Genomic DNA, 69,964 nt, shown 5'->3' with positions numbered 1-69,964 from the left:
TCCTAAATATGTTCAAACAGGAAGGAACTAAGCACCACTGTCAAGGGTGGAGCAAAATGGACTCTATACCCAGATCGGATGTCAGAGGGGACATTTTTTTTATCCTTTTTCCAAAGCCGGGTAAGGTTCATGACAATATGAAACAGCTGGAAAGCGAAACGAGTCAAGCTAAAGACAGAAAAAGCAACGTGATGGCAATTTTTATGTGGAAGAGTGGATTTTCACAGTGTGGAGCAGGGGGTAAATATTTGCTCTTACATTTTGCTGGTGGTAAAGGTCCTTTGTCTGAGAAAGACGAGCTGATACTAGCAACTCTCTCAGATGTGGCGTTATCCAGGAGGCAGCGATATAAGCAAAGGGGTCCAGCTAAACGCCTTGGCCAAACAGGTGAGCGGCATGTAAAAAGTAGTGACATAGACCTAAAAAAGAACCTAGAGAAAATATTACTTGAGCACTGTGAGTAATGAGTAACCATTTGAGCATAAAAGCAAAAAATGTGTTTCTGTAGATTTGTTTTTATCGACATCCATGTTCTCTGTCCGTGTATTTTTAATTGGCAAATACGGTGTGGGCAGGACAAGACTGATCTTAGAGCTCACCTGTTTTTCTGTATGTAACAGAGAACAATCCACAGCAGTCCAACATCTGGACCTTGAAAGAAAATCAGTCTGTCCCTGCTCATTTCTCGCTCTAGTATACAGCAACACTTCACTTTGTTTCCGAGGCTAGTTTTACATTTTTGACCCAACGTTGGAACCTTTTCTGCCATCATTCCTAATATAACCCACTTATGTAGCCTTTTGACAGTTTAGTATGCTAGCTAAGATAATGTGACATTTTAAGTATGAAAAGCAAGCAGTACAGCAGCTCAGTTCCACCAACAATCTGGGAAACCCCACAGACAACCAAGCTGAACTTCCAGAACCCGGCACAACCCTCTTCCCGCTTGCTCCACTATCTCCTCTTGAGCAGAACAGAACATGTAAAACTACTCCTTAAATTATATATACAAATGACAACTGGAACATTCCATCTGTAGACAGCCCAGCTCTGGCTTTGCTTCCCGTTCAGCTGCTCCAAGCTGAGAAGTGTGATTCGTGTCAGAGGAGCAGTGTGATGGATGGATCGTGAACCAGTCGCTAAGAACGGGACGTGAACAATGATTGGATGAGATTTTGTATGTTTCAGAGGCGAATACAATTTTACGGTTTGTGACAAAACATTTAATTTATCGGTTGCCATCAGTATGTGAAGAGCATTTCAAGCTTTATGGCAAAACATGCTCCTCAAAAAGACCATTCTGCATCTTTAAGTTCGGTCCCTTTAATCAAATTTGAAAACATTCTGGAATTTATGTAAACTGCTGAAAACTCAGTCAGAAACTATTTGTGTCATTCTCAAAATGTTGTGGCCACTGGCTTGGAGGAAATGTATGCAATTTCAATAAGAGCAAATGTTCATATTAAAACAAACATCAGACCAAGTTTAAATCTCTATGCAATGATTTTTTCCCTTTGTACTTTATTGATAAGATTTTTTAACAATTTCATTAGTTCGTAGGAGCTGCACCTTCCCAGATACAGTTTCATAATTGTGACATTCTATGTTTTAGATGTAAAACTGCCAAGAAGAAGGTTGTGGTGAAACGCAAAAAGGTGATGAAGAAGATGATGCCGAATTCTCAGATGGAGGGAAATGTAACCTCAGTGCCGGTTTTGCAAAAGAAACCTTTGGACAAAAAAGCTGTTCTGAAGAGTAAAATCCAGGACATCCTGAGTGGGCGGTCGAGGTTTGTGATCCGTAAAGGGGCGGCTGGATCTGCAAAGGACAAAGAGTCACGCAGCAATGGCTGGGAACCATCTAAAGAATCCAGTCTGTTAACTGTTCCAAAGACTAACGAGAAAGTGAAGAAGGATAGGTACCATCATCTTTGTGCTCGTTAACTGTTTGAATTCATCATTTGAAGGATTCATAATGTTGTGCCATGTTTTGGCAGGCCTCCCTCTGAAGATGGACAGAAAACAGAGAGAGATCAAGACATCCAAGATAAAGAGGAGCCAAATAAAAAGTCTGATTCAGAGAGCAAACAGAGCTCCAAGAAAAAGGGTAAAGGAAAGAAAGGAAAGAAAGGAAAAGGAAGGGGGAAAAAGTCAAACCAAGAAGTAAGTGAGGAAGATAAAGCAGCGCTGGGGAGGTTTTTGGACACTCTGAGAGGCTCCAGGAGGTTGATGGTGAGAAAGTTTTACAATTCTGTATTTTCTTTGTTTTGCTTTCTGAGTATTTATTTTTCCAACAAGAACCATGATGAACTGAACATCAGAGTGTGTCTGTTTTTTGTGCTCAAGCTAATCTCAACACCCAGCAGAGATGCTACACTGTTCATCCAGCAGACTGAGGAGAACAAGAGACATCAGTGTGAGCTCGCTGTCAGAAAGATAACGGTGGTGACCAGTGTGGGTGAGGGAAGTGACGCCACGCTCACTCTGCGGCACCAGCAGCTTGGTAGGACTACGCTTAGAGTTATTTACTTCTATTTGGTTGTCTTGCTCCCAGATGTCAATTGGTTGTTCCCTGCAAATGTCATCAAGACGTTAGTGTTATTTCAATCATTTAACTGCTCTTGTAAAAATAAAAAATAAAACATCAAATGAAGGTCCACAATAGGAAAACAGTAAATGTATTCAGCTAATGCAAAAAGTAAAAATTTTTTTGTAATTAACTTCTCCAGTTTCCCACAACTTTTGAGTTAGCTGTTAGGTACATTTAAAAAAGGTTAAAGGTGTTTTTCCCAGTGGTGGTTATTGAATAAAACCCAGGGTTCCCCTGTGCAAGTAATCTCATTACTTAGGCTAAAATGAGCATCAATATTGTCCCTCTACTCCAGTTCTCTGTTAAATTGATTTGAAAAACCCTCAAGATGCCCCTCAAGAAGAATAGCTCTGCAATATGTTGGGAGCTAATGAGGTTCTCGATAAAAAATACTTACATTTTAACTCAGCTCACTTTGCTCTTTGTTAATAATTTCTATGATGACATTGTGACACATCTTCACCAAGTCTTGTGCAGGACATGACATCACCAGTGGTTTTTCACTGATCACTGAGGGGCAAGTGATGCAGTTTAAAACAGTGTAGGTTCCTCCTCTGCTCTTCTAGTTGGAAGTAGAATTACAACCCTGCAGCAGCCTGGTGTAGCTAACACTAACAATGAGCTAACACTAACACGAGCCAACAATACTAAAATAAACAACAAAATAAAAAGTTCCACACTGTTGGGCAAAAATATTTTTATTTACAAGTCCAGTAGCAACAAAGGTAGGTCACCATCAGTCTGTGATTTTGTAGCCTTATTTAGCTCCCTCAAACTAGCATAGGCTGTGCCGATGTTTACTCTGGTTTTGGCTCTTCACTTCCAAATACATTACTCTCTTACTTTTACTTCTGGGCCCCGCATGATGCCAACAGAAAATCTAACTTTGACTTTTTCTTCTTCTTGTGCTTTTTACTGCTGATTGACGAACTGACAAAACTAACTGCTAATGTAATAGCTAACAGCCTCAGAGCAGGTAAAGAGCACCCTCAGGACACCTACACAGTCCACAAAACTGTTAAGTGCAGCATCTGGCCATCAGAGGACTGCAGGGTGGTGTCAAATATGAAACTTTTCAAGTTTATAACTCAACAATCACTGAGAACAATGTTAAAGTTCTAGCTTAAAGTTAAAAAAAACATTTAGTGATACTTTTATAGTCTGTTCACTGTGTTTTTTCTGTTTTCTGTTTGTGTATTTCAGGGTCTCCCCTCAGCGACCAATCAGAACAGGTTTTGGACTCTCGTCTAATTCCCCTGTTAAGATCTGAGCTTGGCCTGTCGACCTCTGACCTCTTCTCAATGACCGTGACTGATCATGACATTCAGCCCAAAGTAAGAGACAGTGTTACTGCATGAAAATGTTTAAATAAATAAAACAACTCAGTCAGTTTTCTCTGGAGTTATGGAAAAAAATGGCAAGAATCAGTTAACAGCATTTATTTGAATATCACTTTGTATTTGACTCAGTTTTATCTCTTTTCAATAACTTCCTCTTATGTTTGCCGCAGAGAGTCTTTGAAGCTCCCCCGTCAAGCTCAACTTTATTTGAGTACATTGATAACTTTTCTTCAAGATATGCAGAAAAAGAAAAGGAGAGGAAAAGTCTTCCAGTTTGCTCTAAAGACACCCAGGATCCTAGAGCGGAAAACTCCTTGCTCAGGTGGACAACACACAGAATGACCAAAAAATAAATGAAGATCATTCCTGGAAAAGTGACACAAATTTCACATTGTTTTCTTGTTAATTTACCAAATAAACTGCCTGGCTAAAAACATGTTGCAACCTGGATCTAACTACTGTAACTAAATAGGTAGGAGCCTCCTATTGGATATGTACTGCACGGGTGATTATCGTTTAGCTGCAACAAGTTATTTAACCCCAACTGGTGGAATCAGGTGCTTCTCATTTCTTTAACAACCACATGGAAAGACAAATCTGGTGGTCGTGGAAAAGATGTTAGTCTGTTTGAGAAGGGTCAGATCATTGGCATGCAAAAAGCAGAGAAAACATCTATGGAGATTGAGAAACGACTAAAACTGGGTTAAGAACTGGCTAATGCATTATTAAAAACTGGTCTGATGAGTCCTAATGGACCCTGTTCCAGAGTGATGGGTGCATCAGCGTAAGAAGAGAGGCAGATGAAGTGATGCCATCATGCCTAGTGCCTACTGTATAAGCCTGTGGGGGCAGTGCTAGGATCAAGGCTTGCTGCAGCTGGTCAGGTCTAGGTTCAGCAACAGGATGTGATACAAGAATGAGGTCAGCTGACTACCTGAGTATACTGAATGACCAGGTTATTCCATCTTCCCTGATGGCAATGCCAGGATTCATCAGGCTCAGATAATAAAAGAGTGGTTCAGGCAGCATGAGACGTCATTTCCACACATGGATTGGCCACCAGAGTCCAGACCTTAACCCCATTGAGGAATGTGCTGGAGAAGGCTTTGTGCAGTGGTCAGACTCCACCATCATCAATGCAAGATCTTGGTGAAACATTAATGCAACACTGGATGGAAATAAACCTTGTGATGTTGCAGAAACTTATTAAAACAATGCCACAGCGAAAGTGTGCTGTTATCAAAACCAAACTTGATCTAACAAAACATGAGTGTGTGACCTATTTTTTTTGGGTGGCAACTTTTTTGGGGGGCCAGGCGACTGGGTGTTACTGAGTAGGGCTAACATTTATTGGTGTCTACATTTATGTTTAGGTTTATGTCTAAGCGGAGACTGTTGCTGATCTCTGCTCCCTCTGATGATGACTACTCCTTCCAGCAGCAAATCTCTGCTCTCAGTGGTCAGGAGTGCAGCCTGGGTGAGTTTCTGAGTATCTCAGCTTCTTTTCTGAATCATGAAAACTTCATAGAGCCAGGGTTACCCTCTGATTATGAGGACCGCTGATCTTGTTTGGCCACCATTATACATGCTGTTCACTGGAGCATTTTTAATAACATTTTAAAGTTTACAGTTTTGTGAGAAAGTATTTATCTCCTCACAGGCGTCTTTTTTCCCCGTTTTTGTCACATTTAAAAATTTCAGATCAACAAATAAAAAAATAAAGAAGACAAAATGCATTTTATATTTACTCAGGTTTTAACAGATAATTAAGTGTTTCTTAATCTGAAACATTCAAGTCAAACAAAACAATCTAAAAATCTTTTTAAGGTGGTATTATTTTCACATAACTTCATGCTTTGTGTGCTCTTTTAACCCTTCAGGTATTCGCCACTTTGCCATGTTAAAATTGACTGGAAATGGAGAAAAAGCATCAGGGACTGTCGAGTTACTCCCAATAAATGGTACGTAACCCTTTTACAGAACTGTGCAAGTGCACAAGTCAATATTGCTACCCAAAATAGAGATATTTTTCACAATATTGTGACTAAAAATTATACAATAATTTCATAATCATAAGCTGTGGCAAACTTTTGTTTCTTCATCAGCTTTCACTGTGTGTCATTTCCTTTTCCAGGTCGTAGTCAGAGTGAGGTAGAGCCATTATCACGCGACATGGTGAACAACCTGAGAGAACAGCTCAAAATCAGTAAGGACTACTTCAGTTTGGTGGTTGTGGGAAAAGACGGTGATGTCAAGGCATGGTTCCCATCCCCCCTGTGGTCCCTGGATAACATCTATGACCTGGTGGACTCTATGGAGCTTCGCGTCCAGGAGGCAAAGCTCCAGAAGAGACTAGGGATCAGCTGCCCTGAGACTGGAGGAGGAAGAGGTGGAGGCAGCGAAGAAGGGCGCTATCCTGGATATGACGAAGAAGAGGCAGAAAAGATGTACATGTAGTGGAAAGAAATAAGTAAACCATACAGGAACAACTGAAATAAACACGTGTGACTCAGAGGAAAGAGTTTATTAAAACAACATAAGTAGAGTTGATGCCACAACTAGAAGGATGGATATTCTCTAAATTAGCAAGAAATAGAAAAATCAGCTCTAAATAGTGAAACACTTCCCCACATATGTACATGAAAAAAATTTATAATTGTCAAATAAACAAATGATCCTGCCTTTAACTGTTTTTAATTTAGAAGAGAAAATTTCACATGAATTCTCCCCAAAACAAACAAAAATAAACCTTCACAATTCTTCAGAGTTGCTGAAATGTTTAGAGCGGCAGGCCAGACATAGTTAGAGTTAGACACTTGTTGGAAATTTTAAAGTATGGTTCACTTGTTAAATTATTACATTAGCAGTGGTCTCAAGGAATGAATGTCTTGTAAGTCGTACTCTGAGGTAAAAAAGGCCAGATGGACTTGTTTCGGGACCTAGCAGAATGCCACATCAGAGGAGAGCAGAACACAGCAAGACTTGGAGTCTTTCCCAATATTTGGACATCTTGACTCTGATTGGCTAACAGCAACATGACTCTACCACTGACTCAGTTTTTTTTTGCAACGTTGATGTTTTATCTCCACAAATAACACAAGCCTTGAGAAGTTCTGCTGTGTGGTAGAATTGCTTTTGCTAATGGTTAGCTTCTACTAGCCGAAATGTTGTGTCTGCTGTTGCCTGGATGCTAAACCAACAACAGCCTTCCCCATCTTGAGTCAAGATGGGTGAGTCCATGAATGTTAACTGACAATGTGACAAAGATCTGTCAGGATTTTTTGAACCAAGTGTTTTTCTGTCTATTTTCTATCAGAAGCTAATGCAGCAGATAGGTGTAGGATACTGTTATGTTCAGCCTGCATAAAAAACTCAGAATGGCTGATTATAATCAGAAATAATATTTAAAAATGTTTTTTTCAGTGACCCATACCGTTAAAATAGTGAAACACGTCCTCACATATGTTAATGAAAATATCTTATCTTTAATTGTCAAATAAAGAAATTATCTTCTCTTTTGTTATTTTTATTTAAAGGAGAAAATCTCACATAAATGTTCTCTCTAAAAAAAACATCCTCAGTTTTTCATAGATTACTGCTGAAATATTTAGAGTGGCAGGCTAATCAGACATTAGAGTTAGGAATTGGGTGAAAATTAATTTTGGTAACACTTAACAATAAGGATCTCTTTATTAAAGTGACTTAGGTCATTGCTAAGCAATAATAAACTATTTAATAAAGTATTAAGAACTGCTTATGAAATGCATTACTAAGTAGACACCCCGTCCTTAAGGACACCTAATAGTTAAAATAATGGTTATGTTAATAAAGGGACCATTAATGTAAAGTTCATATGTGTGTGTGTGTGTGTGTATGTATATATATATATATATACATATATATATATATATATATATATATATATATATATATATATATATGGTCTTTCAAACTGGAACAGCTGCAGAATGTAAAACCTTTGTAGTTATTTTGAATAATAAGGAACATAATATATATATATATATATATATATATATATATATATATATATATATATATATATATATACATACATATATATATACAGTATATATATATACACACCATTTAGCTGTCATATATTTAAAAATGTCAAATTTCAAGTTGAAAGGAATATTTAGATTTGGCGATGATGAGAAAGATTAGTGAAAAAGGGCAAGTTTGTGAACTGGAAACACAGGATTTGATAGTAAACAGATACAAATATTACACACTGGGCCTTTAAGGTAACACAATGAGATTTAACCTTCTGCTTGCTGGAGCAACTCCAGAGACTGTGCTGGCCTCTATGTTATAGTCAGAATGCTGGCTGGGTATTTATTTTTACATATTCATAAAGTCAACATTTGAAGCTTCAGCAGTTATTATTTACAGTCTCAAAATGTGAGGAATTTCCATAACCTGTAGACTGCACTTAACTGGGTCCAGTTTCATCATAGAACAAGAAGCATGTGGTTAAATCTCATTAGAATAGATCATCTTAAAAAGTTAATTTAAGGTCACCTAGGCTGTGTTTGTTGCATAAGGTGGTTTGAGTTTAAAGACAATCATCTTCTTATGCTGACAAATTGTATGTGAGTTTTCTGTGGAAAGCAAGAATGCTTCCAAGTGATCATGAAGTTTTTGTTAGAGAATGAAAATCTTACTTGTTTACAATAAATACGTGTTAATCTGACCAGCCCTCCACACAACAAAATGTACTTTATTTGCCTCTAGTTTAACTGATTCTGTGAAGAATGTGAAAAGTGGGATCTGGAAAGTTTTGAAGCCAGTTCACAAAGGAGGCTCTAAGCTGAGCAAAAGCAAGACTGAGGTAACAAAAAATAAGTCAAAAACCTGAATTTAGAACAGCACACAAAGACAAATCTCTGACCCGATCGTCCAACGGAGTACAACTCGAAGTGTGTCAAACATGTGAAGTGAACAAGACCTTGATCGCAATCTAGCAGAGATGAAAGGAAACTGTTCTGAAGTGGAAACCCAACAACAAACAGGTAAGTGGAGATGAACAAAGACAGAAGTAAAACTAATTCAAAGTAAACAGGAAGAGTATTGGCCACTAAATAAATCAGGAAGTTTGAAAGGTCAGAACGCATGGCAACAAATTAGGGCCGCACTAACAGAACAGTAGCCTGGCAAGCCGTCCTCTAGTCTGGCCACGACCCATTCAACCCACCCAGTGGTGGGGCAAAATCTATGGTTGCCTGTCAAACAGTCTCTGCACAAAACTGGACAGCGCTATGACAAATCAGAGCAACAAACAATGTGGCATACTCATGGTAGACCTGCTGAAGCTACGATTGAGCGTGGCTAGGCCGACCTGCTGAGCTAAATCTTTTGCTACCGCAATGCTTGGTCTAGATTTCTAGGCAGATTTCTAAACACTATAAAAACTAGGAATAAAATGCGGCTGCAGTTTGCGACTTAAATTTAAATGACAAAAGACAATAAACCAAAACTAACAGCATTCAAAATAGTCCAGGATTCAAATTACAAAGAACTCCCGTCACAGAAGGATGGATTACCAAAATAAATAGCTATCAACTACTTGTGTGTAAATTTGCATCATGTTGCGCCTCCAAAAGACTCCTGGTCCCACCGAGAGAATCCTATTGCACACCACAGCCTTCTCTTTCTCACAGGCAAAAAACATCCATGTTTATATTTCTGATGTAAAACAGCAACCTGTGTTAGAAATAAAAAGGATTATTTAAACATTGAGGAAGAAAGTCTGAAAGCAACAAAGAACGAGTAGAACAAATCATCTTTGACCGCTATGTTGAACCAAATTCTGTCTATGTTTAGCAATAATGTTTTTGTTATTGTTATAATTTTGTATTATCGTTTTTTTTACTTTTGCATTATTATTTTCTCACCTCGTGCACTGGACAGGAAGTGGTCAGACTGCTGCACAGCTGCAGGTAACTGGTAACTTTGTTCTGTGACATTTATGGCCAGACTGTATGATACTGTCTTCTAAAGAGACAGATTTTCTCTCATGTGACATTCTGGATGGAAAAACATGTCATACAATAGGATTCAATGGAACAGTCGATGGTGTTGTTGCTTTTTTTTAAAAATGTGCCAAAGGGTGGCCTGCAGGGAGTTTGCAGCAGATAGGCAAATCCATAAGATCTAACCCAAGAGATAACAGAGGCAGCCTCACACCACACACACACACACACACACACACACACACACACACACACACACACACACACACACACACAAAGACACTCATTACTTAGAGAGGAAGTGTTCAGTTATAGACAAATGCTTATGTCACAACCAGAGCAGCTGAAGTCCCCCCAAACACACACACACACACACACTCACACTCACATCCACACCCTGAGTCAGATGCTTGGTGTCTCTCTCTCTCTGAACTTCAGTGCCGCTCTCACTCGGCCAGCAGCAGAAACTCACACTGAGACTCAGAACAAACACAATTCACCACTCGGTCCTCGGATCGCTCCACTCTGAGAGGACTGTTGCTGCAGAGATGGTGAGTACAACTTCATAACTGGTTACAACTTTAATTCAGTCACCTTCGTGATCCATGCATCTCTTTAAAGGGGATTTGATAAATTGCCAGTTCATCAGAAATAAGTTTTTCTTTGCGAGACTGTTGGGAAGTCTTATTGTTGTGCAAACTAGCGTTGTTTTGTTTGATTGGTTGTTTGAGTGATTTGATGAACAATTTCTAAGTTATTCTTATTAAAATCCCATCTTATCATGATTTTCTTGTACATTTGTTTATATGTAGACTTTAAAAAGGTTATGTCATGATGAAATCATCTAAAGTCACAGCTTTTATTAGCAGGGCATCTTGTCCTTCACCTTTTCTCTCTTATTTTTGAGCAAAGGTGTTTCAGTGAGCTTTCTCAGCATTTTATTCGACTTTAACTGTAATTAGACCTAAAAATGTTCTGTTTGCAAAAATAAATAAATAAAGATGATCTAATAATTCAGGTATTCCTAACCATGACAGCTGTGTCTTTAGAAGCTCTTGCACTAGTGCATGCTGGGAGGGAATTCCAGTATGTGACAAAATTTAGGGCTTTACAAAATTGCAACTGCTGTGCAGCTGCAAGAATTTTGTACAGAATATTAAGCAATTTTGTTACCTCTCCGTGACTGAGAAACAGAAGTACTAAGAGGAAACTTTCCTCTCTGTGTGCATTCTTCTTTTTTCATAAATATTTTTAGTCACATCTGAGGGCTGGTGTTGAAACACTTCAGCTCTGTGGGATGTTACTGGCAGTGACACTGACGTGATATTCCCCTATAAATACTTTTAGCTGGTAACACAATCTCCTAAGATAAACTTTCTCTGAGACCACAAAGGTGACTGAGATAAAGGCGTCAAAGCTAATCTAACTACTCATCCAATACAGAAGGTTTCAAATGAGTGAGTCATATAGTAAACCGGCTCTTCTACAGCTTACAAATGATCAGTTGAATGTTAACAGATAAATAACCTGTATTAAATGTGTTCTTTATAGTATTAAAGTTTATTACACACCAGATTGTGTACGAGGAATCATCAAAGATGGTTTCTACATTACGATAGTTGGAATTTTTTTCATTTTTGAGATTAGGTTTGAGAAGGCCATTCAGGAAATCAAGTAAAATACCACAGTCTCAGTAAAGCCCCAAAATAAGGTTTCTAATTTAAATAACATTGAGCAGTTTTCTGCTCCTCTGCCCTACTGTTTGAAAGGGAATTACAACGGTCGTAAACAACCCTGCTGTAGTTAGTGCTAACAACGAGCTAACGCTAACATGAGCCAACTAATACTAAAATAAACCACAAAGTAAAAGAATTCACATTGTTGGACAAAAAATATTATTACTTACAAGTCCAGCAGCAACAAAGCCAGGTCACTATCAGTCCATGATTTTGTAGCCTCCTTTAGCTCCCTCAAGGTCGTGCCGATATTCACTCTGGTTTTAGCTCTTTGCTTCGCCTCCAAAGACATTGCTGTCTTACTTTTAGGCCCAGGCTCCACCTGTCAACAGAAAAAGCAAACATTTTCTTTTTCTTCTTCTTGTGCTTTTTATCGGTGATTAGCAAACTCAAAATGCTAACCACTAGCATTACAGCTAACAGCCACAAAGCAGGTAAAAAAAAACTTCCCTCAGGACATCTACCTGCTCCACAAAACTATTACATGTAGTTTTTGGTCTGCAGAGCACTGCAGAGTGGTGTCAAACATAAAACCAGTCAAATTTCTAACACAACAATCACTGAGATCAATGTTAAAGTTCTAGTTTAAAAAGTTTTTGTTACTTTGGTATTTTCCATCACCTTTGAGTACAGCAAAATGTTATTGAATGAAAACATTCAAAAAATTTAAATGCCACTTGAACACCAATATTCATACTGACTTTAAAAGCTAATTACTTTAAATGCCATTAGTTTCCTGTTCACCGTTACACTTCACCCCCTGCTGTGTATTTTAGTCCTCCTCTCTTTTTACTGCTGTGGAGCAGGAACAGGAGAAACTGAGCTTTTATCTCCACTTCCTGGTGAAGTTTCTGCCCCAGCCAAACCAGCCTTTAGAATAGGTGCGGCTGCTGCTTTGTCTGTCTGTTTGGAAGCTGTTGCCAGCTTGAAAACATCCTGATAGGTCAGTGACCTTGTTCATATGACAAACTGTCATTTGAACAGTCAATTCTGAAGAGCTCCATGGCCTTTTTGGTTCAGTCCTACAGTCAGTGTAAACGTTAACCTGTTTTCTGTGTCGCTGAGAGGGTCTGCTTGAACTTAAGATAGAAATGTGTTTGATAGTCAACCCTCCTCCAGCACTGCAAATATTTAGTTTTGGCACATTTAGCTAATTTGCAACATTATGTGGCTAACTGCACTGACCCAGGCAAACCAGGAAGTTGGTGCAAACTGTAGTTTGAGAAGTAGATGTTATTTTTTCCTTGTGTAACTGTAACAACCTGCAATAAAGAAGAAAAACATTATATATCATCTGGTTGACTTAAAATGTCCTTCTGTTTGATGTCCTTTGTGACCAGATAAAAAGCAAAAACATATCTTTTGTCATACTTTTCAGCAGAGCGTCTTCTCTGTCATGTATGCTTTAAAACATTTTAAAAGCACTGATTAACTGCACACTAGAACCCATGGTTACTGATGTTTGTGAGTCTGTGTATGAGAATAATGTTTAAACGATGCATAAAATTATTGCATGTTTACATACGTTGCATAACTAGTGACATCATCACGAAAATGTTATAAATGCCAGTGTTACTAAACTCTATGACTAGTTTTGGTTCTTATTTGCACATAATGCATCAGAATCTTCCAGTCCACACTCACTAAACACTTTATTAGAAACACCTTCCTAGTACAAGGTTGGACCTCCTTTTTCTTCTTTTCACTGCTTTAATTTTTCATGTCAGATTCAACAAGATGTTGTAAACATTCCTGAGGTTCTGGTCCATGTTGGCATGATAACATTTCACAGTTCCATCCATGATGAGAATCTCTCTCTTTGAGAGGTGCTATATAAAATATCTTCTACTTCTTCTTCTTCTTCTTCTTCTTCTTCTTCTTCTAAAAGTTCGACTGGACAGAGATCTGCAGATTGTGGAGGTCATTAGGGTCGAGTGAACTCATCGTCATGTTCTAGAAACCTGCTATGATCTGAGCTTTGTAGCATGGTGCATTATCCTGCTGGAAGTAGCCATCAGAAGATGGGTTCATGTGATCATAAAGGGATGGACCTGTGAACTCAACAAAGCATTTTCATCCACACAGCTGCTGATCCTGATTCTTTTCAAATCATCTCTAAGAGACATTTTAGAGTCTCAAATTAAACTGAACACACATGTTTTGGATGTGGAGAGCACCCACTCACACATGAGGAGAACATGCTAACTCCCCTGCAAAAAGGCTGTTGCCAGGCTTTGAACCTGCAACCTTCTAACTGGGAAGCAAAGTTTCTTCTTCATTCTACTGATCAGTTTGACTTTCAGCAAGTCATCTCCAACAGCTCTAGGTGCTGGCAGCATTGCCTTACTCCCTTGTGATTGGCTGATTAGCTGTTTGTGTTTAAAAGCAACAGAACAGACGTGACAAAGAGTCTGGCGAGGGTAGCGTACAGATGTTGATTGACTGTTTGTGTTTCTGTGTCTTGACCCTGTTGACAGCTGAACATTTTCAAACTCAAACATGTGGTTTGAACTGTTTGAGTCACAAACAGACACGAGCAGCTGCTTTGAACATTTTGAGTGATCTAGAGAGGCAGGAAAAAAACTGATTGTTAAAAAGATTTCTAATAAAAAATGCATGAAAAAACAGCTTGAAAGCAGTAAAAACTATAGCGTGAGAGGAAATATGCTAATGTTTGAGTGTTTCAACTTTCTGTTCCTATTTTGTTGTTATTTGAAGTGTCTGAACATCTTTTTTGTGTTCATTCCCATTTTCCCTTGCCCTTCAGTTTTGCTTTCTTTTTGTCTTAAGATCAAGCCAAGACCAGTTTTAGTTTTCCTCTGATTTACTGTTTGTGACATTTTAAACTATTTTGAATCAGTCTTCCTCTGATTGTTTTTTTTCTCTCTCAATCTTATAGGATAGCAAAGCTGATGTAAAGGCAATGAGGGCTCGTTTCCAAGCGGGTGGGGCGAGCACTGAAGACACTTCCTCTACATCTCTTGGACGCCCAAAACAACCCGTGCAATCCACTCTCTCTGGTCCAACCGCCCAGCGTAAGCCTGTTTCAGGGAGCCTATCAGGGGGTTTACCTCCCAAACCATCTACTTTGAAAGCCACACCATCCAGTAAAAATGACACAGACATCACTGAACCAAACAAAATTAAAGCCATGGCTAACAGGTTTGGCCCCTCCCAAGATGAGTCCTTGTCCCCCAACAAAGCTGTTATTACTAATAAACTGCAGTCAACCTTGAAGCCAACTTTTCCCCAAACTCCTGATGCCAAAGGCTATGCACAGAAATCTCCTCTGAACAAACCCAGTTCTGAAATCAAACCCGTGCTCCCAAAGCCTCCAGGGGTACCAACATCCAAGCCCAGTTGGATGAAAGAGGACACCAATGGGGTTACAGCCTCAAACACCACCACCAACCAGCCCATATTACCAAACTTGCAACAAAAACCAATCAGCAACGTCCGAAAAATGTGGCAGCAGAGTGAAGACCAGGGAGATGCAAACGCAGAGACAGCGAACAAACCTCCGCCTCAAGTAAATGTTTCTTCTAAGCCGACCTCGAACTTCAAATCTGCTCAGAATATGTTCAACAAGGAGAAAGACATGTCTGAGTCGACAGAGAGCAGCATGGCCAGCAAACGGCCCTTTGCTGCTAGCAGCACTTTCCCTCCTCCTGCTCCTCCGGCCAGTAAAAAGCCAAGCATTAAAAAGCCAACGAAGTTTCCTCCTCAGGCCAATGGGACAAACGACGAGGCTGGACCAAAGCGTAACCCACTCCCTAACAGCTTAGCGTTGGGTCCCGCTCCTGCTAAACCAAACCGTCCTCCCAAAGTAGAACTGGAGCACTTTAAACACGGTGCCGAGGCCTCTGAGAATGGTAAGTAAGATAGAAATGTTTTTTTTTCTTCTTGTGAGCACAAAACAAACAAGGCAAAAACCCTTGAGCACAGAAGTTATTAATTGCCAGCCCCTAAAAGGGTAAAGTCACACTTTCGTGTTCCTCAAAAACACGGGATAGACACAAATAACCTACCTTATCAACTTCTTGCAGCATGCTTCAAACTGCATGTCGAATTCTTAGAGTAACATAATGTAACCAATTCATGCAGACTTTGTGTTCTTCAGGGTTATGCTGGATTGTTTAAACAACTTAAGTTTTCATTAACATCTTAGAAATTCTGCTTTTTTCTTCATAATGTGCAATGTAAAACAAATGAATGCCAAGCACCTATGGTATAAAGTGAAGAGGCTGAGTCGTTTGGCTTTTTATTGCAGTTGTCATGTTGGGTGGCAATTTCTTGACTCACAACATGCAGAATCAATTCTCGGAAACAGGTAAGTGAAAAAAAGGTTTTATTTTAAAACGAGAAACTAAGAGGAGTAACAGGGAACAGAAGAAGCTCTGCGGTGGTCGCAGGATTCCAGGGCAAGATTCTGAGGAGGGAAACAAGAGTGAATATCCGGTGGGAATAATTGGAGAATTTGTAGTTAGGCGGGAGCTTACTCTTTTCCGGCAGAGACAAAATGTATGGGGAGGGGTTGGTCTGGCCCGGGTGAGCTGCGGAGATCCAGAAGGCGATGAAAAACTGTTCATCCAGAGATGAGGTAGGAGCGGAGGTTGGTGAGGGCAGGTGAGCAGCTGAGAGCGGGCGGCCAGGGGAGGAGACAGCGTGATCTGGGTTGCAGGAGTCCGAGCTGGTTATGGAGATGGTGGAGTGTGGAGCGAAACCGGAGAGGAGCAGGGAAGAGTAGTCAGGGCTTTTCTGGCGGCAGATTTTCCAGCAAAATTCACAGGATCTAGTAAGTACACGGGAACTAGCAAAAACACAGGATCGAGACAGGTTAGAGGCTAGAGCTACCCAAACAGAGTAATCATCCGGCGTGGTGTAGTGTCACACTGCTTCTTAAATCCCCTGGGCCTTGATGACAGGATCAGCTGCAGCTGGTAGCTCTCAGACACGCCCACCTGCAGACAAGGCTCGGAGAAAAACAGGGTTACAGACAGGCAGCTCACCATGGACCATGACAGCAGTATTTAGAATTAAGCCAAACAACCCAGACAAAAATAAATGCTGCACTTTCAATAAACAAATCAGAACATTAGCGTTTAGGTTGTTAATCCTAGGACCGATGCCATCGTTTGCAGCTCCTGTTTTTTTTTTAGCAACCATTAAACAAACACATTAGTAGACAGCAATTAGTAAACTCAGACTTTCGTTTTACATTAGATAGAATAGAATAGAATAGAATAGAATAGAATAGCTTACTGATGAAACACGGGGGAAACTCACTTGTTACAGCACTTAGAGAATAATTTGAAGATAAATAACAAAGGTACATGTATGTACACATGGGCAGTAAACTAGTATTGTAACCTTCAACCACTAAAAACCATGAATAAAAACAAAAAACGTGGGTTCCAGAACTATGTAGCATACTGTAAGGGACACAGACATACTATGTAAATCCGGTATTGCACAGGTATTCAGCGTGTACTGAGTATTGCATTGATGTTATTGTGTAACAGGATAATGCCAGTACCAGTTAAACTGAGGAGCTGAACATTCTTGCTGCAGAGGGGATGAATGACCTACGGTAGTGTTCTTTTTAAATCTGGGATGTCTCAGTCTGCCTCTGAAGGAGCTGTCCATGGTCTCCACAGTGGAATGCAGAGGGTGGGAGTTTTTTTTTTAGGTCATCTTCCCTGGCATCCTCCTTTCACACGTCTCCTCAACTGAATCTAGTGGACAGGCCAGAACGGAGCTAGCTTTCTGAACTAACTTGTTTAGTCTCTTCCTGTCTCAGTCAGAGCTGCCTGCATCACAAAGACATCACAACAAACCAAATAAACAAGTATTATTTTACAAGAGTGGGGATAAGATTAAGTCATCTTTCAGAAACAAACTTCTCAAGCTTCTCAGTAAGATAAAAGCTACCATGGAAAATTTGGCTAACAAATTTGCTATAAACATTTTCATGCCTCTTAACAATGTTCTAGCACAGTATAGCTATACATTTATTGTGGAGATTAAAAAAATAATAAATTAATAAAGCTGTTCTCTTGCATTTGTCTAAAAAACCTTTGCCAATAACATGTTTCGAAACAAAAGTAATCATTGGATCATCTAGTTGTTGGGCTTGCCATACTTCCACACTTTCCTGGGTCCTCCATTCATTACGCACACATGTATTTAACAACAGAACACCACTGGTGTGAGGGGTTCGCCGCTCAATGAAATCAGAAAAGGAGAAATAGATCAGTGTTTCTTCTGATCTGATCACTGTTGGTCATTCTAGCTTGTACTGCATGTCTAGCTTGTCCAGTGGCTCTCAACGAGGAGTCAGTCAGGTTTCAGTTAAACACTTTTCACTAAAAAAGACTAAATACCAACAGGAAAATATTGCAGCTCTGTTGTTTATTCAACAGATGCATGAGCATTAAGCTGTGTCTCAGTAAAGATGACTAATGAAACTTTAGATACATCTATGGTTTATTGCAATGAGTAAATGTTATAATAAAAATGTAATCAAACAAACAAAAATTTTCTTACTGGTGCTAAAAGCTTAAAAGAAAAAGACAGGATTAGGATTGAAAAGGAAAGCTCACCTCCTTCCAGCCACAAAATGCAGGTATGGGTGAAAGGGCGACGGTAGATCAGGGGTTAGGAGTTCAACAGTTGTGTCCGTGGGCAGCCTCACTTCTGTCAGCGTGCTCCAGGGCAGCTGTGGCTACGATGTACCTCATCACCATCAGTGTGTGAATGACGGTGATGAGTCCCTGACTTAGAAAAACGATATGCAAAGGTGCAATATTATTAATTATATCTTTATCAAATACTTTTTTCCATTTGGTGCAACACCCGTCATTTATTTATCTTATTTATTTTTTTGTGTCTCTAACAGCTGATTGTTTCATGTCTTGAAGCATTTCTTAAAGCTGAGCCATTCCTTGCCACGCTGTTGCTGTATCTTGTGGCTGTGGTGAGAGGAAGGTCCCTCAGTTTGTTGTCTCAAGTGCACTTCCTTTCCTGTGTGTCACACGGACTGCAGTGTTGTGTCTGAGCGGTTTGCTTCAGTTTATCATGCTAGAAGTGTGATAAAGAACTTGCTTCATAAGTCACTGTGGTTTAGGTGACATTAGCAACATTTAATCTGAACTTTCCTGGTAAAATTTAGGTTATGAACCAAGCTGCAATGCAAAATTAAATAAATAATACAGTTGATCTGATCAGATGATATTTAACAGAATCTAAAATTTAGAGTTCAGAAGTTTCTAAAATTGCTTCCATGATGAAAAGGCTGCTTTGTTCAAATTTTCTGATAAGAGGCAGAAGTTAGAGAAACACACTTATTTCCTCTATTCGGCCTGGCCAACTTCCCCGTCCAGTTTCTCCTTTCTCCTCCCCCCTTGATGGCTGAGCCGGTTTCGCCACATGAGGAAGTGAGTTTCTGCAAACAGGGATCTATTTAAACAAGAGGTTGTATGTGTGCACCCCAAACTGAGTTCATTTTTCTGTCAGCATGGTCCTAGCTCAATGAATACATCCAAAATTAGAACATTCCTGATGCTTTTGTTTATTTAGGATTATGTTCATGCTGGAGTGGACTTTTCTCTTTAATACAGCAGCCATTCAGACGTCACAGCAGGAAACATGCAGGTGTAATAATGAAGGCTGCATTCCACTTTTAAACGATATTCCTGTTGTGAAGGTTACCAGGGAGCTAAAAGGAACAAAGTCATGCCATTTGTTATATATGTGATTTTTAGTCTTTGTTTAAACAAATGTCTGAAATGAAACTATGAATAAATGTACTGAACCTAAACTTACTTTAAGCTTTTTTTCGAATACTTAATCTTGTGCATGTGAAGGTTTCAATATAACAAGTGACTGACTAATTTGCTGGTTTAGGTTGTATTTTTATGATAGGTGAGTTTAACACACATGTTGTGTCTTGTTTCTTAATTCAAAATTAAACAAGGTTCCAATTGGCATTAAACAAGGGACACATGTTCCATTTCACTGCAGAGGGAATGCAGTGTGTTAACTGGGCCGCATTCCACTCCTGCAGTGAGTTTTGGTGCCTAACTTGGCTGCATTGGTCAACATTTAGAACCCTCTACCCACCAAATGGAATGCCCCTTGTTTATGCATTCTCTGCTTCTGCAAGTCAAACTGTCTGCTAGGAAATAACCCTAAAGCAAGGTTCAAATATATCATTTATTTATTTATTTTTTAGCCAAACACACGGGACACAATAACAATGAGCCATTTAAAACGGTGATTATACCTCTAGGTTTGTTGTTGCAACACTTGCTAATGCAAATTGTTGAAAAAATGTTTTTGCTGCTTCTGCGTGCGGTGATGTACAACTGCCTCCAGATCAACACTGTAAACACCAAGCAGCTGCTGGTTGACTTCTACAGGCATAGACACCCTCTACTGCAACAACTGAACATGCAGGGTACATGCTGTGGAGAGCTACATTTACCTTTGGGTTACCTAAGCTGGACTGGACTCAGAATACTAACACACTTTCCTGCTACCTGCCGGGAAGGCTCAGGTCTTCTGGAGTACAGGGACCGCTCCTGAAGACCTTTTATGACTCTGTAGTGGCATCAGCTTTCTTTTACGATGTGGTCTACAGGGGCAGCATCTCCGCTGGAGACAGGAAGCGACTGAACAGGCTGATACGGAGGACAAGCTCTGTTCTAGGATGCTCTCTGGACCCAGTGGAGGTGGTGTGTGAGAGAAGGATGCTAGATAAGCTATCGTCACCGCTGGATAACAGCTCCCACCTCATGCAGGAGACATAATTGAGCTTATCTTAAAAACATGTTTTTGTTGCTTCTGGACACGTCCAACCTATTTGTATCTATATATTTATTTTCAGGTATAAATAGCCAACTCTTCTAGGGATAAATGACATTATCTATCTATCTCACTATATGTGAATGAAAGCAGGTATGACAGTCAGGAGGAGGCGTCATCTTTGACTTGTTTTTGCTGTCTCTTACTTTCAAAGGTCCTGGTTTTAAGAAACCCACTGCCCCACCTCCTCCAGCTGCTCACCCCATTACTCAGAAAAGTCATGTGATCCCCACCCAGTCCCTGCCACCACCACTGCCCAATCTGCCCCCGAGGGATCCTGGAATCATGTAAGTCCTACAATAAAAACGTGTTAGATAAAAGCTAAAAACATGAAGAGCTTTTCTCATCCTAACTGTGCTCTTCAGAATCCAGGAAGACGTTTATGATGATGTTGACTCTGCAGTTCCTCCTCCTCTGCCTTCAGGTTCGCTAAATGTCTTAGAACTTGTTCAAATTTCTAAAAGTTCTCAATGTCATTTTGTTGAACACAATATGAAATCTTGTTGTAATGTTGATTTTTCTGTCTCTGGATTGCAGCTCACCCGAGTCAGAAGCCTTTGAAGGTGAGACCTGCAGCGTTAGAATGACTTTGCTTGAGCCACAGCTGGGAGACTGTTACCACAAAGCTAGAATTGTACAAGAGGTGGCCGCAGCATAAATAATCCAAATCTAGACATATGTCACTAAATGTATTCACACAATTAAACAAACATTTGTGTTTGTTAAATAAGTTCAAACACACGAAGGAAAAAAGATTTTTGTTGCAAGTTAGGAAAATTTCTAAACCTCCCTAGAAGTAAAGTTTGTTGAAATGTGTTTTGAGAGTTGTCTAATTCAGTCATTTCACACTATTTTTTCTCTTTTGTGTTCTGTTTGCTTAGAACGAAAGTGAAAGTGAAGATGAAACATATGAAGATCTGGATGACCGATGGTGAGAAAATGTCCTTGGTCATTTTTAAACGAGGATGGGGTGTAAGGGGAAGAAATCTGAAGTGGGAGTTGGGCATAACTGAAATCAATTACAAATGTATTCTCTCTTTTTTTTCATGTCAAAGCACAGTTGGTTTTAAATCCCAAAATACCACCATGATGCATTTCTCAAACAATTTTACCTGGATCTGTCATCTGCACAATAACAAGATACATGAAGCAGGATGTTTAAAAATAATTATATTTTATGATTGTGCACACTTAACCATCAGCTTAATAAAAGAAAAGATAAAGACACATCATTAAAGGCACACTTGGCTGTTCGGCTTGCTTTTAGCACCTCCATTTAGTGGAACCAAAAGGGAAACGTATCTCCTCGCTGTGCGGTCGTCTTTTTAACACCTTACGCCGGGATCACACTATGCGACTTTTGGCTGTTGCACAGTGTTCATGTCACAGTGGGAACTCCAGAAAGGTGACACACTGTACGACAAAAAATTCCAGTGAGACTGCACGACGTCTCGCTCTAGCAGGACACGCTATGTCATGAGCGCATGTCCCGAAAGCATACGTCACGAAGCAGAGTGATAACAAAAAAAAAGATTTAAAAAAGTGCCACCGTTAAGGTTTCTTTTTAGAGTCATGACTCAGCACATCTTCCTTAAAGAGGAAAACCCTCGCTTTGGCGTCAGACTCTAGCTGCGAGACTCCTTTTTCCCTTCTTCCAGATGACCAGTTGAGCTGTCTACTGGATATTCGTCCTTCTCATCCTCCTTTAACCCTTTGATGCATAATGGTCACTACAGTGGACAGGTACTTAAAATTGTTATTTATTTATTTTTGCTATTAAGCACAGCTGTTGAAGACTTTATTGCATGTGAGTCCTTCCATTTGGACTTCAGTAAGTCAAGCCACCATATTTCATGTTCAGAATGCACATTGTCCACTGAGATGGACATGTAATAAAGTATTTGTAAATTAACAAAATGTTACAAAAAATATTTGTTGAAATTTGTTTCATTCACACCTAAAGATAAATGAAAAAAATTGTTTAAAAAAATCATGGTTGAAGATTTCATAATTCATGCATCAGAGGGTTAAACATAAAAATTCACTAAACTACAGGGAAGTAACAATCAGTCACAGATCGCTCCAATAAAGTTTTACCGTGTTCACTATCACTGTTTACTCCGCAGCTCCGCTTCGTGACAGCTCATCTCACCTGCTGTCACTGGGCGGAGCTTCCTCTGTCCTTCTGCAGCAAAACGCTTCTGAACCATCCTTATCAGCTGAATATGTGAAATTTCCACCAACAGCAAAGGGATCTCATGTTTTTGTGTTTTATTTTTTATGTTCCTGAGCACATCTCCTCTCAGCTCTCACAGATCACAAAATCACCGTTTTCACAATTTAGCTGAGAGGTGCTTTAGAAATAAAGGTTACTTACAGTAAAGGGTCATTTTAACACAAACTGGCTCAAGAAAATTATCTAAAATATGAAAAAGTAGCATAATAGTATGCCTTTAAACAAAAACAAAACAGACTACACACGTTTTTTCTAATTTGCATGTAGAAATATGTTCATCAGAGGCATCTTAAGTGACTTGCTGACATTTTATTGGGTTTGTGATCTCAACAGGGAAGAAGCTGAGAAGCAAGAAAAAAAGAAGGAGGATAAAGAGGAGAAAAGGCGACTGGAGGCTGCGAAGAAAGAGCAAAAAGAACGAGAGAGGAAGGAGCAAGATGCAAAGAAGAAGTTCAAAGTGAGTGAAGTAGACTGAAAACCTCTGTGGTATGTTCTGACTGTGTTGCTTTTCTAACTGCATTTTTGGTTCTTTTTTAAAACACAGAAAAGTTTTCTTTTTTACCTTGCTGCTGACAGTTTCGTTCGCGACTGCGAACTTCCTCAGAGCTCATGCTGATGGGGGCGTCACTTCCTACTCCGTTTATCTGCGGGCAGCGGAGGACGTTGTCGCCCTCTGCTGCCCGCTCTCCCCTCTCCGATGATGCAGTCCCATCCTCTGTTGCCCGCGGATAAACGGAGTAGGAAGTGACACCCCCATCAGCGTCAGCTCTGAGGAAGTTCGCAGTCGTGAACGAAATTGTCAGCAGCAAGGTAAAAAAGAAACCTTTTCTGTGGTTTAAAAAAGAACCAACAATGCAGACTGAAAACCTGCCAGGAGATCACAAATAAATGAATTAACTCATTTTTTTCCCGATTTTTGATTCTTTTGTGTCTGCATGTGTGCGATAGCTGGTCGGACCTCTGGAGGTCATTCAGAAGGGAAAGGCTCTCTTAGACTGCAGAGGAGGGAAAGTGGACCTGGCTACGAAGCAAGGAGACCATCTGGACATCATACGTGTTCAGGGCAATCCAGAGGGAAAATGGTTGGCACGATCTCAAGATGGCTCGTGTATGTTTCCAATTAAATCCTTTCTGTTCCCTTTTTCTCTTAGTTTCTTCTTCTTTTTTTATGTCAAAATTTGATGAATCATGTGTTTTTACTACACAGATCTGTGATTATCTGATGCTCATCGGTTTAATTTTTGCCTACAGTTGGCTATGTTAAAACAACCTCAGTGGAAATTGACTTCAACTCACTGAAGAGCCATCCAGCTCCGCCGCCGTCATATGATCCTGAAGTCTATGATGACATCGATGTGGCCTCGTCAGACAGCAGGTACCTAAAGAGCCAGATTATCGATTTGTCCAGACCAGTATCACCATGCAAACAAAACATTTAAACACAAGGTGGAAGAGTTTTACAGAAAGAGACTTTATTTTTATTAAATTTTGTTTCTTTCTGCAGTGGAATCAAAGGACCAGCAGGTAAAATCTGATCAAAATACAGTTGACTTGATTTTTATTTAATCAATATAAATCATTAAAATCCACTATTACATGATTCCTGTTGTTGCTCTAGTTGTCCTCCCTCCCCTACCGGACGAAGGGGGGGAAATATACGACGATGTGGTTGATCCAAGTATGGAAGTCAGGTAGAAACTCCCTTGTTTTCTTTTGTTTTTTAAAGCAAAAAGTGTTTCATCACAATTGACATGAACTCACATGATCAAAATAAAAGCAGAAGAAGAAGAACGATGCACAGATGATGTTTTTTATTGTCCGGTGACCTTCCAGTTCCCTTGACTCGGGGTCCTCCCTCGTGAGACCCAAAAGCTTCCTGCGGATGTTTGACCGAAAGACGCGCTGTGCCAGCTCTAAAGTGTAAAATACACTCATTAGTAAGACTGATCGCAGATCTTCTGTCCACTGTCCCTAAAGTTTCAGACGTCTCTAGTGTCTAACACTCTCCTGAAATGACCCTTTAACATTTTCCTCACAACCCAGCCCTGAGTCACCCTCCGCTCCTTGGTCTGAATAAATCTAAGGAACCTTAATCCCTAATCTCTTTTTCTAATCTCTACCAATTTGGAGGATTTCTGCATGATATGTGAAAGACATTAACTGTTGTTTAAAATTGTACTAACTAGCACACATGTTAACTAACCAACGATGAACAAAAGTGGAATTCTTGTTGATTTATTCATGACGTTTGTTGCTGTCAGATAAAAATCTTGTATCTCCATTTTTCACCGTTTTCTTGTACAAAAAGAAAATCAGCTCTTTGTGGCTTTGTGAAAAAGAGCTTCTAACTTATCTTTGTAACTGAATTAGAGAAAAGTAAGAAAAATATGAGATTGTTTTCTCTTTGAATGCAGATTTTGTAAATACAGATTTTGTGTGAATGGAACCAAAAAATCTGTAACTGTGAAGGTCCTTAATTATCTGTACAGAAACAAAATACAAGCCTTCACCATGAGAATGAACTTTAATTAAAAAATATGTTTGTCTTTGAGAATCCACAGAAGTATTTGTCCAAATCTGGACCAATATGAAAATAGGATTTTCTGATATATTTTTGGAGATAGAAGGTATGAATCTCTCAGTGATGTATTGAAAGCATATGATTTCTGAAACATCTTGTGTTTTCGTTGTGCCAGAGTGCCTCCACCGAGCCAGTTTACTGCAGATGGGAGTTCAGGTACACATACTTATAATTACAACATGATATAAGATTACAAGTGCCAGATACAGATTCAGATATTAAAGGCTACGCTGAAATTGTTTGATTCTGTTTCAAAGGGTTTCGGTTGTTGTGAATTAGCTGAAATGCACTCACACACATTATGTGTGTGTGCGTGTGTGCGTGCGTATGCATGTGTGTGTGTGTGTGTGTGTGTGTGTGTGTGTGTGTGTGTGTGTGTGTGTGTGTGTGTGTGTGTGTGTGTGTGTGTGTGTGTGTGTGTTATGCAGAACGGTCTGGAGGAGTGATTGATGAGGATATATACGATGATGTTGACTCTCAAATTGCACCTCCTCTACCCCCCCTCATCAGGTACAGCTAAACAAATACAAGACAGTTATTAAAAACTTATGTTTCTAATTTATTCACTACATTGTTAGTGATTCACTGTCCTAATTGGGGCCATTTGTGTGTCAAGCCTTCCAGGTATGAAAGGCAGAAATAAGGCTGAAGACACTGACCCAAAGAAGCAGAAAAAGTTTGAGAAAGAGGAGAAGGACTTCAGGAAAAAGTTTAAGGTTTGGCACTTTTCTGTGTTTTCAACATTTTCATTAATCTTTTCCAGTCTGACAAAACAACAATTTCAACAAATCTGTTGCAGTATGAAGGGGAGATAAAGGTTCTGAACCAAGTCAACATCATCCCTACACTCAGCCAAAAGAAATGGAGCGGAAAAGATCTGCCTGTAAAAGCTGGAGAGAAACTTGATGTCATTGATAAAGCTCATGATGACAAGTGGATCTGTCGGAATGAGGACGGCAAACGTAAATATTTTTTTTAACTGGTTATCATCCAAAATCAGAAATATGCACTTGTTTGTTTTACGCACATTTACTGGAAAGCCATCCTATAAATGTAAATATATGGTCTGGCCATGACCCACTGAAACAACCCAATCTACGGTTGTCTCCGCACGCACAGATCAGAGCAATGAACAAGAAAGAAGAAGAAGAAAATATCATTTCTATAGCGCCTCTCAAGATAAAAATCACAAGTCGCTTCACAAAAACAAAAAATGTAAAAATATAAAAAATAATTTAGAAAATGGTTAAAAATATATTTAAAATGAGCAAAAAATAGACAATTGTGATTAAAAAAATGTTAAGAAAGAGAGAGAGAGTGAATAGGAAAGAGGAAAATCAGTGGATCCTGAGGAAGGTGGTATAGGTGGGGAAAGCAGAATAAAGAGAAAGTGGTGAAGAAGGTCATACAAAAGCCAGCTTGAACAAGTGAGTCTTCAGCTGCTTTTTAAAGGAGACCACTGAGTCCACTGATCTCAGGCTCAGGGGGAGAGAGTTCCAGAGTCTGGGGGCCACAGCAGCAAATGATCTGTCACCTTTGGTCTTTAGCCTGGTGCTGCACAACCAGTAGGCTTTGATCACTGGACCTCAGGGACCTGCTGGGGGTGTAGGGACTAAGAAGATCACCAATGTAAGATGGTGCTTGTCCATGTAAGGCCCTATAGACCAGAACCAGGATCTTGAAACGAACCCTGAAGTTGACTGGCAGCCAGTGAAGCTGGAGGAGAAGCGGGGTGATGTGGGTGTGTTTGGAGGACTTGGTCAGAAGCCGAGCACAGGCATTGTGAACCACCTGTAGACGGTTCAGGGAGGTTCTGCTCAGACACGTGAAAAGAGAGTTACAGTAGTCTAAACGTGAGGAGATGAAGGTGTGGATAACTGTCTCAAGTTCAGAGTGGGACAGAATGGGACTCAGCTTTACAATGTTCCTGAGATGGAAGAAGGAAGAGCAAACAAGAGAACTGACATGAGAATCCAGAGTGAGAGCTGGGTCAAAGGTCATGCTAAGATTCCTGACGGAAGGTCAACAACTTGAAGTATTCATCGCTATGTTAACCCATTACCGGTGCAGTCGGGCGTACACCGTAGAAGAAGAACAAGGAGCAAAAACATTATTTTGCTAAATAAATAACTTAAGTATCAGCTCATGTCTCAAAGACTGACTCAAGTCTAAATTGTCCAGTGCGGATGACAAAGTCTTTCAAACAAGCGCCATTCCTGAGCTCACACCATATTTGTAGTTTTTCTCTGTCACAGCTCTAGCATTAAAGCAATGGTAAATTTAAAAAAACTAATTAGCTTCAAACATTTTTCATGCCTCCTATAGCTATAAATATATTATGGAGATTTTAAAAAAGTGCTCCTCTCACATTTGTCCAAAAAACACCTTTCGGACCGAAAGCAACCATTGGACCATCCGGTTGTCGGTCTTGCCGAACCACCGCACTGCACTTTCCTGCGTCCTCCACTCATTACACACTCAGGTATTTAGCAACAGAACACCACTGTGAGAGGTTTTCTGCTCAATAACTTCAGAGAAGGAGCAAAAGCTGCTACCACATCAACTTTAAGACAAACTACCAGAGTCCCAAAAAGAGAGGCACCATTTGAAGTCACAGACAGCAAAATATGTTTGGATGTTAAACATTGGTGTCACATGTTTAGCACTATCTCAATTCAATTCAATTCATTTATATAGTGCCAAATCATGGCAAGAGTCATCTCAAGGCACTTCACAAAGTAAACATTCAATACAGTTCAGTTCATCCTCGTATCCTCTGGCATTGTGGGTCTCCAGTTCCAGCAGAAGTGCCTCAGGGAAAATACCCGAGGGGAGGGGTGAGTGTTCTGTAACCACGTTTGCAATCAAAACCTAGCTTGTTACCAGATTTGTTATAACAGCTTTAATCCCGCCCAACAAACATAAAGCGCTATGATTGGCAAGATACAACACTGTTCAGGCCAATGGTAGACCTGCTGAGGCTACAGTGATACGTGTCTAGATCTCTAGGCAACATTAATACTGATAATTTTTTAGAAATTTGATGTTAAAATGTTTTATTCCAAATTTGTTTTTTTTTTCAGTGGGTTATGTTTCAACCAGTCACATTGTGAATGCTGAGTAAGTACCACAAATACACACACACACACACACACACACACACACACACACACACACACACACACACACACACCTACACACACACACACACACACAGAGAGAGAGAGAGAGAGAGAGAGAGAGAGAGAGAGAGAGAGAGAGAGAGAGAGAGAGAGAGAGAGAGAGATGCCTAACCTGATCACTATGTTCTTCCCACAGTGATGGAGAAATATACGACGATATAGGTGTGGATGGTATGTTTTGCAACACATAATAGCTTAAAGTACAACTGATGGATTTCTGCTCAGCACTGAAGACAAACAAATTCTAATTTTATTTAATCTTCTTTTTATTTCAGATTGCATCTATGACAATGACTAAAGCTCCGATTAGGCCTGACAACACTGAACTTGTTTAATTTGACCTTGTGTTATTTATTGTTGATGGTATACATTGGGAGTTGCTGCAGGATTTTTTTTTATGTATAATTCATCAGTTAATATGTATATCCAGACATCTGGAGGACAGGCTAGCTTGAAGTATTTAGAACAATGCAATGCTTTTTTAAAGAGTTTGCAGCTGCAAAAGAAAATGAAAACAACCAAACTAAAGTAATTTTATTACTTGCAGGGAAATATGAATGAAAGCAACAGTATTTAATTATTTCTTTGTTTTCCTAACCTTTTTATGTATTTTGGATTGTCTTTAAACTCTACAGTCACAGTTTTTGACAAACTAATGAAGTTTGCTATTTATATTTAATACAAAATGTGCATTATGTTGTGATGTATTTTGGCAAAGTTAAACAGATTCAAAACAAAATGCCTTTAATATTTTCTAAATGAAATGAAAACCTAATTTTTAAAATTGTTTCACTCGGGTCTATTTTTAATAATTTGTGGAAGGCTTGAAACAGCTGCAGGAAGACAAGAAATGAAACCTTGAAGCTTTCATTAAATAATGTGACAAAAATAAACACATTTTTAGTACTTGCAAGCAAGATTCAAGAGGGTTCGGGGGAAAAAAGACACAAAAATTGTTTCTTTGGATGAAGACTTAAGAATGTCCAAGATGAGATAAGTTTCTATGCAGTTCATCCTATAAGAAGGGACTGAGTATCATCTAGTGTCAGCCTGGAGGAACTACATCATTGACACATTTTGCACATTTGAATTATAAGTCTGAGTCTTTAGGTAGCAGTTGAAAACTTTTTATGTGAAAAGAGTGAATCAGAAAGTTCTGCATCTTTGTCAAATGTCCATCTCACATTGGCCCTAATTAGTTATTTTACCCAACCGGACTTAGAGGGCTGATGTACTGCCTTAATTCCTGGTCTGTTGGCATTTTATTATAGTCTTTAAATTATTTATGACTGTAAATTTGTACTGGTAAAAAATAATTTGTGGCAAGGCAAACTTTCTGGAAATTGTGTGCTAATGGGTATAATGGAGAATATCATTTTAAATTTAAGTCAACTGTAATAAAAAGTTAAATTAAACAGTCGAAACAGAAACACTGATTATCTTTTAATTCTTTACTTTTGTTTCCTTACAACTTTCCAGAAAACAGTTTCATGTCTAAATGCATGTTTTCCTTATGTCGATGATGTTTTCATCGTCTGTATGTTTTTATATTTTGTCAAAACATATGACCAGAACCAATGTATATAACAAATGTTTTTAATATATTTTCTGTTGTCTCAATATCTGATTGCTGGTGAAAATATAAAAATTAAACACATATTAGTAAAACAAGAGAATTGTCTTATTTTGTAGTTAGTCTTATTTAGAAAGGGTACTTCCGTTTCAACCGGAAGTGTTGTGCTGACTGAATCCATCATGGTTCCTCCGGTCGCAGTGTCACCTGTCATCAAGGTAATAACATAAATAATTAAGTATCAACCTAGTTACTGTTGGACATGTGAACGAAATAAATTTACTCCAAACAACAGCTTCCTCCTCAGAACACGAACATTAATTAACTAACGTTAATAATGGTGGTTCTAGCAGCGGGCCAGCTAGTGTTTGCTAACAATGACATTGACACGCCGGTGAACTGTTGCTTCTCAAATCAGCTGCTAATCTGTGGGTTTTCCACATCTGGCAGGTGCTTGCATCTCTAGATTTGATTTATATTAACTGAGCAGCACTTAATACACCAAACCTATTGATGCTTAGGTAATATGTTGTATTTTAAAGGTAGAATGACTGACTTCCTTTTTTTTCTTCTTCGATGAATACCAATTGCTGCTTTTGTGTGCAACTCTCGTTCTGATTAAAAAGAAGTTACAAATACAGAATTTTTCTTTATCAATAAAAGTGCTAATATATGTTGTCAATGATTGGATTTTGGGGGCATAGTCATGTAACAGTGACGTACAATCTTTAGAGGTTTAGCTACACCTAATTTTAATCCGAAGATAATTAACACGCTCCTGCAGAAATGTGACCTGCTGAACGGGTAATTCAACCAATGAATCAGGTTAAATGAAGCAGTGAAATAACTAAAACATAACGCCACCGTCCCATCAACACCACTGTTTCTGTTGATAAAATATTAACAACAATAATATTTGAGTCTATTTTATTTATTTGCCTTTACTGACCAAAAGTTGTATACTAAATAATAAAATTATTTAAAAACTAAATGGCAAAAGCTTGTCAGAAGAAAATATATATTTTTACTTTATTTTCTTTCTTGAAGTTTCTCAAGAAAAGTTGATTTCCAGATGAACATACAAAGTTTATTTCATTACAGACAGCCAGATGGTCTGCCCTCCTGATCGGTGTGTTCTATGGGAAACAGAGGTTTGGTAAGTTTGTGTGTGCTTCTACAACAAAGGGCTTCTGTCAGTTGTCTGAGTTTTTTATAATTGCATTGTGCCGTATTAACCCTTTAAAATGAAGAAGGCTTATTTGTTGAGTGCCTTTGAAGAGGAAAATCACAATGTGCTTCACAAGCACAGCAAATAAAAAAAAAATAGCACCTGTTATTATGACAGATATTTAGACTTGAAATTTTAGTAAAACTGAATAAATATGACAGATTGTTTATTTTCATTTAGCTCAACGTCTTTATATATATATTAATTACTTGAAGTCTCGGGTCTTCCTGATTTTGGGTGAGATATTTTTTGTTCATAGAAAAACAAAAATTTTGTATTTTGTTAAGATTACCTGAAGCCCATCGCCGAGGAGGAGAGGAGGACTGAGGAAGCAGAGAAGAAGCTCCGAGAGGAGCAGGAACGCATCTACAAACAGCTGTCTGAAGGTAGCACAAGAATACACACACACACACACACACACACACACACACACACACACGCTTGTTCCAGTTGATTCAACTCTCGTTACTTTTCAATCAAAAATGTAACCTAGAGTGTCTTATCCCAAAATATGAAACCACGACTACAAAATTAAATATATAAAGAATTAATTTCAAGTTATACATAAAAAAATTTGCACCTTTTTTATTTGGGGTGCAATGGATCATCATTGATTCGTGATCTGTACGGATCTCTACGGTTCGGCACACACGCAGTTCACGGACCAGTCACATGGAGGGTGGAGGCGCTTCCATTTTAATCAAAAGGAGAAACGCACAGGGGTGGTCATGACGGAGGAGGAGAGGAGCTTGAAAAACCACCTGCATCGTTGCATCTGTATGGAGCATTTGGCTCCCCTGTAAAATACAACGATGATTCAAACGGCCTTCAGTCTGATGGCGCAGCACCGCACACACATTACTCCCATCGCTGTGAAAGGCGGGAGGTGGTGGTGCATGAAACATGCCTTGGACATAACAAAGGTGGCAGGACCTGTACATGTTAAGCACAAATCTGTAAAAGAGGACAAAATAAAAATAAACAGTGCATGAGAAAGGTGAGGAGATGAGTGAAAGCTGAACACGAAGGGAGAGCAACGAGCTGTGCCAGAGCGTCGGTACTGACACGCGATCGTTCATGTCAGCTCATTTCCTTTAAAGAGCAAGTCACCCCCAAATAAACTTTTTTTTGCTGATAAACTAAATAAACGAGTGTCTAATTGTGCTGCAGACACGTGTCGTCAATAATTTGGCACTTCAGTGCATCTTAGTTAAAATTTAAATATTCTGCCTAAAACTGGCAGTGTTGTGCCTTTGTCAGGTAAAAACTCTGCACTGTATTTTCATTTAAATCTGCCACCGCTATTGGCTAAGAGGTATGCTATGATGTAAACTGGTACATTATGATGTCACAATGCTGTCGTGAGCCTGTTTGTGTGTGTATTTGTTAGCGGCTCCGCCCTCTCGGTCTGCCAGGCAACAGCATGTGTTGCATTTTTCAAACATGAAGTGGGAGTGGCGTTAGACTCTGCTAGGGGTTGACTTGCTCTTTAATGTTTTCTGTCTTTTATTTGCACCTGATGCGTTTCACTGCTGTGGAGCGGGGCGCATCACCTTCTCCTCCGGTGACGCACCGATCACTGATGCGGCCGGCAAGCAGCGAGCACTCCGCTGTTTTTGCGGTCGGTAGATCTTTTAGAACTGCAGTTCAAAGGTAACTCATGAGGTGAATATATATGAAGCCAGGTAGCAGTTTCTCTTTAGGATTGAGAGGATATTCAGGAAGATAATAAACAGGCAGGACAGAAAAATAGTCAAATAAAAACAAGTTAGTTTTTGTACCTGGTGGTTGCAACAAACAGACACCATTGAAGGTAATCAGAAGTGAGGAACAGAAAAGGAAATAATTATTTTAATGTTTAGAGCAGCAGGAACTCCGAGAAGCTGCAGGCGCATCAGTGAGTTTGCGGCCGCTGCGCAGGGGGAGGGGGGAGAGGGCTGAAGCAGAAACTACCGTTGTTAAAAGAAATGTGTTTAACTTTGAAAATGTGGGCGCAATTTTAATTGTCAAAAACTCCAGCGAACCATTAGTTCATTTTGCTCAAATTGAAATTGAGGCCTGCCTCTAATACTGGCCCTCCTTCCAATAAAGGTCTGGAGCTTGATGAGCTTGAGTCAAATACAGGCCCGGGCCTGTATTAGAGGATTTACGGTATTTGTTTTTCTTTACATTTTCTTTATGATGATCCGAAAAACGATCTGCTTCTTGCCTGAAGACCGTGATGTGATCCGAACCGTGAGATTTTTGATCTGTCGCACCACAACTTTTTATCATTTACTTCAGCTGGTCAAAATAAAGTTTAATCAAAAATGGCTTATCTGGTTTTACAAATGAACTCGTCATATAAGTATGTCCTAATTGCTATTATGATAGTCATGCAACATTACATGAATAAAACATCCTTTCTTCTCGTTTTCTCCTTTTTGCAGATAATTCTGACACCATCCTCCAATGAACCCTTCGTGGACCAATGACAATACATTATAAACTCAATAAAAACACTACAAGTCATGTAATAACTGGTGTATTTGTGTGTTTTGTGTGATGTCCTGGACTAAAGCAACAAGTGATCATCTGAAAAATGTTCCACGGACCATCAAAGTTTAACTCATCAGCTGCATCCATATTAAATAAATGACACACAGCCTGGCCTTTCCTGTTACCTTTATGTGGGTTCTGTGTGTTTGTACACCTGAGAGATGAGCTTGGGTAAGGCATTGTTGTAATCCCAGCCTAGTTTAGCAGTAATCCCAGGATTGGGGTCAGGGACCAGTAGAAAGTGCAGTGTGGACAGAAGTTATCCCTCTATACTCTTGTGTAATATTTCATCCTTTGTTATGAACTCTGCATTAGATTCTAATATGACAAAAGCTGCAGTACTGAGAGGGTTCAGCTAAGGTGGCCAGTCTATTAATCTGCTAATTATCACAGGTGTTCATCTGTAAGTGTTTATTACACCTAAATGTTAGAAAATGTTGGTAAAGTTTTTTAAAAAGTCCAAGTTAAACATCCACGTGATTCTGATTAAGATCCATGTTCAGGTAGTCAGGCATCCGTTCACCCAGGACAACATAAAAATACATTTGCTTTATTTGGATCAACACTGTACACATGGAGCACATAATGAGGCAGGCCTTAAATCACTGAGCAGTAAATGAAGAGGTCTATTTAAAAACAGGCTTATTTTTACTTCAACTATTTTAAACTCCGATGGATGTTCTCCGTACATAAAGGCTCAGTTCATTTCTACTGTCACCATCATCTTTGGGACTCCAAAAGGGTTCAAATGAAAGAATGAATTTTACACAATGTAAACTCAGGCAAGCGTGATAAATTATATTGTCTAAAATAACAAGCAGCTCTATTCTGACTTGAAAAATATCATTTTTCCATATTAAGAATAACCGAGACAGTTGTACAAGTCATTATACAAATCCAAGATGAGACAGCTTTGTGTCCCTGTGAGTGTTAGTAGAATGGTCGAATGGTTGGTACTGTTGCCTCGCAGCACCACAGTCTTGGGTTCAGGTGTCGGACCGGATCAGTTGAATGTAGTCTCTTTTACTCCACACATAAGTTATTCCTGCTGTTGATCCAGAGAAGAGTCTGTGGAAGTCTTGGTGTCCAGAGCACAGGTTAGTATGTGTGTGGATCTATGTAGTACATATTAAAGCCATTTTAGTGAATGTAGTGGTTCCACAAAGGATGGAGAACAACATAACTTGAGACAGTTTTATCCAGAACCACCTGAGTTCCTGAATGTAATCAGTTTTAAATAAATAGGGAGCCTAAGTCACGTCCATCTACTTCCAGACCGTGGTTCACCAGAAGAGCCATTTTTTTGTGTGAAACTCACCATCAATATCACCAAATTGACATCATCAAACCAGACAGAGAAAAGCAAAGGAAAAATGACTAAGTTTAGAAAACTTTGAATCCTTCCTTCAGGATGAAAGAGCCACTATAAATGTCATCGTGTGGTAAGTAGCAGCTATGCTAGAGGAGAGGAGATTCTGTGTGACGTCATTTACAACATGCTGACGTCTGATTTTTAGTCATGCTAATTACGAGTCTTTACAAGCCTAAGGAATCTCAAAGTACGTGACTGGGGCGGTCAAAAAACACATTACGTTTAATTTAAATTAAAGTACAACATATGTGTGATCCAGGCCTTAAGATGACTAGAAAGTAATTATTTTAGCCTCGTTGACTTGCATTTTGGGGACCCATGAGTCAACGAAAGGGAAGGGACTTAAGAATATCTGAAATCTGGGTGTTGTGATTGATGAACACCTGAACTTTGAAGATCATGTTGCCTCTGTTGCTCGTTCATGTTGCTTTGCGCTGTGTAACATACGAAAGATCAGACCATACCTAACACAACATGCCACCCAGCTCCTGGTGCAATCTACTGTCATCTCCCGCCTCGATTACTGCAATGCCCTTCTAACTGGTCTTCCAGGCTGTACTGTGAGACCTCTTCAAATGGTCCAGAATGCAGCGGCACGTCTGGTCTTCAATCAGCCAAAAAGAGCACACATCACTCCTCTGTTCATTGGGCTCCACTGGCTACCGCTAGCAGCACTCATCAAATTCAAATTGCTAACACTAGCATACAAAATCCAAGATGGTACGGCTCTCATCTACCTGAATCCTCTTGCAAAGGCTTACGTCTCGGCCTGGCTGCTCCGGTCATCACAGGATCATCAGCTAGCAGTGCCTACACCACGCTCAGGACAATCCTGACTCTTCTCATGCATCGTTCCACAAATGTGGAATGACCTACCAAGCACTACCAGAACAGTGGCTTCCTTTTCAACTTTCAAGAAACTCCTGAAGACCCTGCTCTTCAGAGAGCATCTTCTAAACTAGCACCCTCCCTGCACCCGTCCCCCCTCTCTACTGTCCACTCCTTGTTCCCTACTCTCCATGACTGATGTCAAGTTGTTGTTGTTATTGTTAGCCTCAAGGGCAACATGCCGATTATCACTTGTAAGTCGCTTTGGACAAAAGCGTCTGCTAAATACATAAACATAAACCTCTCTCTCTCTCTCTCTCTCTCTCTCTCTCTCTCTCTCTCTCTCTCTCTCTCTCTCTCTCTCTCTCTCTCTCTCTCTCTCTCTCTCTCTCTCTCTCACTCACTCACTCCAATAACATCTGGCCAGCTGCTAAAAGGGGCGTTTTTGTTTGTAAACAGGACGCCCCTTTTATTTCGCAGTGGCAGTGCAACACGATCACTTAGTGTAGACTTTCATTTTGACAAACTTAGCAGGGAAAATACTATATTTTGATGCCCATTCTGATTGGTTAGTGAGAAGCTACAGCAACCCCCATTAAGGCATTTCTGTGGCCAAGCAGAAACGCCCACGACTGGTTGGACCCTGCTCTCTCTCTCTCTCTCTCTCTCTCTCTCTCTCTCTCTCTCTCTCTCTCTCTCTCTCTCTCTCTCTCTCTCTCTCTCACACACACACACACACACACACACGCACACGCACGCACGCACACACACACACACACACACACACACACACACACACACACACGCACATAATTTACAGTGTAAAGGCATCACAAGAAACACATCTACAAAGGTTGCTCCTGGTGGACTTGAAGGCCTATTGCACTAGTTTAATACTTATAGAGAGTTCACTAACTTTAGCAACTTAAAGCAGTTACAGTAAATAAACTCTCATTAGTAAATTGTTGGTGACTGGAAGCGGTAAACTTTGATCATATCCTGTGGAACCTAAAACGGATCTTACATTTATGCCCCATTTAAGGATAAAATACAACTTCAAACATTCTTTGCTCCAGCCTTACCTACAAGAATAGACATCTTATAATACTTCACTTATACTACCATTCTTACTGTACAAGGGTGTCATTTCCTACAAGGTATTTACAACTATGAATTGGTGAAGCTTGCTGGATAAAAAAATAATAAAGAAAACATTTCTGTACATTCAAGACATATTGTTGTTAACAATATTAAAAATACGTCACACACAATGTACCTCACAGACAAGAAACTTGTTTTAAGAAAAGAAAATGTACCTGATTTAAAAGCAAAAGCCCATTGTGTTCCAGAGACACTGTTTTAACTTATTCCGAAATAATAATAAACAAATATTCTTGTAGAAAAAAACACTTGAAATGTAACTTTTTTCCCTTCTCTGACTGGAATTATTTCTGTTCTCTCATGTCCACGTTTCTGACCGTGAGTGTTGTGTTAACTGTGATTCTTCGATGTTCCTGACGTTCCTCCATTGTGAGAATGTACTTACACACTTAAGAGGTTGTTGGTCTCAACACATTGAGCAGGTCTTGGAGCTTCCACCACCGGTGTTGTTTGCAGCTATTCATTGAAACATGAATAAAATACAAGTTAGTTTTTGCTCAAATAATTCCAACAAATATTTTTTTAGAAAACCCGGACTTAAAGCTACAATGGAAAATCTGTAAAACAAGCTAGCTTAAAAAAAAGTTTGCATGCCTCTTAACAGCGTTCTAACATTGCATAGCTATGAATGTATTGTGGAAATAAAAAAAATAAAAATAAAAATTATTAAAGCCAGCTTGTTTTGCAGATTTGCTGCAGCAGCTTTAAGTTTTACCTAAGTTCTAGATCCCAGGTCCCATAAAACATCATGATTAATTGTACATTTTCCAAGTCCGTACTTATATTATCTACATGTACTTGCCCTTTAATCATACAGCTTGTAAAATGGCAAGATATATATTTATATATTTAAAGAGTATTTAATCTTACTTTCTGTCAGTTGGAAAAATTCCAGTAAACGTGTTTGTTTCCAGAGCTGCACAGTTCACATCTTTTCATTATGCTACAGTTAGCTTGCATTACCAACAGTACATTTATTTTCTTAATTAATGGAAGAGCTGGATAACCCGACCTAGTGAGAATTCCTCAGTAAGTAAAGTTGGGGGAAGCCCACAATGAGATTATGAGCTGTTAATTAGTAACCCACTACTTAACAGATTCAGAGTATAATACCTGCACCACCATGCTTTACAGTTGGTCCATTTTTTTTACCTTTATTCCTCCAAACATGCTCTGAGTCAGTAAAACCAAATAAAAGTCAATCCTTATCTCATTTGTGCATAAGACTTTCTTCAAAATTTAGAATTTTTCAGCACTGATCTGCAGCAAGTGAGACGAAGCACCAGATACTTAGATTAACTCGGTACAAAACACAAGTTTTTTTTGAAAGAATCACTATACTTTTAGCCGCCGCTGCAGCCTCTTTAGCAGCCTTTTCATCCTCGATGGCCTTCAGTTTAGCCTCATATTCCTCTTTTTTAGCATTCCACTCCTTCCTGTTGTTAAGGATGCCATCCAGCATAGGCTGGATTTGTGGGTGGAAGCGAGAAAACTCCTGAGGAAATAAGCAATACGGAATGTAAAGAGAATGATACTATAAAACTGTAGAGTTTTGCACAGAATTAAGAGTTAGAAAACTCAATATATATTACCTTGTAGACAAATGTGCAAACAAAGTCAATAAAACCACACTGTAGCTTTGGAAGTTCTGCTGCTTTGTTCCTGTCCATCATAGGCTGGTGGAAAAAATACCATTACATCAGCACTTATGGACCTAATCGTGCTGAAGCTTCATCATCTGCTACAGGTTCAGCCCTAAACACAAACCCACAATGGGTTGTTGCTCCAGCACCGTCCTTTCCAAGTCACCCTGCTCCCAAAACTCTGCCGCCACAGACAAGGCAACCTGAAAACACACCCGCTTATTAATAGAGATTTTGCCTCTAAATTCCAGTCAGTTAATTTATTTAGCACCAATTCATGTCACAAGTCATCTCAAGGAAGTTTACAAGCAAACACTCCAATTGAACCTACTAAACAGTACACAGAGTTTAGTTTGTAATTCCTCCTAGTTAAAAGTTTTCAATCTAAGAACACCCAGCAGATTACATCAATAAATAAAAAATATCATTTCCAGAGTTTTTTTTTATTTTTTATTTCTCACCTTGCTCTGTACTTCCCAGGGTTTGGTGATGGCGGACAAGTCGCACGCTGTCATCATCATAGCCCTGAAACAGGAGAAAAGATCAAATCTTTTATTTCCAGAGAAATGAACAGGATCAGTGAACACTGAGTGGGTTTTTTTCACTCACATGACAATTTCTTTCCTTGTTGTTTCCAAAGACAGGAAGTCCACCCATTTCTTTTCATCTTCATATGTTTTTGAAAGGTCCACGATCTTTTGGAACATGGTTCTCTTCCTGGGAAGGTGCAAGAACAAAAAGGTACTTCACTACTTATCCTCTTTGTAAAGCAAGAACAAAATAATTCATGATAATCAGGTTGGAAAAAAAAAAGCAACACTGACTTAAAATAAAGAGCCAGGTCAGTGGCGATGATGGCGATGTCAGTGAGATGAATCACATGATCTACCTGCCGTCTGTTAAGGTTTTGGTAGATGTTCAGTGACTGGAAATGAGAAATGAGGGGGATAAGTCAGTAAAGACGTGGACATGTTAGATTTAATTATTATTTGAGTACAAGTCTTCATTAACCTCATCAGACAGAAGGAACTTTCCAAACTCTAGATGGTGTCGCTCCAGGATGGAGGAGCCGTGTAACTTGGCCAGAGGGTTACCGGACCTGTTCGGGGGAAATCACACGTCCTCAGATTTCAACTAGACTGAACATGACATTCATCCTATACAGAAATTGTCAAATGTGACTGAACTGAGCATGAAAACTGGATATTCATTCTGACCCTGTTATCACAAGGTCACATTTACAACTTCAGTAGCCCAATGTTAGTAGCCATCAGAGATTTAACCCTTTAACTTCCACACCCAGAAAAAAATATTCATTTGCATTATTTGTTGATTTGAGGCACAGAGGGTTATAATAGTAATGATAATATTAATATAAATGTAATAGTAATTTAGACTTAAGTAATTTTTTTAACATCCTCGTACTTTTTAGAATTTTCTAGTTCAGTATTCTTGTTTCCTTGGTTAGTTCCAGTGACTGCTGTAATTAGATAAAGATGCTAAAACACACCTAGCAGTTGTTAGTTAAAGGGTTACATTCAGAACAATAGAATAAGTTTGAAAATGATCCGTTTAATCATTAATTTTTCAAATGACCTTGACACTTGCTACAGTTTTTAACAGGGATGGACAAAATATCGGCATCAATATTGGTATCGGCCAGTGTTAGTCATTTTTTTTTACAGAAAACATTTACGTATAACAAACAAAAAATTCAAATCAGTGCATCACTAGTTTTTAATCATATTGCATTTGTTGTCATATTCACCTCTCACATCTTTGGTTTTATTCTAGAACTAAGGTTACTTTGTGATGAGAATTTTGGTCCTCCGTTGTCATTCTCGATAAAGCCAGACTTTGTTGTCACACTTAAATTTTATCTGGTTTGGCTCTTGCTTGATAAAATGGATGGACTTGGAAACATGTTACATTTGTGCATCTTCACTGATCTCCAATTTATGGCTTGTAGACCCCTGATGATCCAGAGACCCCAGTTTTAGCGCTACAGGACACTTTATCACATTTCAAGGTCAACTTTACTCAAGTTTTTAATACATTTGCAGTGATCTCTAGTAGGAATCAATGCCTTGTAAGTTGTTCTTTGGTGGAAAAAAAAGCTCTGGTGCGCCTGAAGTCAGCTGGAGGAGAAAATATCAGGAGACGGGGCAGGATCTGGGCCCTCATTTATTAAATGTTTGTAGAAACTGTCCTATGTTCCTTTCTACAAATGAGAATGTTAGTATGAACAGTCAAAATCCTAATCTATGACGCATGCAGTGGCATCTCAAACGCATGTTCCTCCGCAATCGTCTGATGATAAATTCCACCCATGTGTACCCGGGTGCTCGTGTCCTTTCTCAGTCATTTACAAACAGAAACACCCTCAATTAACCATAGTTGGTAACACTATGTCCTCAGCACATGAGGGAGTTCCCTGGGTATTATTTCCTAATATTTGGACGTCTCGCCTCGGATTGACTAATGGCACTATGACTCTACCACTGACTCTGTTTGCTCTGCAATGTTGTTTTACCTCCATAAATAACACAATCCTGGAGGAGTTCTGCCATGCTGTGGGGTTGCTAATGCTAATGGTTAGCTTCTACTAGTCGAGTCGTTTTCTGCTGTTTCCTGGACACTAAACAAAGAACAGCCTTCCCTGTCATGAGCCAAGATGGATGAGTCCATGAATGTCAAGTGACAGCGTGAAGTAGATCTGTCAGGCTTTTAAAATCCTATCATTTCACCATCTATGTTCTATCAGAAGCTAATGCAGGAGATAGGTGAAGGGGACTATTTTCATGTTGAGCCTGCATGAAAAACTCCCGATGTGACCAATCACTTTCAAAAATGATGAGTAAAAAAAGGGTTTCTCAGTGAACCTGCTCTTTAATGAATAAATAAAAATCTTTAAAGAGCAAGTCATCCCTACCAAAGTCTTACTTCACTTCCTGTTTGAAAAATGCAACAAATGCTGCTGCCTGGCAGACCGAGAGGGCGGAGCCACTAACAAATACACACACACAGGCTCACAGCAACATTGTGACATCATAATGTACCAGCTAACATCACAGTGTACCTCTTAGCCAATAGCAATGGCGTATTGAAATTCAAATGCAGTGCTGAGTTTTTACCAGAAGAGGGCACAACACTGACAGTTTTAGGTAGAATATTTAAATTTGAACAAAAATGCACAAAATTGCCAAATTATTGACCACACATGTCTACAGCATGATTAGACATTTAGTATATAGCTTATCAGCAAAAAAAGTTAATTTGGGAATGACTTGCTCTTTAATATCAAAAGAGTTGACTTGGATAACTCGTTGCACTTACTTGACCTGGTACAAGTTATTTGTCCCTCTGTGGTCAATGTCATGCAGGAACCCTGCTGTAATCATAGCCATCACCTCCAGGTCAGTGTAGTATCGCTTCAGATGTCCCGTCTAAATGTGAAGGAAACAGACCAACTTTAGGACTTGCTATAAACTTGATCTTGCTTGTTTTTGAACAGAGCACCAACATTTTCAATAGAGCAAACTAATACCGTTAGTAGTGTGAACATGGTCTGTCCCACGTTGAATCCATGACGCCAGTTGTGGTAAGTGATTTTTCTGTAACCTTTACTGACCGAGTACATGAACCGAACCAGCACCTGAGAGGACAGCACACTGGTGTTTACTATACTACTTCAAGATTAAATGTGTTTGAGCATTACCTCCTGTGGAATCTGGAACTTCTTGACCACACCGACTTCATAGTACATCTGGATCCCACATTTCACCAGCTCCAGCTCCGTGCAGTTAAAATCAGAAAACCGGAACTCATAGATCTCAAATTTCTTGATCAGTGGAGGAAGGTCTTTTTTCTGAGATTGATGCAGAAAAGCAAAAGTTGAGTGACATTTAGGAGACATTTAATGCAGGAACATGAACACTTTCATCTCAGAACATTGATTAACTTTGTATTTTTTACCAAAATATTAAGAAGCTCCTCTTCTTCACACTCCTCTGGTTCACAGTCGTAGACGTCTCTCGTATTCTAAGAGGGATGAAAGAAATGTAAAGATTAAACTTATTAGAGAGTAGGGACAAAAAGGTAATTACCGTAAATCCTCTGATATTAGCCTGTATTTAATTAACTGCCGGGTATAATATTTTGGCCGGTATCGGAGTCGGCGGAGGTGAATAATGGCCGTTTTTTTATTGTGGCCGGGTGGAGTGTGGTAACAAGCAAGTACGGGGGGCGGTTGTGTCATCCGTCTCACTTTTGATTTGCCAGTGATAGACCGCGAGGGTAATAACTAACCATGCAGAGACAAAGAGGAGGCGAAATTTGATATCAAGTTCAAAGAGAATGTGCTGATTATGCTGCAGAACACTCTGGGGAGCAGTAGCAGGGGTTGTATGAACTAGTCACTAGTCGACTTCACTGCTCTATAGTGACTTTTTATGCCTGTCATCGACTAGTCGCTGTCACGTGATAATGACCGGCAAGATGCAGCCCTCGGAAAAGACAGCAGCCTGCTGTCAGCAGGTGACAAGCTCCTGCGCGTCGGGAGGCAGCGCGCTGTGCCAGAGCGTCGGTACTGACACCCGCCGTAAAACGGACATTTAATCAAATTGTGACGCTTACCCTCTTGCAATTTAACCTTCCCCTCACCCCCATCCTAACCTTAACCAGCTTGTGCATGCAAAGATCTGATTGTTGACACACTCCAGACATCTGCGTCCTGAGGACGGCCACAGTAACATTATCAAATCAGGTGTCGCCACCTCAAAAACTAATTTAACACGCGATCGTTCATGTCGGCTCATTTCCTTTTATGTTTTCTTTCTTTTATTCTTTTATTTGTGCCTGATGCGTTTCGCTGCTGTGGATCGGGGCACATCACCTGTTTTGTCCTCGGTGACGCACCGATCACTGATGCGGCCAGCGAGAACTCCGCTGTTTTTGCGGTCGGTAGATCTTTTAGAACTGCAGTTCAAAGGTAACTCATAAGGTGAATATATATGAACCCAGGTAGCAGTTTTTCTTTAGGATTGAGAGGAGATGCAGGAAGATAATAAACAGGCAGGACAGAAAAATAGTCAAATAAAAACAAGTTAGTTTTTGTACCTGGTGGTTGCAACAAACAGACACCATTGAAGGTAATCAGAAGTGAGGAACAGAAAAAGAAATAATTATTTTAAGAGCAGCAGCAACTCTGAGAGGCTGCAGGCGCATCAGTGAGTTTGCGTCCGCTGCGCAGGGGGAGGGGTGAGATGGCTGAAGCAGAAACTATTGCTGTTAAAAGAAATGTGTTTAACTTTGAAAATGTGGGCACAATTTTAATTGTCAAAAACTCCAGCGAACCATTAGTTCATTTTGCTCAAATAGAAATTGAGGCCTGCCTCTAATTCTGGTCCTCCTTCCAATGAAGGCCTGGAGCTTGATGAGCTTGAGTCAAATACAGGCCCGGGCCTGTATTAGAGGATTTACGGTATTAGTTCTGAGTCAGATTTATTGTTTTTTTGTGTTAAAAATTAGAAATATTCAGATTTTCCTATCAGGATGTTCACTTGCTTTTGTGCTGTTTCATGGCTATAGAGTAACTTAACACATTTGTCTGTTTTTTGGAGATAAAAGTCTCTTTGACAGTTTTTTTTAAATGAACATAAACAGCTCTGACCAGAACATTCTGGATCTCATCATTTCGACATTTGACATGGTAAAGAACCATGTCTTGGGCGATGTCTTTCCGGTTTTCCAGCTTGTTCATTTTGTCGTAAGTGTCCGTGTTCAGAGCTGACCAGCCCAAAAACTGGGTCAAAGCCTGAAAACCAGAGAAATTAGTGTCATGCAGCACAAGTTTATCCAACACAGTGAGACTTTCCATCATGTCCTCAATGTTACCTCCATGAGCTGCTCGTCGTGATCATCAAAGGGCTTTCCATCTTTTCTGTTGTAAAATGTTGCCACGCCAACTATTTCTTCTTTCTTGTTGACAATCGGAAGTGAGAGAACATTTTTTATGGTCCAACTGCTGTCGTCCAGAGCTCCCGTCTGCAAAAATTTGATGAGTCAAACTTATTTCATGCTGTTTGAAAATCATAGCCTCCTTTATCATCTGTTTGAAGTCTCTCACCTGAAAATGAAAGGTCTCATCAGCAGCCGCGTTCATTATGTTACAAATCTGAGGAGCAGAAATGGTTGATGAGCAGACGTATTAACGTAGAACAACATTATTTAGTTACTTGCTGCAAGAAATTCTACAGAAACTCACAAAACCGCTTTCAGCAACATAAGTGGGCAGACCACTGCTCAACGCCCAGTGGTCAGCAGGTGGATTCCTGAGAGACAAATGAGCAGGACACTGGTTAGCAGCTTGTAGCTTAACTGTGCTTCAACTATTAACACAAAAAAATGCATAAATATTCTGACAATATTCTCAAATATCAACTCACTCTTATCCAGTTGTGGCTTTAAGTAAAAATAAATTCTCACACAAAGTCTAATGAAAAACGAAAAAAGTTCTGCTTACGGTATTACTTTGATGTCTTCTTTTCCATGCAAAATATAATCAATCACTTTGTAGAAAATCACTTCCTATTGGAAGAAAGAAAATGGTAATTAGATACAAAATGACTTCAAAATGTGAAAGTACCACAGAGATAAAAATAAAAATAAATAAAAATCCAAAGACTTCACCCTGCCATCAGGAGTCACGGGACCAGAATAAGGCGGCTGTTCTCCCATCAACACGGGCCAGATGTCAAAGAACTCCTGGAAGGAAATGGACCCATTTAATACCTTTAAGCTGATAAATGCACAACCGTAAACTGTTTCTGATTACACTCTACCTTTTCCTTTGTCATGTCTAGTAAACCCACAGAGTAGCGGTCACAGTTGAGGTAGGCTCGGACCGTGTACAAGGCTTTGTGAAACTGTCGCTCAATGTCTGTCAGCTCTTCAAACACCTTGTTTGCAGACCACAGCAGCAGCTACAACACATCCCAAACCCACAGTCCTTACATAAGTAAAGCCTGGGTGCAAGTTTCTGAACCGCTAATTGGGAATGAAAAGCAAGTTTAAACGAAACATCGACCATACCTGTCCTTTACGTGTCTCACAGTTATGGAGGTAACTCAGGTGGAAAATCTTCAGGTTCAGAGAAGCAATTTTCAGATACTTTAAGAAAAGCTGAAAATAAACAGAAACAAGACAAGATAAAGTCAGATTTTGGTGATTGTTTCAAGTGAATAGGTTGTTACCAGATCAGTGGCTGCCCTGAGACTGGGAGATCATGGTTCACACCTACAGTCAGGCCTTACCAAACACTTTAAAAATGGGACCCAATGCCTCCCTGCTTTACTCAGCATTAAGGGATTGGATCGGGGGGTTAAACCACCAGTTAGTTCCTAAGTGCAGCCGTGTCTGCAGCTAACTGCTAAACAATCCTTTACTAAATTATGAAGGTTGTGTTTTAACTCCTTGGTAGGACTTTTTTGAGCAATATCTTTTTAACTTCACCGTGATCTAGGTAGTCGTGAGTATTGTTTTGGTCAAAGAATTTTCTCCCACCTAACCCTTTGGGTGACGTAATGATCGGAGAGTCCTGCCTGCAAGTAACTGACAAAGCATCACTTAAACGTTCCTTCAAGCCTAACCTCAAATATTACAACACAAATATTAGACCTACAATGGCAAATTTGGAAAACAAATTAGCTTAAATATTTTTATTTCTCTTAACAGTGTTCTAATATAGTGTAGATATAAATATACTGTGATTTTAAAAATGAAAACAAATTTGAGTGGTTCTCTCGCATTTGTCTAAAAACCTCCATCGTTTTGCTGGAGGTTGCGCTCCCTGGGATTTTTTACCCTAATGGCCATCCGTTGGTGAGGTCTTACTCGAACACAAAAATATTGCTTGCTTGCGATGATTCAGGTATGTACTGCCCCTATCATCAGGAAAAATACACGCCGCCACTTTAATATCCAGCAAAGCTGTAAATAACACAGTTAAGGCTGCTGTAGCAAAAATCGAGAAAAAAAATTAGCTTAAGATAAATTTTATGCCTCTCAAAATTGTTCCAACATCATATAGCTAAAAAAAATTTGTGAAGATTAAAAAATAAAAAAAAATTGAATTAATAATCTGGTCTTCTTACTTTTGTCTAAAATCCTCAGCCAATAACACGTTTCGAGCCAAAAACAACTATTTGACCATCCGGTGCTGAACCGCTGCACTTCCCTGGGCCATCCACTCATTACGCACTCATATTTAGCAACAGCGCACCACTGGTGTGAGCGGTTCTCTGCTCAATAACATCAGAGAAGGAGAAACAGCTGGCTGCTGCCACTTCAGCTTTAGGACAAACTCCCATAGCCCGAAAAAGAAAAACGCCATTTGAAGTCATTGACCTCAAAAGACATTTGGACCCAGAAAATGGTGGCTGGTGGCTATCTCGTTTCCTCTGGCATTGCGTGTTTCCAGTTCTGGCAGAAGCATCTGAAGGAAGATACCCGAGGGGAGGGGTGAGTGTTCTGTGACCATTTGTATTCAAAACTAGCTTGTTCTGTAGATTTGCTATAACAGTTTTAAATTATAAAAGAACACTTTAATAGTACTTTGACCTTTGCGACTACTGTGCCGTTATGTCTGTTTTTATAAATTATTGCTTAGCTTATTTTCTTTTATCAACAGCAAAATGTACAAAAGTATGCTAAAGGCTGGCATATCTATAGTTTTATTTATGACTAATACAAATCTTAATTAAATCTTATACTGGTGCACTAAACTTAAGTCAGACTCACACATCAAATCAAGAGTACATGATTTTACATTAGAAAAAGAAACAAACTCTGACTCAGAAATTTCTGCAAATGTTTCTGCAAATAATGAATCTACTATATCATGAGTAACGTCTGATAAACTGCTTAAATTAGGATCACTGGAGTCACTTCAGGATGGATTCATATTCATTAGCATTTTTGACTCATTTGTAGGATTTATGTGAATAAGCACTGTTCAAAAATAGAGGTAATGTCAAAGGTGAAGGACCCTCCCTCTTGAGTTAACAGAAAACAATTCTGTTTGCGTAAATACTCCTGATCGAGATGACATCATTGTATTTAGTCAAATGACTTGTTTTTAAATTTGTTTTGGCACAGAAGAGTTCTGCTCCTGGTTTACTCACATCTTCGTCCTCAGCGGTGAAATGCGGTCCCGTGGTCTTGTTCAGAGCCATGATCACTGCCACCATGTCTTTACCGTTGAGGATGGGCGTAGCCAGAACACTCCTGGTCTGGTAGTCTGTGAGTTCATCAACGAACGAGCTGAAGTGCTGGCTCTGACAAGGAAAAATGCGTACATTTATAGGGATGGATCTGCAAACACTAGAAGTTTTCAGTACAGTCCAAAACAGCGGCAATCGTTTTTTATGGTCTAATATGCATTTAAGCCTAATATAATTGCATTTCTGTCACAGCAGTGTATAGCAACTAATAAAATAATACAATTATTTCTCTTTTTGATTAGTCGACAATGTCAAGACTGTATTTTCTGTGCATTTTTGTTACCACACAAAAGGTTGATTCATTTTAGTTAAGGTGGATTATATTAGATGTGTCAAAAATGCAAATAAATAAAGCATATTTCATCTGGTTTTAAAGTGAAACTGCAGCCATTAATTCAAATTAGACTCAATGTGAGAAAATCATAAAAAAAAAACATTTAAATTGTTTATTACACGTGCTGCATTTAAGTGAAGCAAACTGTTGTTGATCTGTTTTAGCTTCCTGCTGACTAAATGCCAGAGGCGTTTAATCCAAAGCTACAACAGAGGCTAATGGGATCTGAAAATAAAAGGATTAAGTCTGACAAGGGGATTTACTCCCACACTTAGTCAGGTATACGGATGGAAAACTCTCAGATTTCAGACTGAATGTATGATTATGTCTAAATCATGAAAGCAAGAAGCTAAATCTTTTGCACAAATGCAAAAAATAAATAAATAAATAAAGATTTTTGATGACTCAGTGCTCCATGGATGATTTAAACCTGGGCTTTTTAGTTTCTAAAAACGTTACTGTGAAAAAAGTGTTGTTAGGACAGCACAAATTACATGAATTCATTCGCAATCTGAAATTTAATCCAATTTAGTCACCATGAGGAGTTGTAATTTATCATTAACTCTTCAGGCTACCTTTGCTTTATTTAATTTTGACTCTGTTGGACTCTATTGAGAAATCACCTGGTGGTAAAAAAAACATCAACCTGCAGTCCCAATCAGCTGTAGATATCATCTCTATTAATGAAATTTCTCTAAACCACTTTACCTCTTTAACATTTTTCACATTAACAGTCTTCTTCGTAAGAGCCACGTTGCCAACTATCCCCAAGTCCAGTGGGTAGACGATCTCAGAGTCAGGCGGGACCACGCAGTCCTCCAGCACTGAATCCACGCTGACGTTAAAGAGCCTGGTGGCCAGCTCGCCAATGCCGTTCCGCTGCCGGTACATGAACAAGCTGCAGCGGTCGGCGTGGATGAGAGCGCTGAGCCTCTTCAGGATCTTGAAGACCACTTTTTCCATGTTGACGTTCTCCTGCATGTCTTTGATCAGGTCATACATGATTCTGCTTTCTTCAACCTTTGAAAAGAAGAGAAACGGAACCCCTTTTGGTAAATGTGTAGGTTTCTGTTGACTTCAAAAGTCATGAAATGGGGTGATTTACCTGACTAAGTTCTTTAAAGTGACTAAAATCGATATGCTTTTCTGGAAGTCCGGACACCTTCGATATAGAAGAAGTGTTCATCTTTTTGGCAAAGTAGTTTTTTGCAAACTCTGGGTTCCCCTTAAGAAACTTCTCCACGTCTCCTTTTTGCAAACTCATGGTTCCTTCTCTCTCCTCTACGTCTAAACACTCCTTGAGTTCTCCCTCTTCAGCTCAGGGATGGAGCTCCTGCTGGTGCAAATGTTACTCTAATGGAGATACCTCCAACTTTTGCCAACAAAAAAGCAAATGTAAGCCAAAGGAAATCAACAGAGATTATGATATTTACATATTTTATCCCCTAAAAAAAGAAAGACTACTTACCCAAATGATGTGTGGGGGAGGGGGGTAGACACATTCAAAATCAGTTATAAAACAGTAATCCCCCCCGACAGTAGGATGAGTGGACTGTAGGAGGGAGCGCCTTTAGGAGAAGGCAGTGGGTTGAATCCAAACAATCCCTCTGTCATCAGCAGATAGGGCTGAAGGTTAGCAGGGATCTACCTATGCTAAACTCATCAGCTGATCATGTAGTAACAAATATGTGGGCCAAAGGATCCAGCCTTCATTAGTTCATTCACATCAAAACCCCACACTACCAAAAACATCTGCTCTGAAGTGCATCTGCAGCAAAGGCAACAATCAGTGTTGCAGAGAATAACATATTTTATAATCTACATGATTTGATGTTTTCTCATTACATCAGTGTGTTCCTGAATGAATTCAACATAATGAGGAATTGAAATATATGGCTGACACGTTTATGTCTTTTCACAGTTTTCTCCCAATTGTTTCTTTCTTTAGGGTGAACCTGCACAGGCCCGTTAAGTCCTTATTAAACAATGTCTCGTCTAGCATAAGCTCTATTTAGTTAGGACACCCAAATAACTCAGACAGCACCCCACCATCTGAGGCACTCTGCAATCAAGCCTGTAATCTTAAAACAATAAAAAATAGACCCGTTCTGCACCTCTACAGGGATATTTAATCCTTTCATTGAGAGCCAGCAGCACCTGTCTATAATAAGGCTGCATAAAGACCTTAAAGAAAAGGTCAGATAGATAATCTGCTGGTGCTTTAATGGATACAGACAGCTCTCAGACGTGTGTGTGTGAAAGTGTGTGTGAGTTTGTGGCCCAGCTGTTACTTAATTGTAAAAAAGGGAAGATGATCGGGCCAGTAAATATTTCGGGGTGACAGCATTCTGCTCCATGTGGTAACTTCGGAAGCATTTAGCCCTTAGCGATGGTGTGCACGTTCTTTATCTGTAAAAAGAAATAAGCATGAAACACTTTTATCTGAGAAACACAGAATTTTTAAAAAAGTCAACATTTCAAACATTTATTCCATTTATTGATTCCAAATGTGTTGCTTTAGCATTTTAGAACAGCTTAGTTTTAACATAAGCATCCACAAAAACTATTGACATTCATACTTTTTTGAAAACTGTGAGCCTCGATTATGTTTAAAATATAATTTATTTGCTCCCAGGAATAATTGCTAGTTGGCATTGTTTATGGTCAGAACTACGACGGTATCAGATCAGCTTTGAACCGCCGACATTTGTTCAAGATTAATGAACATTTTTTTGCAAAATGCTTTTGCTTTAATCTATCTTGTCAAGAATTTCATCTTGAGCTGCACCATATGAATGCCCTCAGCCGTCCCTTGTAATGGCCCCAGTTCAGAGAAAACCCACAAAATACAACCGGAGTCATATTCCGTTATTCCTAGCTGGGGGATTAGACGAACGGGCCTGCTTTAAATACTCTCATTTTTTAAAAGTTAAACCCCGCAGGACTCAGCCAAAAGCATCGAGGGAGCACCGAGAGGCGGGGGCTGGGTAACTCACCTCACAGTGGACTGTCAGCTCAATCTAGAGATCCAACTATGTTTTTTTTTGTTTTGTTTATCTGCAGCAACTTAAAAATACACAATAGGAACTGGAACTATCTTGGCTGCTGGCACCATGACCTCCAATAGATCCTCAATAAAGGATTTAAAGTGTTCTCATTCTAATTACAGGGCCTCAAAACAGTCCTTTTTAGTTATTTTTCATCACTATCTCCTGAGTTGGGAGTAGGTAATTCGGCTTTTACATTTATGCCTCTATTAAAGATGAATGTAGTTTGTGTGAAGATGCGTATTATTTATTAAGAGGGGGATCTTCTCTGTGGGTGGGTGTCATGGCTTTTGTCAATATGTTTATCAATAACCCATTTCCTGTAGTCGAAGAGAAAAAGAAGACAATGAACAGATAAGTCAAACAGTTCTTCCTTCCGGCTCTTGGAGAGTACAGACGCTTTTTTCCCCTCCTCTCCTCCCTATCTTATCTCAAGGCTCTTTGTCTGTCTCTGGGTGTATGGCTGCTTCTGCATGGACCTGGTCAGTTGGTCACTAAACGCGATTGACAAAATTTTTTCAGCGATGAGAATGGGAGAAGGGGCTCCCGGGTGCCTCTCTGGGACGGAGCCAGCTGGGCACATCATGGACTCCTGGAATCAGTGGAACCTGATTTGCCTATCTCAACTGTCTGTAGAGGATTCTGAAGACATCTGGATATTTGTGGTGTTGGTGTCAGGTTTCCTGCTCTTTGGCCTAGGAGGCTTCCTGGCTTACTGGAAAATTAACGAGCTGTCGAGGAATATTGGCACTCTCCCCGAGCTCAGGGATGGATTACACTGCGCTGTGAATGCACAGACTCATATAATTGTCGAGATGAGTCGTAAGCTTGGAACTATGGCTGAGATTCATGCGTTGGCACAAAAGATGGATGCCATCAAGGAGCGAGTGGACGAATCAGCACGGATTGGGATAGATTAATTTACACCATTATTGGATTTTGAGAGGTTGAGGACCAACGGAACTTTAAGACAGAGAGGAAATTATCTCTGTCTGGCCCCAAAACAATTTCTAATATGAAAAGGAAATTGCTTAGCCAATCGCCTGACCTTAATGGCATTACATTAATCTTCGAGAACAAAGCAAGGAACCTTGGTGTTATCTTTGACCAGGACATGTCATTCAAATCCCAGGTTTCACAAGTTTGTCGGATTTCCTTTTTCCACCTTCGGAATATTGCTAAGATTAGAAGCATACTTTCCAGGAGTGATGCTGAAAAACTAGTTCATGCTTTTATTAAATCAAGACTGGATTACTGTAATTCATTACTCTCAGGAAGTCCACAGAATGTAGTTAAAAGTCTTCAGCTTGTCCAAAATGCTGCAGCTAGAGTTCTGATGAGAATTAAAAAGAGAGATCATATCTCTCCTGTCTTAGCTTCCCTACATTGGCTACCTGTTAAATTCAGAATAGATTTTAAGATCCTTCTTCTCACATATAAAGCTCTTAATAATCAAGGTCCATCATACATCAGTAATCTGATTGTTCCATATATTCCTAACCGAGCACTTCGCTCTCAGACTGCAGGTCTACTGGTGGTTCCAAGAATATCTAAACTTAGGATGGGAGGCAGATCTTTTAGTTATCAGGCTCCTCTCCTGTGGAACCAGCTCCCACCTTTAGTCCGTGAGGCAGACACTTTGTCTACTTTTAAGAATAGGCTTAAAACATTTTTATTTGATAGGGCTTATAGTTAAAATCTGATTTTAGCCTAAATCTGGACAAGTGGGGGATTACAGGGAGGTGGAGTGTACAGTCGGTAAAGACGGCTCTCCCTTGCCCTGCCTCCAACATGCCTACATCTAAATAGGATAGGTTATCCAGAGTTAACTCTGTAGTTATGCTGCTATAGGCTTAGACTGCTGGAGGACACACTGACCACTTTTCACACTCTACTGCTTTCTTCTACAGTCTGCTCTTTAACTGTACTATTTTGTGCAATTTCAGCTGTTAACTTTATTTTCTCTGTAAGTGTTTTTCTCCCCAGAAGAAGCTGCGATGACGTTCTGCTGAGCTGTGGTGGCCTCATGGAGGGGGCCATCGACTAGCACACTGCTGCTAACCACTAATACATTCTCTCTCTCCTGATAATAACTTTTTGTTTTCATTGACTTTTGATGTGCTAATACTAGTTTATCCGTTTAATTATAGATCCACTAGGATAAATACAATAAAGTTTATCTTTCACCAAATACAATATTTACTAAGACATCACAATATAACTATAGACACATTACTTGTGTGTGTGTGTGTGTGTGTGTGTGTGTGTGTGTGTGTGTGTGTGTGTGTGTGTGTGTGTGTGTGTGTGTGTGTGTGTGTGTGTGTGTGTGTGTGTGTGTGTGTGTGTGTGTGTGTGTGTGTGTGTGTGTGTGTGTGTGTGTGTGTGTGTGTGTGTGTGTGTGTCTGCCTGCTCTGTCTTCTCGATCTCCAGTGAGTCGTGGAGGATGGCTGCTTATACTGAGCCAGGATTCTCTGGAGGTTTCTTCCTGTTAAAAGGGAGTTTTCCTCTCCACTGTCGCTGCATGCTTGCTTAGTATGAGGATTGCTGTATAGTCACTGACACTAGTCAGTGACTTGATGCAATTTGCTGGGTTCCTTATATAGGAAACATTATTTCTGATTGGCTTAATGAACTGTGAATTGGAATGTTTATTATGTGAAGTGCCTTGAGACGACTCTTGTCGTGATTTGGCGCTATATAAATAAACTTGAATTGAATTGAATTGAATCTAGTGCCCTTGAGCCTGTGAGGCTGCAACGAATACTCCCCCTTCAGAAGAAACGTGGAATGCTGCCGTCTCTATGGCAACTCTGTCTCCCTATCCCAGCCTAGGCGGGACTGTGGGCTATGAAGGCCGCCGAATCGTTCCAGGAGTCACTGTGCCCTCCAAACCCCAACAACCTCTCTCCCCTGTCCAGACTGAGGTGACGTGCGCTGCTTATCGTGGCTGCTGCTGCTGACTTGTGGAGAGTCCCAAACCCACCACCCCTCCTAGTGGACACTTATATTGTGTTATGTCTGAAGTCTGTTGCATTTCTGTCTGAGGTGTTTTTTGCAGAGCAAAGCTGCCCTCCCTGTGGAGGGGAACTCTGAAGTGCCTTTTTTTTCCTCCACCTGAACCAGTCATCTCTAATCTCTATTAAGGTAGCGCGACTCAGGGTTTCGAATGACCACAGTCACCAATTCTTGTCATGTGTTTTTGCCTATGTATGTATGTCTGATCTCTGAATTGTGTGTACTGAAACTCTAATTTCCCTCTGGGATTAATAAAGTATCTTTGAATTGAATTGAATTGAATTATAACTATGGCACAATGCACGTGGCAAAATGCCCCGAACATCTGGTCAAAGAGTTTATTTATACCAAGAGACAAGAAAGGAATGAAAGTAAGAGAGAGAGAGAGAGAGAGAGAGAGAGAGAGAGAGAGTGTGTGTGTGTGTGTGTGTGTGTGTGTGTGTGTGTGTGTGTGTGTGTGGCTTGTGCAGCTGTGTCTGAATGAGAATGCATGCAAAGAGGCATAGGGCGATACATATTACATTCAGTTGATTGAATCAATGATCAAGAATTAATAAACATGAAATTTCCATAACATTCCCTCCTGTTTACCTGAATAGGATAACCAAACAAGAGAAAACAACAAAACAAAACCAAATAAGGAAAATAAAAAATAAGTAAAATAATAAGGAATTTTATCCACTTCCATCACTTGTCACCATTATCTATGAAAGCTACATCATTCACAACTGAAGGAATAGGGAAGGGGTAAAACCAGGAAAGGTGATCATCTCGGTAGTCATAAGGACCAATAGGGTACAAATCAAGTAACTCAAGACAAAAATGATAAAGATCAAAACAAGAAAAATAATAAGTAAAGTAATAAACACTACGATCAGATATGAACAGTTCAGAATCAACACGATGAGGTGGGAACACAGCATGAGGTGCTGCATTCGTTTGTCGTTTACGGATCGTAATCTCAATCCTGATAACTTCGTCCAAAGAATCATTCCATGCAAAGTTCAATACAAAAAAAAGCAAAATGATAAGAACAAATAAGGTAATAAACACGATAAGGCAAACACAACTGACAATAATATCTTACAGCAGTTCACAGAGATAGAGAATGGAGTCAGCTTATTCAAGACAATTATAACCTTAAGAAATGCTATTTCATACATATTGAAATGAATTTACTGTGATGCACATCTCTACAATTTATGGCAGTTCCTGTAAGGAGATTGGGAAGGGTTAGCAAAACCATATAATACACAGAAAACATAGTACAGTGTATTGAAACAGGTGAATTTAGTTTAAAGCTTCAAGTTGCAGACAACTCTTTCTGTGAATGAGGAAAATATGAACGTGTAATATTAATTTATGCAGCTCTAACTATGGCAGAGCTAAGGCAAATCAAGTGTTCTGCATCAAGGGCTTGTCCGTGGACTGAGAGTCTCAGTTGGAGAATAGTTTGGAAGGTCAGAGTCCTCTTTGTTGGTCAGGATGGTTTCAGTCTTACATTGATGAGTACCTTGAAGTCCAGGTCCGGAACGTAATAACGTAGTTCGGAACATGAAGCGCACAGTTCCACTTCTCAATAGGAAGACATCAGGGTCTTTCCGTGGTGCGTTGAGGTGGTTATCCAATTGTCAGGGAGCTGATCTTGTCCCCGAAAAGTCCTTCAGGTCCTTGGCCGTGAAACCAGTCTGGAGATTTGGGTGCAGGTGCTCGAAGTAGTTGATCCTTTTCCAGCGTCTCTTCTTCGCTGTGTCCTGTTGTAGTTGCGTCCAGGGGGTCTTCAGCCGAGGTGGATGCAGGTTACGCTGTCATGTAGGTGTGCGGTCAGGGAGGAACCCCAATCCGTCGTTTCAGCTTCAGTTCTAGTACCCCCACAAATGCTGCTGTCTCAGTTGTTCTATCAGGTGCTGAGAGGCGGCCCAAGTGCAGGGCCATGAGTGCAAACACCAAGATCAACAATGTGGTGAACAATGTGGCCCACCCCTTTGTAGCCGGACTTCGTTGCCTCGCTAAAGTGGTTAGTTGGTAAGCTTGCAGTAGTATAGATGAATCCAAGATGGCCTCTCAGCAATCTTCACAGCAGTGGAAGTGATGAGGAGTACTTCGAATGGACTTCTGGCTGCCCCAATAGTCTTGCTTCAGCACCTTCATCAGAACCCAATTTCCTGGTTTCACGACCTGTGGCAAAAAAGTACAAGGACATTCTGGGAGGTCACTGTTGATTTTGAATTGTTTTCAGCAAAAATCCTTATCATCCAATATTTAAAGTAATTCCATCCAGGCAGTGTAATAATGGGAGGAAATCTTTATCAGCCTTCTCTCTTCTTGAGGCATGAGGCAATTCATGGCTCACCAGAAACAAAACATAAACAAAAAGGGTCCAATACCAGCAAGCATTGTGCCAACCCGACGTCAAAGTTGGACCTCACATTAAGTGAAAAACACCCATCCAAAGGAACTTGCAATGACTAGTTCACATCAGCAGGGGGCAGAGTCGTGCAGCACAGTGTGCATTAAACAACAAAACAAACCAAAACAACTAACAAAAAAGCCATAATCCGTGTAAAGAAAATTGAAAATAAACACAAAAAGTGATTTACATCACCTAGAAGTAACAGGAGAAATTGTAGTAAAAGAGCTGTTGCAGAAGATTGTAATCTTAAGAAATCAAAAAGAATCAATCCATCTGGGAAAAACGGTGAGCTTGTCAGCATCCCCAAGCTCATATAAAAAAAATTATAATAATATCATAGACTCCTATGTGTTTGTTCTCATTACACCAGAAACTTTCACCTCTAGTGACTTCTTAATTTAATCTCTTTGCTTCTAACACTGGAGTCAACTAACAACAAAACCAGTCCTGGTTATAAAAATAATATTTCAACTTCACACAGATTAAGTAAGCAAAGGTTGCTTCAGAGTACATCAACAATGTACAATGTCACCCAATAATGTCACTCAAATAATTCGTAAAATTTGTCAAGAGGAGATAAATACTGCTAAATTACAGCTCCGTAAGTTAAATAGCCCAACAGATTTATCTCAAGGAAATAAAACTCATTTGTCACTTAGAGACAGTGAACGATAAAAAAAAAATAAAAACAAATAAACATTGGATGGTGTTCTTAGATACATGCAACCCTAAAGGTGTATGAAAGATGATAATCGTTTCAGGAAGGGAAAAGACGTTCTAAACAAAAGAAGTAATTAATAAATTACTAATCTAAATAGTATTCTTCACTTTTGTCAATGATCTATTTCAAGCCGTGCAAGTAGGATTACTACAGTGCAGCGAGGTCAGTGGAAAAAATAGATCGGGTTGTCTTGAGTGGCTTGTCTGTCTGCGTCCTCACTGACTGGACTGTTTACCAACAGTTAGAGGTTGGGTCCAGGGTTGCCCTTATAACAGGTAAAAACGTTTCAGAACAGAGCATACAGAAAAAGATGACGACTTAAGAACCTGTTACAACGTCAATACTCTTAATAACCAGTAGAGAACTAGATTCTGCAAATATGCAGTTAATTTGGCATCCTCATATAGAAGTAACTGATCATAAATCAATGCTACTGAAGTCATGGACAATAAATCAAGGTTTAGGTAGCTCCAGTCATAAACAGGGAGATTTGTTTAGAAGACTCATTTGTTAGGAAAGTTTCAAGACTATAAACGGACTTGACCCATGGTTCGAGTAACAGTCTTGGCCTTCAAGATGTCTAATATCATATGATAACAACATAATGGAAAAGAAAAAAACATGGTAACCTAGAAATCCATCTATCTGCAATAGATAATGTTTTTGATGATATTGGGTAATGTCTAATGACATTTATCAACGATAGTATTTAAGAATCTGCTCGAGAGAGTGAACCAGGTCATTCATAGATGATAATTTAAAAAGGCACAATCAGTACTTTTGAAAGTTTGTTTACTTTAGGTTCAAAACAAAACATTTATCATCATTCCTAAATTTGACATTTCAATTATGTTCCTCTAACCTTCTATCAGGGGTCACACTTCTTTTTTTTTTTGGCTTTTGTGGGTTTGGGTTTTAAGGTTAACTTTGTTTGAGACAATTTTACTGACCTCGGTTTTAAACACCTTCCGTTGTGGTAAAGTTTTTAAAATAAGTTTTTACCAGGTGTTTTTAGTCAGTAGAATGTTTTTAGACTTTTATCAACTTCAGGATTTTAAAACACCTTCGTTGCGGTAAAACTTTTAATATACGTTTTTACCAGGTGTTTTATAGTTGATAATTTGCTTTGTGCTGTTAAAGAAATCAGTTTTACTTGTGTTTTTAATACCTTTTTGTACAAATAAACCCATTTTAAACTCCTCCACCAGTTCTTATGTTGCCCCCTTCCTTCACATTTTTACCGACACATGTCGGGGATGTAACATATATGATTTTCACTGTTAAATTTACAATGTGAGTACAAATGTTTAGACTTTAAAAAAAACATTTCATTTTATCACTGGGGTTAATCAGTCTTCAAGTCCAAACTGATCAGGCTCTTATGTACCTAAAAGTTGCTAAAGTATTAACTCGTTCAAGTTGGCAAGCAAGTGTTTGTTTTGTTCGTGTTTCTGTTGCTCACTAATCAGAGATTTGGAATGGAAAACAAGATTAAGAAAAACAGATTATGAACTGGCATAAAAGACAGCTTTTCTGAGGCCTGTAAATGTCTCATGTGCAAAAACAGCGAGATGTGAAGTTTTTACTGAGTAGCATGATTTCTATAAACCTAAAAAATCAAACGTTTAATCAAGCTGAAAAGACTATGTGCTGATGCGTTTCAGTTTGTCATTGTTCATGTTAGATAATATAGATTACAGGAATTTTCTAATTGAGGCTAAATTAAATGGACTGTGTTTGATTTTTGCAGCAATATCAGGAATGGTCACAGAATAAAAGCATAGCTTAATGAAAGAAACCAACATGATAGTGTCTCCTGGAGGTAAAAAATAATGAGTTATAAAATGTAATGATTTGTTAGGACCCCAAATATCAATCAATCAAACAGAAACATCTGTTAGAGTGACTAAATACTGAGTCATTCACATTTAGCTATAAACACTTGTTTTTATAATAAAACTTGAATTTGGAAAAAAATAATCTACGAGCTTCATACTGTTTCCCCCAGTTGCTCCTCATGGTGCAGTTCTGACAGATACCAGTAGGTGGTAGCAGATATATGAACAAGTCAATTTCATTTCCTGCTCACCTTTCACCTGGATGACTTCATCAGCTCCAACTATCTGGAACGTTTGACCATCATCAACTATTATCTGAGCACTAAAAGAACCTTAGGTGTGTGTGTGTGTGTGTGTGTGTGTGTGTGTGTGTGTGTGTGTGTGTGTGTGTGTGTGTGTGTGTGTGTGTGTGTGTGTGTGTCACTAACTCTCTCACCAGATGTTGAGAATGAACATGTGTAAGGTTAGGATGAAATGGAGATGACTTGTAACCTAAGCATTAATGAAGCCAAATGTGGAAAGTGTCTGTGAAGTCTTCATCCTTTGGGCATGGAATCCGATGGGCGAGACAATTGGGAGCATGCAAACTTCCATTTAAGATTTACAATCATAGCAGCATATGAAGACCATGCAAAGGGTAAAGTGACAGCATGCCCATGACATGGAGCTGGTATGCTTACCTGCAGGTTAAGACCCCATCATGCAGGGGAGCAGTTCTGATGTGGGGTGAAGCTGCATCCTGACGTAGTTTAAAGACATTTGCGCCCATGCAGCACTCAGGGCGTGGTGGGATCATGACTGTAGGAAGTTATCAGGAAACAGGTTAAATCTTATCTGTTAAATGGATGAACAGCAGCATCACAATTGCCTTCACAGCAAAAGAGGTTTCCCAAGTTAGCTGCAGTCCCTTCATTTTTTTATTTATTTGGTCGGGTGGATCACAAACGGTCTTAAAGTAGTGTGGAAGGGGCCTTAAAGGTGTGATTCACTCATTTAATCAATACATTTGCAGTAGTCGCAGGTAGGAATGAATGTCTCGCAAGCCGTATTCAGGGCAAAAAAAGCCCGGAATTGCTCGGATCAGCACAGACAAGTCTGCAGCTGCAGAGAGTGGCAGAACACGGCCGGATTTGGAGTCTTATTTCCTGATATTTGGACATCTTGCCTTGGATGGTATAACAGCAACGTAACTGCACCACCGACTTGCAGCGTTGGTTATTTATCTCCACAAATAACACAAACCTGGGTAGTTTTTCTGTGTGATGGTGTTGTTAATGCTTACTGTTAGCTTTTACTAGCTGAGACATTTGGTTCATCTGTTTAGCTGAAAATCAGAATGGTATTTTTGGTGTATTTGCAAGCCTACAAGTAAACTGAGGTGAGACGCCACCCTTCAGCAGCATAAAAACTGAAATATTTCAGAATGTATTTTAGTCCTAAACTGTCCTTCATACTTGGTACATCACATTTGCTGATTTTAACTTACATAAATAACACTTCTGAAACTTCTCTAAGTACAAGTTTTGTTCATGTGAAATTGGTTTTAAATTTAGGCACAACGTTACAGCAGTATGAATGAATGATTTATTATTATTGTGTGTTACATACCTTTGTATGTCCAGCCCCAGTAGGCTTGTAAAACACCCAAAACAAATGACAAAATAATAAATACACCATACAAGTACGTATCTAAATAGGCAGGCTTGCCACCTCATTCAGGCTTTACAAACAAAAGCCAATTTATACACATTAAAATTAAATAACCATTTCATCCTGTCATCAACCCAAAACATTTCAGGCTTTTGGACAAACAGATCACCAAAGAATACATTCATAAAATCATCATATCTTGGACATTATAGCACAAAATGAATTTCTAATTCAACTGCTCCTAAATCACACAGCCTACAAAGTCTGTCCTCTTCAGAAGTTTGAGTGAAACCTACAGATCTCTATGTCCGGAGGAAGGATACCAGTTCACAGCTGAGCCATCAGAGATCTTTGGTTTCTTGTCAGTGTTATGACCCAGCTCATGGGATCACAGCATAAGGAGGAGGTCTGGGCACATGGTGTGAGTTAAGAGTTTATCTACATTAAAATAAGCCTCAAGCCTCTAAAGGCCTCACCAACTGCCACACAGGTAGGAGCTATCAAGGTAATCTACCTGAAGCTGCACCAAGCAGGCTTTTATGTTGCACCCACAGGTGCAGCCACTCCTGCACACACGCAATCAGGGACGGCACACAGCCAGGCCAGTTGAATTGAGGGGCATAACATTTGCCTTTTCATACGAGTCCGCTCCAAATACATCTTTCGTTTGTAATAAGTCCTTAGTTTTGGCTTAGCCATGATCCCAATCGACCAATCAAATAGGATCTAATTTCATCAACAGAACAGAACAAATTATCACAAAACACATGCTGGAGTTTAGCATCAGCAAAAGCAGTCTGAAGCTCAGCAGCCTAAGGGGACTTATTCTTACTCCACAAAAACCTTTTTTGTTACTCTTTTTTCAGGCAGGTGAACGAGTCGATCCATAATCTAAGCATTCCACATTTCCATTGGACTGAACCAGGAACCCACACCATATCACCCTGCACTGCCAGTACTGGGACAAACTTATGCACCCCCAAAAAGCAAAAGGTTGCACGGTTTTCCACAGCATCCAGTGCTGGGCTCTAAATAGTATTCTTCACTTTTGTTAATGATCTATTTCAAGCCGTGCAAGTAGGATTACTACAGTGCAGCGAGGTCAGTGGAAAAAATAGATCGGGTTGTCTTGAGTGGCTTGTCTGTCTGCGTCCTCACTGACTGGACTGTTTACCAACAGTGAGAGGTTGGGTCCAGGGTTGCCCTTATAACAGGTAAAGACGTTTCAGAACAGAGCATACAGAAAAAGATGACGACTTAAGAACCTGTTACATGATACACAGGGCCAGCAAGAATTAATCCAGCAAATTACAGCATTTCCTGATTCAAAAGCATCCAAATCTGAGCACCAATCTGTTCCAGTGGGAGTTTTAAATTATTCAGTCTTCAAGGCTACATGAAGAGAACCAATGTCAGGTAACAGAATTGTTTTGGAACAGGCGAGAGATTAATGGGCCATTCCCATCTGTACCAGGTCGGCCCGGGCCAGGTAGCCCCAGTCGGCCCCTGCCTGGCCCGGTTGATTCCACCATCCTTGTCTTAAGCCCATGTGGGCTGATTCTACCCACCAATCAGAGGCTTGCTCTAATGGAAGGTGTGAATTTGCTGTTAGCAGTGGGTGTGTTGGCCCTGGTCGGCCTGAAGCAGACCCCCTCGAGAAGAGGGCTGAGAATGAGCCTTGGTTGGCCCGGAAAAATACCAGGCCCCCCAGATATGTAAACAACCTACGCTACCTGGCCCGGGCCGACCCGGTACAGATGGGAATGGCCCATAATTTTCCTCTCTACCTTCAGACCTTGTCGGTCTCAAGGGAACCAAACAGCCGAATCAGGGGGTTGGTTTCCAACAAACCAAGCCGCAACTTTCTCTAAGTTGGTGTCCATTCTGCATGCGAATTCTGAAAACAAAGCCAGATTACTGCTCAGAGCATCTAGCTTGGGATTCATCTTGAGCAACGTCTGACTCTGACCCCGGGTTTCCACGGGAGCCGTCAGCAGCACGTTACTGCAGCAGCACGTCTTGCTCGCGTAAGCTGCTGCGTGGCCCTTCCCACGAGACGCGAAGCAGCAGGGGAGCAGCTGTCACCGACAGAGCACGAAGTCACACGAGTGACTTCGTCAGTAAACACAACAACTAGCAGGAGAAAACTACAACATGGCTCCAAAATGTTTGTGTTTTATGTTCTGTCCGTTTTATAATCGCTAATACGGGCCTGAAAAACAAAGGAGACCGCTAGCTAGGTGATAAATTCTCACGGGGACGCACAGTTAGTAACTTTTTTTAAAAGTAAAGCAACGGAAAGGCAGTACGTTCTTTATTCTGAAAATCTCGATAGATTCTCTCCATTTCCGCGTCCGATTTCCTGTCTTTCCTTCCCCAAAAATGTCGAACTTGACCCGTTTCAGAGGCGTCGCGCGTAGAAAATAGAACCGGCGCGTAAAGGCCGCGACATGCTGCTCTTGAGACGCGGCCGACTCGCGCTGCTGACGGCTGCCGACGGCTCCAGTGGAAAAGGTTCTGTTGACCACAGCGGTTCCTATCAGCAGCTATGACGTGCTGCTGCAGTAACGTGCTGCTGACGGCTCCCGTGGAAAGCCGGGGTTAGAGTTCAAAGCAGCATATCCCTTCGGGAGAGCTACTAATAGCTCCTGTCAGCTCCAAAATCTTCCGATACATCAGGTAGCCAGCAGCTCCAAACAACAGGAAACTGGTAATCATGATTCCAAAATATATAAACATCTTCTGAGTCTTCGATGGAAGGCAGCAAGAGGCACATAATCTTCCACTGGTTCCAGGAATCCATAATGTGCCCAACCGGGCGCGTTCCATCTGGACAAAAGGGAGCTTCCTTCTCTGTTTGTAAAATGAGGAAAAAACGAATGGGTGTTTGTGCACTTTCATTTTTCGAAGCTGACTTCTTTCCTCTTTTGGTACAGGGTCTACTTTTAAAATACCTTTATTTATCTAATTATCCAACTACTATAACAGGATGTTTTACAGACAACTTAAAGGATTACACCTCGTTCAACCAAAACATAATATACCAATCAAATTCAAATTCAAAGATACATTATTAATCCCAGAGGGAAATTAGAGGTTGTTTGGTCAATACCAAACATACACATATAAATCTCTGTATCATGAAGCATTGTCTGTAGTTTTATCATTGACATTTTCAGTACCTTCCAGAAGAAGCCATTCCAAAGAAACTGTGATTTTAAAGCCGCTTTCAAAAGACACACACTGTGTTGTCATGGTGTCTTTTGAAAACGCCGAGGCAGCATGGTGAGAATATTGCGGTATCCGTGCTGCTAAGCTTGATGGTAATAGTACCTCAGCAATGGACTTCTAAAGGAAGATCACGATTTCCCGGAACAGAGGGTGGCATCATTATTATGTGTGGAATGTCTGCCAAGCCCCAGACCGCATAAATGAGGTGGCCTTTCATTAACCCTGTAAAGGGTCATTTTAGCACATGCTGGCTCAAGAAAATTATTTAAAAATGTGAAAAGTATGCCTTTAACTGGGAAATACAATAAAACCAAAAAAAAATTTAAAATAGGAAAATATTTGTATTAAAGTCAATACCAGAGTTTCCTGATTAAATTAATAAAAATATAAATTCACTGGCCCAAATGATTTAATAAAGAACACACAAAAATCATAAATTCTCATACATTTTTCTCACCTGTAGTAAAGGTTAAATAATTCGTTGGAGCTGAAAGATAATCACCCATGCCGTAATTATCCAAAAGGAAGCTCATACCAATTTGCTTAGGTGGCTAATTTATGGGGGGTCGTGCAGTGTATAAGGAAGCTTCTTTCTGGTTATTTGGAGAAAAATGAATGCTATTTTTTAAAATATCTTATTTTACAGCAAAAGCTTGAAATATACAGGAAAGGAACTGTGTGGCTAAACAGAGTTTGTTGGTTTGGGTTTATCCTTCAGTTAACTAAAAGTTTTCCTCACTAGCTGTTGTGTGTGTTTTGTGTGAGCATTTTATTTAAGAATCAGCACTTCACATCAGAACCCATTCAGGAAATATCATGCATAAAAAAGGGAACTGGTCATCTTACTGTGTTTCCAGTCAGTTACATAAAGGTCTGATTGTTTTTATAGTAAGTCTTGGCAGGTTTGAACATAGAGGCCAGATTACGGTAAGGATTTCAACCCAACAAGATTACCTCTAGATTTAAGCACCTTATTTAGTTCCAAGCAATGAAAATCAGTCGTAAGCTCGTCTCCTGGGCGCGTATATAAGGAAGCCTTGGAAACGGGAATGCAGTTTGGTGAAGAAACACATCAAGAACTTTTCTATTGAATCAGTGCTGCTGCTACGCTGATTTCAAACAGGTAGGATTGTTTATTTTTCATGTATTTGTGTTGTATCTGTTCTGATCTTGAACCAGGATTCGTTTCTCCTCGTCTGTAAGTTAGGAGTGCCGTAACAAACAAAACTTTATGATCTTTCTGTAAAACTGAGATAATCTGATATCTAAAGAAAAACACTGTGGTGTTTTTAGACTGCAATTCAGAGTTCTAACAAACCTTTGAATCTTACACATGATCAGATTATGACTCAGTTTCCTCATATGGTGTTTAATTTTTTCTATTGTGTTGATGAAAATGCATGCCATAGATTTCTTTGGAATGAGAATTAAATTCAAATTCCCTACAGAATGGGATCCTCTAAGCTGGCCCTGCTGTTGGTGTTTGTGTCCTGTGTGGGGCGCTGTCTGTCCACCTCCTGCGTTGTTGACACCATCTCAGCAAAAGAAGACTTTGACCCCAAGAGGGTGAGTGTGTTTAAAACACAAACGAGACATTTAAAAACAATTTGATTCCATTCCAGATGATCAGCTGTCTTTCATTCCCTCTTTAGTATGCCGGGAAGTGGTACGCGCTGCAGAAAAAAGACCCAGAAGGGCTTTTCCTGCAGGACAACATCTCAGCTGAGTACACCATTGATGACGACGGCTCCATGACCGCCTCCTCCAGGGGACGGGTCACTCTGTTTGGGTAGGTGACCAATCCAATCTAGGCACGTCCTCACTGTGTCTGAAATATGTAAGATGTTTATTTTCTGGCTCAGATTTTCAGAATTTTTTCATGTTCCTTTTAAAGACCAGAGAACAGGTTTGGTGTTTTTAGGCCAACAAGCAGCAGCATTAGCTCCAAACAAGTTTCCACCGGATCAGGAACGACTAAGGAATGCAATGGATTATAGTTTAAAATTGACCCGTAACTGCTGAAATTGCAATAATGCTGACTTGTTTAACATTTTGCACCGTGTATTTTTGTTTTGCAGCTTCTGGGTTGTGTGTGCAGACATGGCTGCTCAGTACTCTGTTCCTGACCCCACCAACCCTGGGAAGATGTTCATGAACTACCAGGGTCTGGCCAGCTACCTCTCCAGTGGAGGTAAGTTTTACACACATTTTTCTCACACATCAGAGCTTTTGCATGTTTTCCTCACTCCCTTGATTTCCTTCGAACCAGGTGACAACTACTGGGTCATTGACACAGACTATGACAACTATGCCATCACCTATGCCTGCCGCTCCCTGAAGGAAGATGGGACCTGCGACGATGGCTACGCTCTTGTGTTCTCCAGGAACCCTCGAGGTCTGCCTCCTGCAATCCAGCGCATCGTTCGCCAGAAACAGGAGGAAATCTGCATGGCTGGACAGTTTCAGCCCGTCCTGCAGTCTGGAGCCTGCTAGATAAACAGAAAGATAAATGGAGAGGGATAGCATGTGCCAGCAGGCTGTAGACCATGTGGTCTAGCAGCAAGAATGAGATTCTGTGAGTGAAAGAAGGTGAAAACATCTTCCCTCACTTGCACTTGTATCATCTAACAAAAAATGTCTTGGTTGAATAAAGTTTCTTTTTTCTAAAATTTCATGTCTGAAATGTTTTTTTATTTTTATTTTTTTATTTTGAGAATAAAAATGCAGAGAGTAGGTTAAGTAGGTGACAGAAAATACTCAAAAGTAGACCAGAAAATACTCAAAACAGAAAACACAACCGAATATAAGGCAAAAAAATAAAAAAAACTTACAATAGCTCAACTCAAAATCCCACAAATGGGAGAAGAAAGGAAGAATGACAAAATACTACCCTGTGACCTTAATTATTCATAACTCTCAAAAATATCTAAATCCACCTATCCTCTTCTGGCATCCAAAATCTGATAGGGGTGTGAACAGATTCAAAAGGGATTCCCAGACATTACATTTCCCCGTACCACTCTCCAGGTCCTCCTGAAGGATTCCAAGGCCTCTTCAGTCCAGAGAAGACCTATAATCCCTTCAGCAAAGTCTGGGTCTGTCTCACGGTCTCCTCCCAGTGGAACAAGTCTGAAAAACCTTTAGAAGACGGCAACCAGGAGTCATCAGACACCCAAACCACTTCATCTGACTCCACACTAAACCAATGAGGAGGAGCAGCATCTTGAATCCAAACTCTCATGTTTCATCAGAGAAAAACCAGAGCAAAGTCCTCATCAAGACTCTGATCTCTGTCCATCTTTCTCTCTACCATCACTTACCATGCTACACTGAACCACCTTAATTTATTAAGTGCCTTAAGATGCAACAACAAAGTCAAACAAAACGATGTACATAACATCAACATAATAAAACAAGTGATACCACAGATCAAATCAAGATCGCTCATAAAACCAACTTCTAAAATAAGCACACCATGCAATGCAACAAATTCAAACATGATAGGCGGTAGAGAAAGGTCTCATACAAACCAAAATAAATCATTTCCCACAGTAAAAGCATGAAGATAAAAGTGTTTTAGGCAAGATTTAAAAAAAGGGGGAAAGAGGGGGCCTGCCTGACCTGCCGATACAGGGCATGCCACAAATTAGGGCCTGTCACTGTTAAAGGCCCTCTTCTCCCTAGATACACATCAGACTTTTGGTACATTTAGCACCAATTGGTCTGCAGAGCCGCAGGGGACGAGACTGTTAGTAGGGCTGAAGCAGGTCTGTGTTTAAAAAGAAGGAATATGGCAGTCTTTTATGTTATATATTAGGGCTGGGACTTGATTAAAAATTTTAATCTAATTAATTAGAGGCTTTGTAATTAATTAATCTAAATTGATTGCATTTTAATCGTTCTGGAAAATGTGCTCTCAAAGCAAAACTTTTAATTAAAATTATGAGGCAGAGAATCAACCATTAGACATGGTTATTACTGTAAACTAAAGCTTTTAATTAAAAAAATGCATTTTAATTATTAAAATGTCACTGTGTGATATGAAACAAACCACAAATCAACTAAAATTTATAATTACAAATAGAAAACACCTGCAGAGGGTTCCTGAGCCTTTAAATAGTCTCCCTGTCTAGTTGAATTACTGAAACAAAGTAGACTTTGCACCAGATTCTAAATTTTCCAGTTTCACTTGTTTGTATAATTTGTAGTTTTTATTTGCATTTCTACTCATAATGTAGTAAAACCACACATATAAACATGGACGTAATTTTTTTTTGGGGGGGGGGACCCCCCACACTTTTTCCAAAGACAAGTTTTGACCCCTGCACTTTTTACCATCCAAGAACAATATTACGCTATATTAAATTGACACTGGTTGAGCTCTGGGACCAAGCGGAAAACAACCATTTGTGTTGAAGCCTGTTTCCCATTAGGGCATACTGTAAAGATACCCACCCCCACCCCCCCCACCCCCACCCCCCCACCCCACACACACACACACACACACTTCTAAAGTGAAAATTACGTCCATGCATATAAATAATAGTCCTTCAAAATGACAGTGGAACAGGCACAAATATGATCTAGGACTTAAATGTACTAACTTTTAACACCAGCGCAGGCGTGACATTTTCTGAGAATGATCAGGAACACTAACTGGTTCCAGTTGGATGGCTGGAGGATGATGTGAAGATAAAAGATCATGGCGAGGAAATAATGATCTGACAAACAGAGGAGCGGACCTTCCTAATGGGATGTCCTGTGTAATGATTTAAATTACATGTTATTTAATCAGCCATAAGATGTAGGATTCCATAGAAAATATGAAATTAACCTTATGGGGCGACGGCGGCACAGGAGTTAAGTGCTCGCCCCGTAATCGGAAGGTTGCAGGTTCGAGCCCTGCTCAGTCTGTCGCTGTTGTTGTGTCTTTGGGCAAGACACTTAACCCACGTTGCCTACTGGTGGTGGTTGGAGGGACCGGTGGTGCCAGTGCTCGGCAGCCTCGCCTCTGTCAGTGCGCCCAGGGCAGCTGTGGCTACATCGTACCTCATCCCCACCAGTGTGTGAATCTGTGTGTGAATGGGTGAATGACTGATTGTGTTGTAAAGCACCTTGGGGGGTTCCAGGAGTCTAGAAGGCGCTATGTCAAATACAGGCCATTAACCATTTATGGATCTGTTGGGTTATTTTAACCAGAAGATTGGAACTTTATATTGCAGAGATTAGATAACAGCTTCGTATTCACTCAGAGACAACAGAAGAGAGTCAAGTTTAAAAGTTTAAAGATTTATTACTAAACAAATTAAAACTAGACTAACTTTAACACTAAATGTATGGTGTAACTAAGGTGGATGAGACGGAGAATGGTGTAATGTGGAATTTGCTCCGAACCAGCAAATCCGAAGAAGCGATTAGTTCTGATGGGAATTGAAGGTGATGTCTTCGCGCTAAGCTTTGGTTAGGAGATTTATAAACACATTCGACGCCATTTGTCAGTCTACGTACCCTTACCGGAAGTCCCCGTTAGATCAGGAATGTCGAGGTCCAGCTTGACCTTGTGGAGCCG

The 69,964-nt window shown here is 39.9% G+C and overlaps 5 protein-coding genes across 7 annotated transcripts in view; 4 read left to right on the top strand and 1 right to left on the bottom strand.

Moving 5' to 3' along the window:
- The window catches only part of ccdc80l2 (coiled-coil domain containing 80 like 2), a 9,606-nt gene extending 2,995 nt beyond the window's left edge, over positions 1-6,611 (top strand). The window contains exons 5-12 of the mRNA XM_015940889.3: positions 1,613-1,918; positions 1,997-2,231; positions 2,346-2,502; positions 3,793-3,923; positions 4,100-4,251; positions 5,303-5,406; positions 5,810-5,890; positions 6,064-6,611. Coding sequence (XP_015796375.3) covers positions 1,613-1,918; positions 1,997-2,231; positions 2,346-2,502; positions 3,793-3,923; positions 4,100-4,251; positions 5,303-5,406; positions 5,810-5,890; positions 6,064-6,386 — 1,489 coding nt within the window. The 3' untranslated portion in view covers positions 6,387-6,611. The remainder of the gene's footprint in view (positions 1-1,612; positions 1,919-1,996; positions 2,232-2,345; positions 2,503-3,792; positions 3,924-4,099; positions 4,252-5,302; positions 5,407-5,809; positions 5,891-6,063) is intronic.
- A 3,669-nt stretch (positions 6,612-10,280) lies between these two features.
- fyb1b (FYN binding protein 1 b) lies at positions 10,281-30,195 on the top strand. Of its 2 annotated transcripts, XM_054744267.2 has the most exons (19): positions 10,281-10,473; positions 14,558-15,530; positions 20,678-20,810; positions 20,889-20,947; positions 21,061-21,086; positions 21,405-21,454; positions 23,093-23,216; positions 23,708-23,867; positions 24,011-24,134; positions 24,264-24,283; positions 24,378-24,450; positions 24,593-24,679; positions 25,456-25,496; positions 25,769-25,850; positions 25,957-26,056; positions 26,140-26,302; positions 28,424-28,460; positions 28,659-28,693; positions 28,798-30,195. In XM_054744267.2, exons 1-19 carry the CDS (start codon positions 10,471-10,473, stop codon positions 28,818-28,820), a joined length of 2,313 nt encoding a protein of 770 aa, XP_054600242.2. In that variant the 5' UTR covers positions 10,281-10,470; the 3' UTR covers positions 28,821-30,195. The 2 variants fall into 2 exon arrangements, with proteins under 2 accessions (XP_054600242.2, XP_054600244.2); XM_054744269.2 differs by lacking the exon at positions 24,593-24,679.
- On the top strand, positions 30,196-33,842 carry atp5mea (ATP synthase membrane subunit ea). The gene is made up of 4 exons (XM_070552298.1): positions 30,196-30,313; positions 31,197-31,251; positions 31,611-31,709; positions 33,753-33,842. The coding sequence occupies exons 1-4, from the start codon at positions 30,278-30,280 to the stop codon at positions 33,776-33,778; spliced, it is 216 nt and encodes a 71-aa protein (XP_070408399.1). The 5' UTR covers positions 30,196-30,277; the 3' UTR covers positions 33,779-33,842.
- Positions 33,843-34,812: 970 nt separating this feature from the next.
- Positions 34,813-50,079, bottom strand: pde6b (phosphodiesterase 6B, cGMP-specific, rod, beta). 2 transcript variants are annotated; one of them, XM_054744266.2, is made up of 25 exons: positions 49,949-50,079; positions 49,586-49,852; positions 49,189-49,500; positions 48,048-48,200; positions 45,958-46,047; positions 45,708-45,848; positions 45,556-45,630; positions 45,389-45,453; positions 45,131-45,197; positions 44,993-45,040; positions 44,761-44,910; positions 44,537-44,680; positions 42,841-42,906; positions 42,584-42,733; positions 42,413-42,520; positions 42,202-42,311; positions 39,877-39,964; positions 39,690-39,790; positions 39,475-39,582; positions 39,327-39,390; positions 38,994-39,068; positions 38,815-38,898; positions 38,564-38,717; positions 37,608-37,678; positions 34,841-34,976 (listed from the first exon to the last, which is right to left on the bottom strand). In XM_054744266.2, exons 2-24 carry the CDS (start codon positions 49,742-49,744, stop codon positions 37,629-37,631), a joined length of 2,562 nt encoding a protein of 853 aa, XP_054600241.2. In that variant the 5' UTR covers positions 49,745-49,852; positions 49,949-50,079; the 3' UTR covers positions 34,841-34,976; positions 37,608-37,628. The 2 variants fall into 2 exon arrangements, with proteins under 2 accessions (XP_070408398.1, XP_054600241.2); XM_070552297.1 differs by having other exon boundaries at positions 34,813-37,678; positions 49,586-49,813; positions 49,949-50,070.
- A 15,236-nt stretch (positions 50,080-65,315) lies between these two features.
- rbp4l (retinol binding protein 4, like) lies at positions 65,316-67,064 on the top strand. The gene is made up of 5 exons (XM_015940857.3): positions 65,316-65,518; positions 65,844-65,961; positions 66,048-66,184; positions 66,474-66,586; positions 66,665-67,064. Exons 2-5 carry the CDS (start codon positions 65,845-65,847, stop codon positions 66,886-66,888), a joined length of 591 nt encoding a protein of 196 aa, XP_015796343.1. The 5' UTR covers positions 65,316-65,518; position 65,844; the 3' UTR covers positions 66,889-67,064.
- Positions 67,065-69,964: the final 2,900 nt, after the last annotated feature.

Source organism: Nothobranchius furzeri, chromosome 6 (assembly GCF_043380555.1).
Source record: "Nothobranchius furzeri strain GRZ-AD chromosome 6, NfurGRZ-RIMD1, whole genome shotgun sequence".
NCBI classification, from domain to species: Eukaryota; Metazoa; Chordata; class Actinopteri; order Cyprinodontiformes; family Nothobranchiidae; genus Nothobranchius; species Nothobranchius furzeri.
Note: the sequence above shows the minus strand (reverse complement) of the source record. Positions and strands in the feature narration are given on the sequence as shown.

What these genes read in the sequence shown, in the direction of transcription:
- fyb1b (XM_054744267.2), top strand. An exon ending in CGCTGTGCCAGCTCTAAAGT is followed by an intron (nt 24,680 to 25,455) that starts GTAAAATACACT and finishes TCGTTGTGCCAG; the next exon opens with AGTGCCTCCACCGAGCCAGT. An exon ending in TCGGAATGAGGACGGCAAAC is followed by an intron (nt 26,303 to 28,423) that starts GTAAATATTTTT and finishes TTTTTTTTTCAG; the next exon opens with TGGGTTATGTTTCAACCAGT.
- atp5mea (XM_070552298.1), top strand. Translation starts at nt 30,278, where the DNA reads ATGGTTCCTCCGGTCGCAGTGTCACCTGTCATCAAG. An exon ending in CTATGGGAAACAGAGGTTTG is followed by an intron (nt 31,252 to 31,610) that starts GTAAGTTTGTGT and finishes TATTTTGTTAAG; the next exon opens with ATTACCTGAAGCCCATCGCC. An exon ending in CTACAAACAGCTGTCTGAAG is followed by an intron (nt 31,710 to 33,752) that starts GTAGCACAAGAA and finishes TCCTTTTTGCAG; the next exon opens with ATAATTCTGACACCATCCTC.
- pde6b (XM_054744266.2), bottom strand. Translation starts at nt 49,744, where the DNA reads ATGAGTTTGCAAAAAGGAGACGTGGAGAAGTTTCTTAAGGGGAACCCA. An exon ending in ATGTTGCTGAAAGCGGTTTT is followed by an intron (nt 45,041 to 45,130) that starts GTGAGTTTCTGT and finishes TCTGCTCCTCAG; the next exon opens with ATTTGTAACATAATGAACGC. An exon ending in ATGAGATCCAGAATGTTCTG is followed by an intron (nt 42,907 to 44,536) that starts GTCAGAGCTGTT and finishes CATCCCTCTTAG; the next exon opens with AATACGAGAGACGTCTACGA.
- rbp4l (XM_015940857.3), top strand. Translation starts at nt 65,845, where the DNA reads ATGGGATCCTCTAAGCTGGCCCTGCTGTTGGTGTTTGTGTCCTGTGTG. An exon ending in AAGACTTTGACCCCAAGAGG is followed by an intron (nt 65,962 to 66,047) that starts GTGAGTGTGTTT and finishes TTCCCTCTTTAG; the next exon opens with TATGCCGGGAAGTGGTACGC. An exon ending in CAGCTACCTCTCCAGTGGAG is followed by an intron (nt 66,587 to 66,664) that starts GTAAGTTTTACA and finishes CCTTCGAACCAG; the next exon opens with GTGACAACTACTGGGTCATT.